This window comes from Ascaphus truei, chromosome 8 (genome assembly GCF_040206685.1).
Source record: "Ascaphus truei isolate aAscTru1 chromosome 8, aAscTru1.hap1, whole genome shotgun sequence".
Classification (NCBI taxonomy): domain Eukaryota; kingdom Metazoa; phylum Chordata; class Amphibia; order Anura; family Ascaphidae; genus Ascaphus; species Ascaphus truei.
Genome location: NC_134490.1, coordinates 73831306 through 73901305, shown reverse-complemented (window position 1 = coordinate 73901305; position 70000 = coordinate 73831306). Strand labels below are relative to the sequence as shown.

At 48.4% G+C, this 70000-nt stretch overlaps 2 protein-coding genes across 10 annotated transcripts; one reads left to right on the top strand and one right to left on the bottom strand.

Moving 5' to 3' along the window:
• Positions 1-13476: 13476 nt before the first annotated feature.
• ZNF384 (zinc finger protein 384) lies at positions 13477-35055 on the bottom strand. 6 transcript variants are annotated; one of them, XR_012803615.1, is made up of 11 exons: positions 34890-35052; positions 22045-22233; positions 21694-21758; positions 21271-21508; positions 20661-20967; positions 19811-20035; positions 17978-18160; positions 17607-17685; positions 15627-15785; positions 14775-15531; positions 13477-14733 (listed from the first exon to the last, which is right to left on the bottom strand). XR_012803615.1 is itself a non-coding variant. In XM_075612668.1 (10 exons), the coding sequence occupies exons 3-10, from the start codon at positions 21751-21753 to the stop codon at positions 15274-15276; spliced, it is 1509 nt and encodes a 502-aa protein (XP_075468783.1). In that variant the 5' UTR covers positions 21754-21758; positions 22045-22233; positions 34914-35055; the 3' UTR covers positions 13477-15273. The 6 variants fall into 6 exon arrangements, 5 of the variants coding, with proteins under 5 accessions (XP_075468783.1, XP_075468782.1, XP_075468784.1 ...); XM_075612668.1 differs by having other exon boundaries at positions 13477-15531; positions 34914-35055; XM_075612667.1 differs by having other exon boundaries at positions 13477-15531.
• A 9318-nt stretch (positions 35056-44373) lies between these two features.
• Positions 44374-68153, top strand: LOC142501985 (uncharacterized). 4 transcript variants are annotated; one of them, XM_075612666.1, is made up of 11 exons: positions 44374-44504; positions 46363-46498; positions 46585-46691; positions 47942-48030; positions 48387-48492; positions 63965-64086; positions 64223-64309; positions 64633-64719; positions 64911-64999; positions 65082-65286; positions 68001-68152. In XM_075612666.1, the coding sequence occupies exons 2-11, from the start codon at positions 46400-46402 to the stop codon at positions 68132-68134; spliced, it is 1125 nt and encodes a 374-aa protein (XP_075468781.1). In that variant the 5' UTR covers positions 44374-44504; positions 46363-46399; the 3' UTR covers positions 68135-68152. The 4 variants fall into 4 exon arrangements, with proteins under 4 accessions (XP_075468781.1, XP_075468777.1, XP_075468778.1 ...); XM_075612662.1 differs by having other exon boundaries at positions 44392-44547; positions 68001-68153; XM_075612665.1 differs by lacking the exon at positions 44374-44504 and adding an exon at positions 44537-44589.
• The last annotated feature ends 1847 nt before the right edge of the window (positions 68154-70000 follow it).

Below are 70000 nucleotides of genomic sequence, written 5' to 3'. Positions count from 1 at the left end.
CGCGCTCCTCGCTTACCCCAACCCGCGACCGGTAGTTCCGCTTCTCCCACCTCCTGCAGCATATCTCGCTTGCCGGCCAATACCAGCATTCCATCTAGGGGTGCGCGCGGACCACACTCTGCACTGCACGCCATCCCCGCTGGCCCCGGCTCCAGGCTACGCTCACGCAGTGATGCCACCTTCACGCAGCGCACAGCCGCTTTGCGCGGCACTCGCACACATGCGCAGAACGTTCCTCGCACCTCTGCCTATACTACACCTGTTGCTAATTCCTCTGCCTAGCATACACCTGTGCTGATTCTCTCCAGCCAACCACAGCCAGGCATACTACTGAGTATGCTCTCCTCTCATTGGACAATCTCCCTTTATATGCTCAGCTGCCACACTGGCAACTTGGCTGAGCATAAACCGTCCTATGAGTGAAGTGTTCACTGCTGTCTTGCCTCCACAGTCTTGTCGTGCTTCCAGATCCTTGTTCCTGACCTTAGCTTTTCCTCTGGACTCCGCTCTTCTGTTCTCCTGACCTCGGCTACGTACGACCATCCACACCTCTCCAATACTGACCTTGGCTAAGTACCTCCTACGATCTGCTACTCTCCAACGCCGACCTTGGCAAGTGTTACTGACCACCCAGACCTCTCCTACCCCGACCCGGCTACCTCGACCAATCTACACTCCAGACGCGGCTGTGGGTTGGTGTTATATAAAATCCCCACCTCGGGCCTGGCGGTCACGCCTTGTTTGTGTCTGTTACAAGGGGGTCTCCAGAGCTGAACTGGATCTGGAAGCACGACAAGACTGTGGAGGCAAGACAGCAGTCAACACTTCGCTCATGCTAATTTCAGCTCCTCTGACCCCCTGCTTTCAGAGGTAATTACCTCCGTAGCAGGTGCTGGTATCTCTGTGGAGTTTTAGGGTCCAGGTCACGCAGACCAATTGAAAGTCACACCGGATGACGTCACGGCTTTCTATTGGCCCGTGTGACGCGGGACATTTAAACGCCGCCATTAAATTAAGGATCACAGTTTCTCTGACTGCAGAGATACCGGCACCACTACGGAGGTAAGCATCTCTGGAAGCGGGGGTCCCCACAACTGAAATTAACACCGTTTAGATCTGGAGACTACCCGGGTTCAAATCTGTAATAAATAATAAATATATATATATATTGTGTGTGTGTTAGTCCGTATTGCTGCTTTAATGACTAGAATAACAAGTCTGAGATCAGATGCATTGTAAGGAACCCCAACCCTCTCTAATAGCGCGCCTGAGAATGATTTTTCAATACATTTTTTATTTGATTTTAAATCTGATGCTATACACCCACAAATTCCAGGATTATTTATAGATATATTTTCTCTCCGATAGATAGTGTGAAAGAATGATGGACAGGAGGGCTAAAGAGAAGAGAAGGGTTCTGGGGTTACTGGTCTTACATTTTGTCCCCTCTGTTTTGTGTGTATGTCTGATAAGTGTTTTTTGGTCATTTTGTGTACGTGATGGAATGTATGGTTGGGCAAGGTTTGCTCTAGGATTATCCCAGGTAAATCATGTGCTTCCTGGGAATTGAAACCTAAGTTTGGGAAAAACAACTATTATGGGATAGCTGATATGTGCAATGTGGAACTTGTGGATTGGGTGAAGGGATAATATATGCATATAAGATAAGGGTTACATATAATGTATAAATACTGAGACTGGGATGACCCCACCTCAGATCACACTGAAACTGCTCGTTAATGTGTCATCTCCTTGTGCACTCGTAAATAAAGATTCCTTGCTACTCACCGAACCTGCCTGCAGTTTTTAGCACCCCGAGGGTGCCCCAGAAAAGCCTGTGGTCACACTTGGTGATAGAAGTGGGATTTCTACATCCCGGACCGAAGGAGGAATGGGAGATCCCGAGACATTCTCCAGGCCGACCACACTAGGTACGCCACCTCTTCAAAAATGGCTTTAGTATAAATTGTTGAATGTGTTGGTGAAACCCTGAACTCCTGATGGTCTTACCCGAGTGACGGAATACCGTGAGTATTAAGAAATATTTATAGAAACAGTATAAAGATTATCTGTGTGACTAAGGAAGATTGTCTGTGTGCGTAAGAAGTATAGTGTAAAACTGCAGTAACTATAATGGGAAATTCATCCTCTGTGGAACCTGAGAAGGGGCCTCCCAAAGGGTCACCCCTGTTTTGTATGATACAATTAATTATACTGTCCCCCAGCGGGTACATTTCTGGAACAGTGGTCAGGGATCACTAGTAAACAAAATTCCTAGAACTGTATCAGGGATACAATATAAAGGAATTGCAAGGAAAATGATGGACTGAACCTAACAATCAATTCAGCGCTCTCGTCTGTAGCCCACAGCAGCAGAAGCAGCCCCCACCCCTCACTTCCTCACTGAAACGTACACATGAGTTTGCAGACTTCACAGTTTACAAGTTAACCATTAACCTAGAAAGAAATTTGCTAGAATTCTAAAAAAAAGTTGTTTTAAAGAAATTAATGCATTAATAGATTAATAGATATCATGAAAGTATTCAGATTAGTTACAAGAATAAGAATAGAAAACTACATTGTTATTCAATTAGTTTTTTTTTGTAGGAATAAGAATCAAACCGTATTTTATTTTTTCTTCCTCAGCAAGAATGCACTGTTGTTTAGTGTAGGTTTTTGGTATCAATGACAAGGTATCATTTTTTTTGGATCATATGTAATTATTTGGCTATAAGAATCAGAAGAGAATAATTTCTGATTGTTTCATAATTTCTATGTCCTGCACTGAAAAAGAAAAAGGGGACATCCTCTTTAAATGTTTGTTTTTTGTTTGTTTTTGTTTTAGAAAGATCATAGTAAATAGTGTGAAGGCATAATTATTACATTATTGTGGAGTGAAGTGTTTGTATCACTCTCTGATAGTTAATGATTTAGAACTGAAGAATAATAAGGGTTAATATAAACCTAGGCAGCATTGTATGTTAAAGTTTGTTAGTGTAAACTTTCAATAGAAAATGTGAAATTTGAGTATAGATTTGTATTTACGTAGTAATTCCATAGCTCATTAACATATTTTTACCTTAGCACAGGTTTTGTAGTTCCTGGGTGTGGGAGATACTGTGTTACAGTATGTAAATGATCTATTGATACAAATAAAATATGAAGTAGCATATAAGGAAGTTCTAAATACAGTTTTTTTATATACTGATTTAGAGGAGTCGGGACTGAAACGAAATATATCTAAAACGCAAAGTTTGAAAAAGTAAAGTACATTTTTTTAGGGTAATAAAATTAAGCAAAAGAGAGAATCTGATCCAATAATGGTAGGAGAGAGATGGAGGCAGAGAGAGGTTGTGTAAAAGAGATGGAATTAGAAATAAATAGTAATTAAAACAATAAGAGTTTTTGTTTTATAGGAAAGGTTTCAGAGATGGTTTTGTTTTTTTTAGTTATCAAGGTTTCTCTGTTCAAACTTGTAATAGGCAACTAACTTTGTTTTCTTAAATGAACTGGTCCTGTCTGATTTTTGAACAGCAGTAATTGGAAAGAGAGAAGGTTAAAAGCAGCTCACACAAATAATAAAGACCCTATCGGCAATTCTACAGCAGATCAAGCGGTGAAACACGCTGCAGCCCAATGTCTGTCTGTAACAGCTCCCTATGTTGCTCACCCTGACCCAAATAGCACATTCACCATTATTTTACTTATGGACATGTCTCAGTAATACTCACGCACACACGGTACCAATCAGAGGCCAGCAGCCTATTGTAGCACTAAACTAGATTCAGTAGCACAAGCTTTCCCCATATGTATGAGGCAGGGGCATCTGCAGCAGCCTTGGTGGATACTTGTGAGACAATTATACAGGGACACCCTCTGCATGTTAATGTACCACATTCAGTGGCTACTTTATTATTAAGACACCAGACCCAACTGTCCAATTCTCGTCTGACCAAGTATGAGAGGCTTACAGGTACCAAAAATGTACCCATACACCGGTGCCCTCCATAAAACCCAGCCACTCTCATACCAATGTTAGCGGAAGAAGGGGAGCCACAAAAGTGCGAGGACATAGTACAGGAAAACAACCAACTAAGACCAGAACTCTTTGAGACCCCCCTAGACAATCCCCTCAGAGTTAGTATGTACTAAATAACACGTATTTTATAAGTGCTGCAGTAACACGTGTACTGTATATATATTTGTGTCGAGAGGCTGGCTATGTATCAAGTTGTATATATTGGAGGAGTCTGCTGTCTTAGTAGACACGGACAAGGTTTGTGGGATGAAGGTTTTTTTTATTTATTTTGCCTTCAGTGCCCCACTTTCTGTGTTATTTTTTTGTTTGTTTAGGTTTTCTGCCTCCTCAGTATAAATAGTAGAGGGAAATTAAACATTTCTATGGGAAATGCACAGAATGTTAATGGAGAACTTTCTGAAGTTACACAAACTATTTTTCTACTGTAAAGTTAACTAAATATGTGACATATTTTATACCTGCTGACCATTTTTCTCTCCAAATGTGTCTAACCTTGAATCCCGTGTTTATAACCTCTCATCTTAAAGAATGCATCTCTGAGCAACCCAGGTTTTACTGTGTACTTTGATGGTTCCTGTCAGAGAGATACGACGGGTAATTCGGTGTCAGATTATGCTTATTCCCAACACGAGGGTTTAAATGCAAATCTTCTACCCAAGGTTTGTCCAGTTCAAGTTGCTAAATTTGTGGTTTTGATGTCCTTACCAGACTTTGTGTACTCGCTACAGGTGAAACGGCGACTGTGTACACAGATTGTATTTATGTTTTTGGTACTGGATAACTTTATATCCGCAGATACCCCAGGGTACTAACATGTTTATATTTACCACCCAGCCACTGATTTTAGTGATCTAGCCGAAATGTAAAATTCTCCCCGTGGTGTAAATTAGAAGCACAGAGACTGGCAGGGGGCCTATTACACCCTGATGCACTCTGGCACTCTCCGGACGGCCTCCTGGTGGCGCCAGAGATCCTATTACCCCACCTTGCTTCAGCGATTTATGATATGTCTCGCTCTGGCAAAGGGGGAATTATTGTTGCAATTATAAAATGGTACAGCAATATTGCAAAATGTGCCCAATTTGTCAGGAACACGAGGTGGGCAACACAGTTAAAATTAGACCGGCTGCACATCCCCACCGTGGGGACCTAATGGAACGCAGGCTCCGCCCTCTTCCTTGATGCCCTATATTGTCCGCATGGCTCATGGAGTATCGCATGTGAACAAGGAGGGGATTGTGGGCATCATTAAGCTAGATTGGTGGGCCCCAGGCGTAACTGCAGCTGCAGAAAGACCTTGTGCTCAATGCCCCACTTGCTAAGCTTTTAACATCCGTAGGCCAGTGAAAATCACAGGAACTTCAGAGATCCCTCCCCCTTCCGTTGACACCCCCCCCCCAGTACGTCTAACCCCTTATCCCCCCCTCATCCCCCATACCCCCCCCCCCCCCCCACTAATTGAAACACACCTATTCTGGGACAACACTTGGTTATACTCAGTTGAGAAACCATGTCATGTGTCTATGACGTTCTTGTACTCATGTGAATGTATGTTGTTCTCAATAAAAAAATTGATACAAAAAAGAAAATCACAGGAACTAATCACCCAGCTTGCCCATGGGGCCCATTTATCAATTTACAGATTGGTTTCATTGAAATGCCCAGAAGCCTCCATTATCAATACATCCTGGTGGTCATATGCACTTTCTCTAATTGGGCGGCGGCCTACCCCGCTCACCAGGATAAATGCGCGACGCACCGCCGGAACAAAAAAGAAACTGGCGAGAGGGTAACTGCAACATTCGCATTTAATCACTCATAAGATCCAACCCCCGGCAACAAACCGGAGCCGACATGTTCTGTGCTTGTGCACTTTATCCAGGCTCCTCGAATACACCTCCCCACAATGTAAGTTTAAAAACACCACAACCCGGAAGTGACCAGGAACCGCGTCACATGTCTTATCGTGACCAGGAACCGCATCACATGACTTATCGTGACCAGGTACCGCGTCACATGACTTATCGTGACCAGGAACCGCGTCACATGACTTATCGTGACAATCACAGTCTTCTAAGTGCAAAGCGTACTGAATACAATTGAATTTAAAAAACACTTGAGTAAACCCCCTCTCAGGTTTATTTGTTATTCTGGGGTGCGTCGTGCATTTTTTCTATTCTACTATTCACTTGGCGTACAGCAAACCCAAAGGTTCCTGCAGCGACCCACGGGACCAGGATCCGACTTATTCACCTTCCGCAACCGTGAGTCTCCACTCTGATATTATTGAGGATACAGTCTCTAGGACATAGGGGGACGAGCACGTCTCCAGTTTAGCAGGTGCCATGTGATGTGAATATGTACCGCTGATCTGTGAAAGCTCCTCAATAGAGCAGAACCTGCAGGCACCATCTTTCTATACATACTGTAACCCCCAGGCTGATTGTTTGCACGGTTTCTAAGTGGAGCTGGCAAGGAAACCTTCCTATGTAAGAAAAACAAAGGAGTGGATATGACTGTTGTGTTTTTTCATGTAGACAAACAGTGCCTCAAATTGACTGTTGGGATTGTCTTTGAAGCCCCAGATTTGGTCTTTGTTTTTTTTTGCCTATCCCACTCAACATGCTGATGCTAAGACTGTGGCTCAAAAGCTATTGCAGGTATTTATTCCTAGATATGGTCTACCATATCATATTTTTTCAGATAGGGGTACACATTTTACAGCGGCAATAGTCCAACAGGTTGCTAAAGGGTTAGGTATTACCTATCACCTCCATTGTGCACATCATCCACAGAGCGCTGGCGCAGTTGAAAGGGCTAATGGGACCATTAAGGGTAAGATAGGGAAGATTTGTGAGGAAACTGGATTCAAGTGGCCCGAGGCGCTGCCTTTGGCACTTATGTCCATCAGAAGCACACCGGTGCGTAAACATGGCCTGTGCCCTCATGAGATATTGATGGGGCGGCCAATGATTACGGCTTCTTCAGCTCAATTATTGCTTAAGGATCATGTGATAGCAGATGAGACAATATTTACGTATTGCATGCAACCAATGAGAACTTTGCAGTCTATCCATACACAGGTCAAAGCTGTACAGCTAACCAAAGCTCACCACAAGCACTGCCGTAAAGGTCGCGGAAGTCGAATACTGGGTCCATGCGTCATTTACAAGGAACCCCATAAGGACGAATAAGAATATATCAACCCTTTGGGAAGTATTATGGACCCGGCCTGGAAATTTGTTATGAAATGTGTTGGTTTAACTGTTTTAATGTTAACTCCCAGTGATTGAGAAACATTATGAGGATGTATTGGAAGACGCTGATAGACAAAACAGATCTAGAGATACGGTACCAAATCCATTTACCTTCCGGAAGAAAATAGCCTGGTCGGTAAATTTGTTGGTAACCTTACATAATCTAACTGCCCATAAAGGAAATTTGAGCAAATGTTGGATATGCACCCATCTACCTCACTCAACACAAACATCTCCATTTCTAGGGCTCCTGTTGGGGTCTGAAATATACAATCATACCAGATATTTTTTTGAAACCCCGAAAATTGTAAAATCTAAAAATGTACTCCGCACCAATTGCTCTTTCAGGTGTAGTTCCTGATCCTCCAATTCTTGTAAGATGGAGATCCAATATTACCCAATTTAATTACACCTCAGAGAATAATGTGTCTGTAGCACTTCTAGTCGTCCACGTTTATCTTCGTAATCTGTCTCATTTTAACTATGTAATTATGCCAAAAACACCATACTCTGATTCAGATAATTTATATGGGAATGTGCATATTGTCTCGAAATGGTGTGAGAATAATACAGATACGAGTCACTATAATGCCAATAGTATCTGAAATGTAAGCTATATGAATTCCACCTTTTGTCAGAACATGTTAGACTGAATGAATATGTGGAACAGCATGGTAAAAGCAGACCTTATTTCCTTCCGGACAATCTCTACTGGATTTGTGGTAATCAGGCATAGAAATGGATACCTGTGGGAGGATTAGGTCAATGTAGTTTGGGGTTGGTAACCCCAACCACGAGACTTATTAGTGAGTCTGATATATCTCACATGTTAGATCATGGAGAACATTTTTATCATAAGAAAAGAGAGATTTTTGCACAAGCAGATAAAGCATAGGTATGGTTCCCAGCTTGGACAGGATGGGAACTGAAGTAATGAACAGGATAAATAATTTCTCGTCACTCATGCAGGATATTGTTAATGAAACTTCCATGAGTATTGAGATTGTAACTGAGTGTAGAGGGAGAGGGGGGTTGGCCCGGTATTAAAGGGGTTGCACCCCATATGGCCACCCCCTGGCCTCACCAGGGAGGCAAGGGGTTAACTGGACTGCGGTCCAGGAATGTGACTTACACCTTGTCATGTCAGGAAACTGTATGTTCCCATGTTTCATTATAATCCTGTATTTTAATGTTTTAAAGTGCATTTCTGTATCTCCAGTTCTGGAGGTCACAGAGAGTTGAAATTTGGCCAAAATGTGGAGTCACTGTAGGCATTAAAAACTGGCAAATTTCGACCCACTGAGCCCACCAGAATGGAACTTATTAATATGTGTAGATATTAAAGAGTATATGTGTGGTATTTTGGATCTGCTCTGAAAAATGCAGACTCCATCTGCTATGCTAAATAGGTCAGGAAGGGCAGCCGGATGATTGAGCCTAAGTACTAATCAACAGAGCAAGTACTAATCAACAGACTCTGCCACTCTAATTGTTACCTGAGGGCGGAGAATCATCAAACTGGAGTGTTTTGTAAGTGTTATGTCTACACCTACAAACAATGAAGATCCTATCAGATACTTCATTTGGTAGACTGGTCGTTGCCCCTGATGTAATTATGGGGCTACAGAAATAAGATCCTCAGAGTCCCAGTACACATGGGCTAACTAGCTGGGGGGCATGGGTTAATCTGTGTCTCCACGTTAGGGTTTGGATACAAATAATTGTTCACCAATAGTCTTTATTCAATGTTAAGAATAGGGTTACACAGGTATATAAACTGTGTCAACCCTACAGTTTTTAATTGTTCTTCTGATTCCACCTGGGATGTCACCAGATTGCTGGAGAATTGCTAGCTGATACTTCTCCATCCCCCAACCCTAAGTAAGTGTTACCTTCTTGTCTGTTAATTGTACTATATTGCTGTGTTCACCTTTTTTAAGGAATAAACATATTTTATTATATCTAAGCCTCGTTCAGTTCAACCCAGATATTTGGTGATCATTATATCTTGTCATAAGTTACCGTGACACTGAGGAACAAAAACAAATAAGAGCAGTAGTAGTGTCCCATCAAATTGGCTTAGATATGTTGTTAGCAGACAGAGGAGGCCTCTGTAAAACTATCGGGGCTGAATGTTGCACCTGGATTGAGGATAGGAATATGGATGTAAGAAAGCGCCTTGATAAGGTTAAAACTCTCCAGAAAACCATAGATAATATGGGGAGAGATGCGGATGGGAGGTTGGGTGGAGATCTCTCGGAGCAAAAATTGTCCAAGGATTGATTCAAATTGTTGTTCGTCTCTTCAGTGTGTCATCTTTGTGTCTTGTAAACTACTACTTGCCAAGTGCCTCAGACCCTCCCCACAAGTAATGGTCCTCCAAGAAGAAGGAACAGAACCCCCCCCCCTCCCATGTACACATCCTTGGATAGTATAACCCTTGCGAACTATCACAATATTACCTGGAATAATGATGGATATCAGGATGAATATGATGATATATCCCTGGCTAAGGATCTGGAGAAATGTATACGGAAAGAAGAAGCACTAAGATCCACCATGGCTGATCTGGAATTTTAGAGACTAAACAATGTTACCAACTAATTTTGGGTTGTACCTGAGAACTCTTGTTTCAAGTATAAAAAGGGGGAACTGTGAAAGAATGATGGACAGGAGGGCTATAGAGAAGAGAAGTTCTGGGGTTACTGGCTTTCCATTTTGTCTCCTCTGTTTTGTGTGTATGTCTGATAAGTGTTTTTTGGTCATTTTGTGTACGTGATGGAATGTATGGTTGGGCAAGGTTTGCACTGGGATTATCCCAGGTAAATCCTGTGCTTCCTTGGAATTGAAACCTAAGTTTTGGGAAAAACAACTATTATGGGATAGCTGGAATGTGCAATGTGAAACTTGTGGATTGGGTGAAGTGATAATATATGCTTATAAGATAAGGGTTACATATAATGTATAAATATTGAGACTGGGATGACCCAACCTCAGATCACATTGAAACTGCTTGTTAATGTGTCATCTCCATGTGCATGCGTAAATAAAGATTCCTTGATACTCACCGAACCTGCCTGCAGTTCTTGGTACCCCGGGGTGCCCCAGAAAAGGCCACGGTCACACTAGATAGATAAGCCATTTCACAGGTCTGATCTTCTTTTATATATACTCCTTAACGTCAGAAAGGAGAGCCTAATAGTACATTCATGTATGTTAAGCACATACAAAACAGACACACTCACACATAGCAGATTGAAGCATTTCTGGTCAGTTAGGTGGTTTCCCAGATATTTGCACCTCCATTGTGACAGTCAGGCTGGATAGTTTCTGTGTGCCGTTCACCTCCGCCCCGCCCAATTATGATGTCACAACCACATCCTCTCGAGAGCTGGTCTCTCCCTCTGGTCTTCCTCCAACATAGCACTGACTCCGCACAACTTACGCATTTTGAGCGCTATTGGCCACTTCCTCAGGGGTCCTTAATGCTTACACTCTCGTGCTTAAATAGTCTGTTCTTTAGCCCCTTGTATGATCATATGTATATGAATGTATGTAATATATATCTACACAAACAAAACGTATAGAATAAACCCTTACATACATATGTAATCAATGAAATAATCAACGAAGCATATGTATAACCAAATCCCTATATATTAACAGTATATGTAAAATTAAAAAATATATGATGGTCAGACAGCACTACTCCTGGAAAAAATAAGAAGGGAACCGAGAGGCACCCTACCCCCGTCTAATACAATGGAGACACACACACACACTTTCTCTCTTTGGAGTCTTGTTACTTCCCATTGGAAGCCGTGGATAACGTTTTCATGGAGAAAGTTGTCCCCTTGACCTAATCCTGGACCCAGCCATATACACACCTGCTCTCGCCCATGCCTCCATGTTACCGCTTTCCCTGCTAATGGTGTCAACCGATCTAATTTAAATACTGACCAAGCTTAAAACTTGCCTCACAAAAGAAGCATCCCAATAACCTAGACAAGTTTCCGCAGCTGCCCATCGACTGGTCACCCAGGTAACAGCGCATGGCGGCCGGCTTCATCCCTCCACCGTCCTCCTTCCCTTCTAAGCCTCCAGCTACTCTAACACCGGCTTCACCAGCTGCGGGTACCCCAGCAGCGCCCCCTTGCGACCTCTGTTTTTCAATGACATCACTTGTAAGACACATCCCGATCTCAGAAATGTAAAAATGTGAAAAAAGGTGCGTCTTAGAATCGAGGAAATACAGTAAATAAAAGACCAGAATTCTATGAGATTGTGACTGCAAACATAAAGGAATTGATAATCAGTAGGTAATGAAAGCCTCCAATTCAGAGCTCAGTATGCTGGCTTCTGTCAGCATCTTTGGGACCCCCTGTGACGTCACACACTGCGTGTCCGTGTGTATTCCTAATGCTTGCTTCCGACTTAAGCCATCCCAGCCTTTGGCCCATGAGTATTTCATATCAGCAAGATACTGGGCTTACACACCATAAAGCATACCCGTAAGCGTTTCATAGCAGAAAGCTATGCGTATGCTGCCCTAGAAGTGGCTTTCTATGGCAAAACGCGTAGGGGTACGCTTAATGATTTAAGCCCAAACTCTTGCTGATAAGAAATACCCGTGGGCCATAGACTTAGATTGCTGAAGGCGGAAGCAAGTGCTTTGAACGCAACACAGACACACAGCGTGTGACATCAGAGGGATACCACGGCCACCTAAAAAAAAACAGGACTGTGAGATGTGAATTGGGGGCCTTCATTATCTACGGATGAGCAACTTTTAGGTTTGTTTCTGAGAGCAATCTCAAGTTTCTGGACTTTTCATCTTTTTTTATATTAAATACTGCCCCCTGACGGTTGTGCTTTTTCTGATTTGATAAACAATTAGCGGGTTATCACTACTTCTATTTTATGTTCATATATCAAATAAATCCAAAAGTACACATTTTAATTTGTGAACTGACCTTTACATGTATAATCATTGCATGAGCTATTCTGCCTTTCTGCCACTGTAGGCAGTCTCCGGCTTGCAAGCTGCTGTATCCCACATAGCTAGAGGAATAGTACCTATTTCCATGTGTCCAATGAGTCTGAATAAACACTGATACACAGAACAATATGCGCACACAACGTGGAGAGAGAGAGAGAGTGTGTGTATCTTCCTGTTATTCGGAAACCCAGCAGTCATGAGGCACCCACGATCTTCATTGTAATACTCTATATTTTGAATTGTATTTTGAGATCTCCAATCCTTTCAGAGATATGTTAGCGAGGGTATATACATTGGTAACTTTCCCAAAACTCTCTCTTACGTCCGGGCTCTCCTGAGATCATCGACTCTGGCTGAAATCACACCGTCTGGGATAAAATAGATTGCTGCAGAGTAACCCCCTAGGAGTTACTACACTACTTGCTAGACTGTCTCTTTTGACCATTTTTGAAAACATTTGAACAGACCCATAGGATACATCACTTGACACTTTTTACATTTGTTTTCACTTCAAGCATCTTAAGACTGTCAGCTTAAATACATATATGCAGTGCTGCTGACAGAGGGGGTGGGTGGGGGGACGAGCCGGGACACATGTTCTGGACCCGGCCACAGAGGGTATTCCAGAAGTGGAGCCCGACTAACTGGGCCCTTTCCTTTACGGGGCTCCACAGAAGGCCCACTGCTGCCACGCTGCCCAAATTTAAACCCCCTGCTTCCCAACTTTAGGGTCACAATTCCCCTGCTCACAAACTTTAGGGTCACAATCTCCCCCACTCACCATATTTAGGGTCCTGATTACCCCTGCCCCCGCTTACTAACTTTAGGGCCTAAATGCTCCACCCCCATTCACAAACCTCAGGAGCATGGGTTAAACCGGTAAACATGTATTGTTGGCAATTAAGCTCCCACCTAGCAATACTGTAGTTGTTGACTATTGTAATGTGCTATGAGGCCACCATTACTATGGCATCCTGTGTGTTGGAGTTATACTTTTGACTATGGTTTGTTCTACCATTTAATAAGAAAACTCATGTAGAAGGAAAGTGTGTGTTTTTGTTTTTTTAAATTGTAAAGTGAAAATGATTGTAGTGCTTGGTGCAAAAAAGCTTTCCATTAACACAGCTGCTATTGTTACTCCAAGTACTGCATCGCTGTTGCTATAAAGAATAAAGGTAGACAAGGTTTTGTGGGTTTTTATTACTTTCCCCTGTTGGTGTTGCAGTCCAGCCAAATCCCCTAAAAAGGATTAACATTAGTACTAGAAAAGAGTTATGAACTCACAACGGGGAACTGGTGCTTTAAGTTTGCCCAGGAATCTGCGACCCCCTGCTGGTCACCCTCCCCTCTGCACATGGTTTGGAACGGTTACGGGTCACACATTTGAGGCAGGACACTTTCCACCAATGCCGACACCGCTGCTGCTAGCACACGCGTCATCGCTGGGACGTTGAGAAATAAAGGAGCAGAACGAAGGTCCCTCCGGTGGGTGGCTGCCATTCCCACAGGCCCGTCAGTCTGCGCCCCCCTCTTAAAAAGCAGACCTGTAAATGTACACTCTTTATACACAGGTTTATTTCTATACAATGTGCTATAAACAGAGGTGGTGGCAGTTCAGGACAGCCGGGCAGTCCCCACACTTGGGGCAGACATTGGCTCTTGTCTCGTTCTCAATTTAAGTTTTTTTTCTTCTTAAATAATTGTTCACGGTAACTTAAAAATGTGAGAATGTGGAGGGGTTAGGAGTCAGACCCAGGAGGGTGAAGGCTGTATAAAAATACCATTTAAAAACAAAAAACTGGGAGGGTAAATAAACAGGTAACCCCAAAAGTGCTGGAGGGGAAAGGACAACCCCCCCTCCCCCCTGGAATTCAGAGTAAAGATAGATTCTATCAGGGGTTTACAGATGGCCCTTCCCTCGGAAAAGATAATCCATATGGGTTAATTAAACTACAGCCGATATATTTACATACACGCTTTGTTCTCTGGTTATGTATATATTTATATATATTTATATCCAGGCCCCGGGCTGCACACGCCCCCGCCACATACGCAGAACTAGCCAAAATAAGCTTTCGTAAACGCAGAGGTTCGCTCCATTAACGCCTTCCTGGCCAGCGACCTGCAGTGTGGCTCAATTAACCACTTAGGACACAGCTTGCAGTCTCTTTACTGACCCGTCAGAGCAATGCTCTGCAGGATTCTATTAACCTTTCCGCCAATCTGCAGAGCGTTTCACCGTTAAACACTCGGCTGCAGAAGGCCCCTTTATTATCGCTTTCCCATTCTCGTCGCTGCAGTAGCACCTCGTTGTCAAAGACCTGCTGTGTCTATTCACTGCTAAGCTGATAGAAACCTGCAGAGCATCGCTCCATTAACTGCTCCTCTGCCAGAGACACGCAGGGCGTTGCTCCATTCACTCCTCCTCTGCCAGAGACCTGCAGGGCGTTGCTCCATTCACTCCTCCTCTGCCAGAGACCTGCAGGGCGTTGCTCCATTCACTCTCAATGAACAGCAGAGCACGGTTGCCTTAGCCCACTCCTACATCCCTCCGTTCTTGCTGTGCGGTGTTTAACTTCCAGGGAGGAGAAGCAGAAACCAAAAATGAAGTCATACAAAGAATCCCCCACCCCCTGCCTTTCTTTCCAGGGTATAAAATAAAAGTTCCAAAAGCTTAAAAAACACCCTCAGCCCCCAACACAGACCCCACAAGTTCATCCTCCGCAGGGAGCAGAGAGGTGCGGTTATACTGGGGGGGAGGCTTATTATACTGGGAGTCTTGTCTGCGAAATACTTCCCTCTACCAGAACAGCCGAGCCTGTGTCAGCACAATCTGCCCCTGCGAGATTGCCTCCACTGCATCAGAAATGTCTCTTGTAGGTGATCAGTCTCTCTCAGGCCTAGTTTGGTGCTCCCTTCCAACCCCCCACCCCCCTCCAAGAAGCTGGCCCAGTGTACCCTTCTATCCTCACCGGCCCCTAAGAGCTGGACAGATGTTCCACTTGGATGGTGCTTGTAGAGACGGTCAGACACATGTCCTTGTGATGGTCAGACTTGAAGGGGTTTATGTCGAAGGAGCACTGGGGACCCTCGGTAGGGGGAGCCTGAGATACGGGCGTGTAATGCACCTGTGAGGATAGGACCTGCGAGAGCTGCTGTTGCTGCTGTTGTTGTTGTTGTTGCTGCTGCTGATCTGGAACATTGTGTTTCCGCATATGCTTCATCAGGTAGGTCTCCTGGGAAAAGAGAAAAGGGAGAGCGGATAAGGAGGAGAGGTACACGGGTAACTGGGGAGAGACAAGGGGGGAGGAGGAGAACGGCGGGTACGCACCGAGGTGTATGCGCGGCTGCAGATGGAGCAGGTATACACCTTCGCATGTTTCACGGTGTGCGTGGACAAGTGAACCTCCAGGGAGGACGAGTCCGTGTACGCCCGGTGACAGTTGTGGCACTTAAACGGTTTGTCTTTGTTGTGCTGTCTTCTGTGAGACTGTGAGAAAGGGAGAGACAGAAAGAGAAGGGAGATGGAGCATTACATTCAATCTGCTCCCCCTCCTGTCCCCCACTCAACATAACTTTGGCTCCAAAGATTTCTGGTTGACTCCTACATTTCCATTTTTTTGAGAGATGGGAGAGGGGGGACAGGAGACCCTGCTGGGACAGAGATGGGAGAAGGGGGACAGGAGACAGGAGACCCCGCTGGGACAGAGATGGGAGAGGGGGGACAGCAGACCCCGCTGGGACAGAGATGGGAGAGGGGGGACAGGAGACCCCGCTGGGACAGAGATGGGAGAGGGGGGACAGCAGACCCCGCTGGGACAGAGATGGGAGAGGGGGGACAGGAGACCCCGCTGGGACAGAGATGGGAGAGGGGGGGACAGGAGACCCCGCTGGGACAGAGATGGGAGAGGGGGGGACAGGAGACCCCGCTGGGACAGAGATGGGAGAGGGGGGACAGGAGACCCCGCTGGGGCAGAGATGGGAGAGGGGGGACAGGAGACCCCGCTGGGACAGAGATGGGAGAGGGGGGGACAGGAGACCCCGCTGGGACAGAGATGGGAGAGGGGGGACAGGAGACCCCGCTGGGACAGAGATGGGAGAGGGGGGACAGGAGACCCTGCTGGGACAGAGATGGGAGAGGGGGGACAGGAGACCCCGCTGGGACAGGGGGGACAGGAGACCCCGCTGGGGCAGAGATGGGAGAGGAGGGACAGGAGACCCCGCTGGGGCAGAGATGGGAGAGGGGGGGACAGGAGACCCCGCTGGGACAGAGATGGGAGAGGGGGGACAGGAGACCCCGCTGGGGCAGAGATGGGAGAGGGGGGACAGGAGACCCCGCTGGGGCAGAGATGGGAGAGGGGGGACAGGAGACCCCGCTGGGACAGAGATGGGAGAGGGGGGACAGGAGACCCCGCTGGGGCAGAGATGGGAGAGGGGGGACAGGAGACCCCGCTGGGGCAGAGATGGAGAGGGGGACAGGAGGCCCCGCTAGGGCAGAGATGGGAGAGGGGGGACAGGAGACCCCGCTGGGGCAGAGATGGGAGAGGGGGGACAGGAGACCCCGCTGGGACAGAGATGGGAGAGGGGGGACAGGAGACCCCGCTGGGACAGAGATGGGAGAGGGGGGACAGGAGACCCCGCTGGGGCAGAGATGGGAGAGGGGGGACAGGAGACCCCGCTGGGGCAGAGATGGGAGAGGGGGGACAGGAGACCCCGCTGGGACAGAGATGGGAGAGGGGGGGACAGGAGACCCCGCTGGGACAGAGATGGGAGAGGGGGGACAGGATACCCCGCTGGGACAGAGATGGGAGAGGGGGGACAGCAGACCCCGCTGGGGCAGAGATGGGAGAGGGGGGACAGGAGACCCCGCTGGGACAGAGATGGGAGAGGGGGGACAGGAGACCCCGCTGGGACAGAGATGGAAGAGGGGGGATAGGAGACCCCGCTGGGGCAGAGATGGGAGAGGGGGGACAGCAGACCCCGCTGGGACAGAGATGGGAGAGGGGGGATAGGAGACCCCGCTGGGGCAGAGATGGGGGACAGGAGACCCCGCTGGGGCAGAGATGGGAGAGGGGGGACAGGAGACCTCGCTGGAGCAGAGATGGGGACAGGAGACCCCGCTGGGACAGACATGGGAGAGGGGGGACAGGAGACCCCGCTGGGACAGAGATGGGAGAGGGGGGACAGGAGACCCCGCTGGGACAGAGATGGGAGAGGGGGGACAGGAGACCCCGCCAGGAGACGGAACAGAGGTGACAGGAGACCCCGTCGGGACAGAGATGGCAGAGGTGACAGATCCGCCCGCTTGTACCTGCAGGTTGGACAGCTGGGTGAAGGCCTTGTCACAGCCGGGATGAACACATTTATAAGGTCTGTCTCCGGTGTGAATCCTGAACGGGGGAAAAAAACACAAAAAGTGTAAACAAAGAGTCTCCCGCAGATGAGCAACGCGAAGGGAGCTGGGATGAAATGAGCAGACGGAATGACATCCATCCCCCGACTCCCCCTTGTACTGGACCCTGTTTCCATTCAGACATGTGCATGCGGCCAGCGGGAGGGGAGGGGGGGGGGGAGGAATGCATGCTAATGTCGGTGAGCGCATGCAGCGTGCGGGTGTGGGAGGGCGTCTGTGTGTGTGTCCCTGGGGCTCCCCCAGCTCTCTCATCCAGGTGCCCCCCTTACCGTGTGTGCTGCTGGAGGTGAGAGAGCTGGCGGAAGGCTTTCTGACAGTAGCTGCAGCTGTAGGGCTTGGCCCCCGAGTGGATGCGCACGTGCTGGGCCAGGTAGGAGCTGTTGGCGAAGGTTTTGGAGCAGTGCGGGCACTTGTGGGGCTTGGTCACAGCACTATGCACCTTCGTATGGATCCTGCCGGAACGACACAGGGGTTGGTCTTTGGGATCATCCCGAGGTTTAGTGGGAGCTTGGGGCTGTATGTTACATGATGTTTGCAGGACCTTAGGGCTAGCGGGGTGTGAATAAATGGGGGGCGGGGGTGTATGTGTGCGCACAGAGAGGAGGGAAAGGAAATGTGGAGAAGACAGGGAGGGAGAGAGGAGAAGAGGAAAGAAACAGGAAGTAAAGTGGTTAAGAGAGGAAATGGAGGGGGAAGGGAATCTCTCTGCACAAGGGAGAGAAGTTAAAGGTTGGGAAGAGGTGTGGCCCTGCTCTCTCTCCCCTCCATCCCTACACTTGTTGGGAGGAAGCAGGTGCATTGTGGGTGGGCTTCTCTCTGGCGCTCAGCTCTGTGAGCCCATGGTGCGTTCAAACCTTGACGACACCAAAGGCAATAAGGTACTTCCGAGCTGGGCGACTGTCAAACCAATTTACCAGCGCGGCGTGAGGGCCGAGGGGGCACGTGGCACAATGTCTGAATGGAAACCCTTTTCTAAATTGGTCTTATCCAGGGAAAGGGGGGCTCTGCCACGACAATGCCCAGAACCCCGCCCTCCCCCCGATACAAAGCACTTTGCGGGAGGTGCAGAGGTATTCACACGACACCGTGCTGTGCCTGGGGGCAGGAGGAGCAGCAGAGTACTGTGCTCGGTTTAGAGCCCTGCCCTGTCTGACCTGATAGTTTATGGTCCTCACACTTCTCCCCCAAACCACCTCTAGTCATCTACAGTCTGATACAAAGCCGCCTCACTCACTTACTCACCCTCTCTGCCACTCGCAGATACTCCTAATACTGGCATTCCCTGCCTGTGTGTGCCTCACCGCTCACATCAGAAAGGGACCCTACTCCCACCTTTTCCTGTCTGGTGCTGTGACCTGTATAGTGTGTGTGTATACATGTGTGAGACACACACACACACACACACACACACACACACACACACACACACACACACTGTGAATGTGTGTATACACGTAGAGACACACGATATAGTAACAGGCAGAATGTTACAATAACACACGTCCATCACAAGGAAATGCAGAATCGTGTGCGCGTTTACCAAATCTATCCGGATCTCACTGAAAGGCAGCGGAAGGACTTCTAGCCATCCTGATCTACCACCTAAGAAACAGGCCTGGGACCCGACACCTTGTGAGATCCCTGTGGTGCAACTCACTACAGGAGTAGGGTGACTTGGAAGGAAAACAAACAAAGCCATAGCAAATTGTATTCCTTTGTGTGAGGACAAGGGGGGGCGGGCGGTGGCTTTCAGTACAACTTGAAAAACGCATTTCCCCAATTACCCCATTACTTCTGCGTAACCGAGGTATCTAACGTTTGGTTGTATGACAGCCACCCCAATATTGTGTTATCCTCTCCTAAAGTCCATCGGTAACCACGGTGTACACACGGCCTGTGTCTTCCGTCTCACACATTGCTAGCTTCCTTAGGGTCACTATAACAGTGTGAGTGTATCTCACCCGCTCTGAACACTATTACAGCCCCACTCCTGGGATATTATTCAGCTCTGCCCTAAAACCACAGCAGCCATTTAAAATGACTCCAGTAATGCAGTTCCCTGCCGCCCCCTCCTTCCTAGGCACCGCCCGGGCCCCCCTTACCGTGTGTGCTGCTGGAGGTGAGAGAGCTGGCGGAAGGTCTTCTGACAGTAGCTGCAGCTGTAGGGCTTGGCCCCCGAGTGGATGCGCACGTGCTGGGCCAGGTAGGAGCTGTTGGCGAAGGTTTTGGAGCAGTGCGGGCACTTGTGGGGCTTGGCCTCTGTGTGGGACTTGGAGTGAATTTGCATCTCTGACTTGGAGAAGAAGGTGATGGAGCACATGCGGCACCTGAAACACAGCGGGGAGGGGGGCACGTCAGCAGCCAGGGGGGCAGGGGAGGAAGAGACCGGCAACTGCCCCATGGTGCCATCCTGTCTAATCTGTACGTTGTGACAACACTTTCCAACATGGGAAGCTCAGAGTGACACGGACACATACAGGAAGTGGCAAAGATAAGGAAGGCCACCGAGGAGACCGAAAGGGTGGGGCAGATAGTGACAGATGTTTTGGGGGACCTAGCCCCCAATCTTGGACATCTTACCTTGAGCATGAACAAGAGCTCACCAGTCAAATGTACGGTTGGGGGGCAGTTTAAAAAGATTGTGAATACCTTAAGATCCAGATGTTTTATTTCCCGTTACTGGCCCTCAGGAAAAGGGCTTGTGTGACAATTTCCAAGGCATGGTTGGTAAATAAAGATGTGATACTTTTCTAGGACCCTCCACTACTGTATGAGGCAGTGCTGAGTATGACCACTAAGAAGGTGACCAGGTTGGACTGCACCTTTACAAACTAATGCATAACAGGCAGTGCTTGATCATCTGCGCAGAGGAAGCCAACATGAGCTTCAGGAGCCAAGTCATCCTCTGTGGCCTCGCAAAGCCCGCCATCTGTATATAAATCTCGTGCTCACCGATACGTCTTCCCGTCCTTTTGATGATCCTCGTCATCCTCATTAGACATGTCGTAGGGGTCATTGAGGTCAGGCAGTGTGGGCTCTGGGAGTCGTTTCTTTTTCCGGCCCCGGCCAGTTTTGGGGGCCCCAGCTACTCCCAAGTCTGGGATCCTGGCCTTGGTAAGCTCAGACACGACTTGCAGGGTCTGGGAGCCTTGCAAAGTGGAGAAGATCATGGTGGAGGGGGCGGAGATGGGGTACGTCTGACCGGAGGAGGACGGGGTGGTGACCAGAGTGCCAGAGGGAGAGGTGATCACCAAGCCAGCTGTGAGGAGAAGGAGACACGTTAAGACGAGACAGAGAGATGAGAGAGAGATGAGAGAGAGAGACGAGAGAGAGAGAGACGAGAGAAATGTTATGAGAGCGAGAGAGGAGGGAGTAGAGAGATCGATAGAGTATGAAGATGTGATCATGAGAAACAGGGCTATAGACAGGGAGAGACGGTATCATTAAAGTATGTGAGAGTGAGACCACCAGGCTGGCTGCGATAAAAAGAAAGTAGTATTATGAAGAGATGGGTGTGGGAGAGGTTGCAGCACAGAGGTTATAGGCAGTCCCACAGACTTACTGGCTGTCATGAGCCCCGTGGAGGGGACAGGTAGCACGGTGATGTTCTGCGTGACGGACGCCTGGCTGTGAGGGACCCCATGAAGCTCCAGTTTGTTCTCGCCATCCATACTGATGCCCCCAGACAAAGACATTGAGGTGGGTACCGTGAGCAGCGTGGGGTAATGTGGCCCCAAACCGCAGCCCTTCTCCTGAATCAGCTGCTCCTTCATCTTGTTCAGGAACATGGAGTTCTCAATCTGCAGAGAAAGCGAGGACTGGTTTCTGTATGTGCTGCGGAGACTTCCCATGATCCTCGCTGAGGGTCAGCGACAAGTAACAATAGTAGCACACCTGCCGTTAGATAGGACTAGAGCAGGGGCGGCCAACTCCAGTTCTCATGGGCCACCAACTGGTCAGGTTTTAAGGAGGTGGTCAGACTTACCTGGCCAGAGACGGTGGGCACAGCAGGCCAGAAGTACGAGTTAAAGTGAGACTCCTCCATGGCCCCTGTGAGGAGAGAGAAAGATACGTGAGAGGGCTGACACAGTCAGTGCATGTCAGGGGGCGAGTGTGCAGAGCAAGTGCTGGAATAGCGGAGTGTGCATTGAATAGGGATGTGTATGAAGGGGGACTGAGTACCAATATAGCGGTTAGTGTGAGTGAAATAGTAGGGGGGGGGGGTGTGAATGGCGTCTCAGAACAGGAATAGCAGAGGGTAGGCACATTAAATCAGAGAGGGCGAGCAGGAAGACAGTGGCTGTTTGGGCCCCTGTTGAGATTGGCAGTCACTCACCGGTTAGTTTTTTTCTCTTGTTGTGGGGGATCTGGCCAGGTTTACCCCCTTGGGAGGCCTGAACGGCAGTCACGGGATTGTGGGAGGCAGCTGGGAGGATTTAGTACATGGGGAAGGTTTGAAGCAACGATCTGTCACACACAAGGCACAGGACACAGAAGTCAGTGTGTCAGTCAGTTTTTCCAGCACCTAGAATCCAAGGAGAGAGTGTCAGCCTGGGAGAGAGTGTGGGGGTAAGAGAGAGGGGAAAGAGAGAGGGGAAAGAGTCAAATGAGTCTGGAGGTGAATGGGCAAAGTGATGTTGGAACACTGTGGGATCTATATCCCATGGCTTCTGTCCCTCCTGCTGCAGGGTGACAGGGACACAGAAGGAAGCTCTGGGCATCATTACACGATTGAAAGTTGCACCATAAGAGTGAATGAATGAGATGCTGCTCCAGGTGAATGAATAAATTAGCCGGCATTAGAAGACTGAATGAGAAATAGATCGAATTAATGAGACAATACTGGATAGATAAATGAATAAATAGCTGTGCGGCAAGCAGGTGAAGGGAGAGGAAAGGATGAAAGTGGAGCCTATAACAAGTGACAATTAAGGAAGAGCCCGACGCATAAATGCCCGACTGGAGGCAGAAGCAGCAGCCCGCGCAAGTATCGAGCGTGCGAGGGCAGCATGTACTGGAACAACAGAGGATGCGTGAAGAGTTAGTACAGGCCAGGGACAAATAGCAAAAGTTCAAAGCATATTTTACAGCAGAAAATGAAGTGTCTGTCCGCATGTGTCCGTCACAGCAGGGACATCGCATGAGTTTAACATAAAGCTCCAATGAGCCCCAACTTATCTACTATCAGCACCACAAACACAGCCCCCTGTCTGAGACATAACACCGCAGAGATGTCACCTGATAACAGAACAGAGGGACAGATCTGAGTGCGACTGGGACAACTTCTCAATAACATACATTAAAAAGGGGCGGCGAAACAAGTATCCCTCCGATAGAACTGAATGCGCTCAGTGCTGCCTCAGTGACCCCTCACCCGGCCTGCACTCTCCTTATGGTGTAGTGAATGAGGGCGTCTGCACTGACAGATCACACTTGAGATACAACCAGGCGACAGCTTTGCAAAACGAATCACAAGCTCATTATTCCTGCGGACGCATGTCATGAGAACCCCGACCCTGCGGACGTGACTTGTTCACACAGACGTCCTCTCCCTGCGGGTTGCACTACACACAGCATTTTAGTGATGCGAGATAATTCTGGTGGATTCTGTGAAGTTAGAATCTGCCTCTCTGTATCACAGGAGCTGTGGGGATGCGAACCCTGCATAATAACGGAGGATGTGAGGTGAGCTGGAGCCACTGACATATGTATGACACCTGCTCAGAGAATACACACCAGGATACTGTTTGTGATGAACTTTAAATGAGGACAGGGTGATACTGCAGCCCAGCACTGGGGACACGTCACCCCAACAGTATAAACTGCTCATCTCATCAATATATCACTAACAATCAAATTCCACAAGTGACTGCCCCGCTGAACGTGACACGGCACGTGGACATGAAACATTACACCATCATCCAGTCACAGTCCCAGGGATGGAAAATATGTTCATATGACCAATGTTTATGACACTTTTTGGAGTTACCCAGCACTGCTCTAAATGGTGCTAATTTGGGACGCAATAGCATGGTGTCTGCAGCTTCTGCCTTCGCTTCCTGTAACCAGGAAAGGGCCGGCGCATCTTTGCATAACATAATACACTAAATGTCTTTAACATTGCTTAATAACACGGAGATAACACACTACCCCACTACCGACAGGAACCCAGCACTGCAAATCAAGGCTCTTCAATTAGTAGTCCAAAGGGGGCGGCCGCGAACACATTTACAAGTCGGAGAGCTTGAAAATGATTGTACTGTTGTAGCTATTGTAACGTGTATATATACGCACATGTACATAAAGAAGTAGACACATAAACCATTTCGAAGCCAGACAGAATTTTTAGAAGCTAGAGTTTGGTCAAGAGGGGGGTGGGAGCACTCAGCCCCCCCCCCCCCTCCTGGAAGTGGCTCAGTGTTTATCTGACTCAAACACTTACAGACTGACCAACACTCACACACAAACACCTTCCCTCTCTCCCAAGTTCGCTGCACGAGGGAGCGGCTCAGTGAGTCAAGGCACTGACGGAAAAAATAGTGATCAGCGAGTTTGAAGCAGGGGAACACCTTGTGACCGTAGGCAAGTTATTTTATCTCCCTGTGCCTCAGGCACCAAAAATAAGATAGCAAGTTCTACAGGACAGGGACTTTTTGTGCCTACAAAACAATGATACGGGTAGTTCTGCATACAGCGTCAGCGCTATACAAAAATAATATATACAGTCATGGAGCGCTGCACCACCTTAATCACCTCTCCCCCACCGGCTGACTAAGCAGCGAGATCCAGGCCGAACCGCGAGGCACAGCCGCGCTATCCTGCTGCGCGCTAGCAAAGCATGATGGTCGTTGCGATGACTGACAGGTCAGTCCGCACTGAAACACAGGAGCCAGGACTTTGTATTTTAATATGCAATGCGTGCTTTGTATATTTTTATTAACCAGACTTAAAAGGGAGTTTGTGCGAAAACAAAATTGAACTGAACTCCTAGAGTGACTGCAAAGAAATTAGCAGATGATGGTCGGAGGGTCAGTCAGAAACCCTTTGAGTGCTGAACTTGGCCTACAGGACCCAGGATGAAGAGCCCTGCTATATATTACTGCTACAGAATGGACGTGGTGAGAAATGCCTTGTGATAAAAAAAAGACTGTCCTAAGCCAATAGGAGCAAATGACAGTAATCTGGCTCCGGTACAGGCCGTTTGGCCGCGACCAAACCGACGCAACCCAACACAGGACACCACGGATCTCCCCGCCGACATCTTTAAAGGGCACCTTTTGCGATTGCAACTTCAACAACATTTGTGAACGCGCCCATGCGTGCGCCCAGCAGGACACTCCGCGCGCCTGCCAGCAGCCACATTTACCGTGGGTGGGACGCAAGAGGTAACCTTTAAAGATGGAGACGGGCAGATCTGTGCAGCGAGGTGTCCTGCGGTGAGTTGTGCCGGTGGCGGTTGGTCATGGACAAAAGTCCTAGAACTATCCACCTCATGCACATCAATATATATTGTTATAAAACAAACTGTGTGTGTGATAGATATATATGTATACATATATACACATTCTGTAAAGCGCTACGTAAAACTAGCAGCGCTATACAAGAACATGCTATTATTATACACACACACGTTAATCACGGATATAAACATTAATATCTATATGCATGTACAGCGGAGAGAAAGTGTGTGAACCCCAAAGATCATTACAGAAATTCCATAGTTTTTCCACAATAACCTTCTTGAACCAAAACCAGTCTTTTCTTAAATAGCCAATAGGTTTTATATTAACCAATTCCAATTAGTAATTAAAAATCAGGGTGTATGCAAAAGTGAAACCCTGGTTTTATCAGCTAAATTAAAGGGGGAAATTAGAATCAGATGTTTAAATAATTGGGTAGATCTTCAGGGGTGGGTTTGGGAGGCTGCAACCAATCTAAAAATCTGAAACTGAGTTTGGTCTTAAACATACAGGTGTGTGGAAACATGTCAAGGAGTTATTGATGCTCATCAGTCTAGAAAGGGTTACAAAACCATTTCTAAGGATTCGGGGATCCACCAATCCACTGTCGGACAGTCTAGAAATGGAGAACGTTCAAGACCACAGTCACTCTACCCAAGAGCGGCCGCCCTACCAAAATCTCTCCAAGAACAAACCAACAAACCATCAGGAGGTCGCAAAGAACCCCAGAGTAACATCCAAGGATCTGCAGGCCACTCTCGCCTTGGCTAATGCGAGTGTTCATGACTCAACGATCAGAAAAAGACTGAAGAATGATGTTCATGGAAGGATAGTCAGGAGAAAACCACTGATCTCGAAAAAGAACATTGCTGCCCGTCTAAAAGCTCGCCAAAGAGCACAAAGATGATCCACAAGACTTCTGGAACAATGTTCTCTGGAAAGACGAGCGAGTCAAAGGTGAAACTTTTTGGACTCGATGAGAAACATTATGTTTGGCGAAAACCAAACACGGCATTCGAATAGAACCACATCCCAACCATCAAGCATGGTGGCGAGTGTGATGGTTTGTGGCTGCTTTGCTGCCTCAGGACCTGGGCGGCTCGCCATCATTGACACAACCATCATGTATTCTGCATTGTAGATTCAGAAGATTCTACAGGAGAATGTCAGGCCATCCGTCCATGAGGCGAAGCAAAAATGGGTCATACAGCAAGACAGCGATCCTAAACATACAAGCAGATCTACAGAAGAAATGACGTGATTTAGAATGGCCTAGTCAAAGCCCAGATTTAAAACCCCATTAAAATTTTGTGGCAGGACCTGAAACAAGCTATCCCTTGAAAGGAAGCCCTCAAATGTCACTGAGTTGAAGCAGTACTGTTAGAAGTAATGGGCCCAAATTCTTCAAAACCGATGTGAGAGCCTGACCAGCAGTTACAGGAAACACTTAGTTGACGTCACTGCTGCTCAAGGTGGCGCCACCAGGTACTGAATGTAAAGGATTACATACTTTTACACATATGGATATTGAAGATTGAATAATTTGTGGAGAAATAAATGTTGAAAAAGTATAATGTTTTTGTTCATTTGTTTGACCACGTTATATTTATCTATTATTAGGTCTTAGATTAAGATCTAATAACATTTAAGGTAGAAAACGAAGAGATCGGGCATAAGCACTGCAAAAATTCAGGCTGGAGGCAGGTTAAAAAAGTTGGCTCAGGAGCTGGAGGATTCAATAGGAGGACTGCAGGGGACACACATTACGGATATCAGACACGCGGATTTATGTTATAATTTAAAGGTATCTAGCCCCCCCCTCCACCATCCCCGTATGGACTCCATGTGAGCATTATTTGCTTATATATACCATCTTATATGGTGCCACAGGATACATACAGCAGATATACTTCATAGTCTATCCTTCACATACTATTGATCGATTTAGGAGATTTACATTGACACACCACTTACATAGGATTTTAGTAGCACCCCTTCGGGACTTTGTTCCTATTTTACTAATAACATTTTAGGTTTGAAATGTGTGAAAATCCCCCGGGGCTCACAAACCTTTTCTCTCCCCTGTTTGTCTTTATTTATATAGCGCCGCCCAGGTAAATTGCACGTCACAGCGGTAATACACGTGACAACCATAACACAGAATGGGAAGAAGCGCTTCAGACACAAAAAACAACAGGAAAAGGAGTCCCTGCCACCAAAGAGCTTACACTCTAAGGGGTGAGACTTTAGAGAGACCGTAGGAGGGTGTTCTGGTTAGTGTGTCTGCGAGGGCCAAATGCCCGTGCATACGAGTTTGCTGGGATTGTGTGTTTGGAGAGGTATAGCGGCAGCCAGCAGAGCTACCCATGTGCTTTGTTAAAGAGGTGTGTTTTAAGAAAGGTCCTGAAGATGGAGAGAGTGGGTGCCCGTTGGATATCGAGGGGAAGGACATTCCAGAGGCGTGGAGCAGTAAGAAAAGGTTATAGGCAGGAGAGAGCTTTAGATATAAAATGGGTAGACAGACGACATCCTTGAGCAGAAGGTGTGTAGTAAGAAATTAGGACTGAGATATAAGGAGAACCAGGAGTGTATAGCCTTAAAAGAGAGGAGGAACATTTTGTAAATTGTACAGGATTTGATAAAAAGCCAGGAGCGGGATTTCAGCAGGAGACACGCGGAGACAGATTTAGGAAAGAGTAAAGTGATTCTAGCAGCAGTATTTAGGATATTGCATGGGAGACAAATCAGAGGCAGGAAGGCCGGACAGCAGGAGGTTACAATAGTAGAGACGGGAGAAAATGAGGGCCTGCGTTACAGTTTTAGCAGTAGAGCCACAGAGGAAAGGGCGTATCTTTGCAATGTTACAGAGGAAAAAACTAAAGGTTTTATTAACATTGTGAGAGGAGAATGTGAGGGAGGAGTCAAGTGTGACCCCCAAGCTGCGTGCTTGTGATACTGGGTGTATGATAAAGCGGTCAACAGTAATGTATAAGGGGCAGTAGGGCCAGAATTGGGAGGAAGTATGAGGAGCTTCGTCTTTGACATGTTAAGTTTGAGTCGATAGAGGGCCATACATGATGATATAGCAGAGAGATAGAGACTGTGGCGTGTACAGCAGGTGTAAGGTCAGGGGTTGAAAAATAAATGTGTGTGTCATCAACATAGAGGTGATATTTGAACCAAGGAGATGTGGTAAGGTCACATAAAGAGTGTAAATAGAAGTGGTTTAAGGGCAGATCCCTGGGGTACGCCCACAGACAGATCGAATGAGGAGGTGTTGGCAAACGACACAATTAAAGTATGATGGGAGAGGTAACAGGAAATCCAGTGTAGAGATTTGTTACGGACACCAAGAGGAGTATGGCGAATCTGAAGGAGAAGAGGGTGGTCCACGGTATCAAAGGCTGCAGAAAGGTCAAGCAATATGAGCAGAGGGTAATGACCTGTATTTGGCAGCATGGACGCCATTAGTTATATGAGGGAGAAAAAAAGCAAGAGAATACAAAGTCTTCATGGTGTTTAGAGGCAAAAGGCAGGACAAGTAGGGTCAAGCTTGCTGTTTTTGAGTTAAGGTATAATAATAATAAATAATAATAACTTCATATAGCTCTTTTCTCCCAATGGGACACAAAGCGCTTCACCATTACAATATAGAGCACAGTACGCAGCCCACAGGAATTTTACAGTCACTGCCCAGGTGAGCTTACAATCTATAGAGCAAGTTAGTGATATGCGCTCCAACATTTGGTTCCAGTCTTCTTAAGACAATTCAATAATATATGTCCTTTTTTAGACACAAAGGATAAGCTGCTGGGGCTAGTGAGGTATATAAACAATAGCACTTTTGATAGCAATAAAGTCAATACTCTGTCCCTGAAGGCTAAAGGCTGAGAATGGTAAACTCAGACCGAAAACCTCATTGGGAGAGTCCTAGACTCACATAGATTGTAGTAATGTACTCACATATTGTTGCCCCAGTCCAGTGTATCATGTAGGTGTGCAACCAGGAGAACGAGTAGAAATCCAAAGGAAAAAACACTCCAACGCACAGCCCAAATAGAGTGGGTCCCAAACAAAAATAGTAAAAATAAATCTTTATTAGTCCATATTAAAAAACGGAGGTAAGTGCCCTCCTACGCGTTTCGTACCCACTGGTACTTTATCAAGGAGTAGTTCAATCCCCCTATGTCAGCCTATATATACCCATATAAGCTATCCCATTTCGTTCCCAAATCACAGCCTGACGGGCGCGCGCACCCATGCGTAGTGACGTCACATGTCCCGACGCGCACTCGTCACCCCCAGTCCCCGGCATAGTGACCTACTCGCATCCTCCCTACCGAGCTGTAGGTCACGAGTCTACCATCGGCCAACCCGCTCGTGGTCTATTTCCCCATTGCTGAAAGTGCTTAGGGAAACAGACCCACCGATTGGCAATGGCCTCGGGAGCCCGCCCCCAGCCCTTCCGGGTGTAAAAGGACACGCGGTATGTCACACACCAGGAACTGGCAGAGACGCATGCGCGTCAAGAGGGACCCGCCCATCTGTGTCATCATGGCTGGGAGAAGCCCTGGTATGTTCCAAAATACAACCAACTTTATTAGTACATAACATAACGTCAATCTAACAGATCTACAAATACCAAAATCTTAGACTGAAAAACATGTTACTAAACTTAAAGAAAACAAAGAGAAAAACAAACCATTACATAAATGATAAAAGAACAACATGGGTCATGAACATAACCCTACCTCCTATGATGCTGTTAGTTAAATCGTCTGTATAGAAAAAACTCTCCTTTTTATTTTTTTAAATATCCGATGTCATATGCTGTAATCCATATTATACAAAATGTAAAAGCTCTTATTTAAATGGATACAGCCATATGACCTATATAATCAACAAAATCCATACAGATTCATATACGAGGGGTCCCATTCCTATCTAGGCATTTATGAAAAATAGGAAAAAAGAAGAAAAAAGGGGGAAGGAATAAACTACATAATTAAAGATATTACGATGAAGCCAATCTTGAGGGATGAGTCATTATTATCAAAGCAAGAAAGAGAAAAAATATATATCTATGTCATGTAAATGTATACAGGGCAGATAAGTCCTCAATCACATATGAATAAAGAAAATTCATATATCTCCCCAAATTTCCCTTTTTGATAATAATGACTCGTCCCTCAAGATTGGCTTCACTGTAATATCTTTAATTATGTAGTTTATTCCTCCCCCCCCCTTTCCCATTTTTCAGGACGCGTGACGTCACTACGCATGGGTGCGCACGCGCTTCGAGACGCGTGACGTCATCGTACATGGGTGCGCGCGCCCCCGTCAGGCTGTGATTTGGGCGCGAAATGGGAAAGCTTGTATGGGTATACATAGGCTGACATAGGGGGATTGAACTACTCCTTGATAAAGTACCAGTGGGTACGAAACGCGTAGGAGGGCACTTACCTCCGTTTTTTAATATGGACTAATAAAGATTTATTTTTACTATTTGTGTTTGGGACCCACTCTATTTGGGCTGTGCGTTGGAGTGTTTTTTCCTTTGGAGCTTACAATCTATGATTTTTGGTGCCTGAGGCACAGGGAGACAAAGTGACTTGCCCAAGGTCACAAGGAGCTGACACCGGGAATTTAACCAGTTCCCCATGATTCAAACTCTGTGTCATTGTTTACATTTACAGTCAGCGTGTTTAGGTTGAGGACCCGCTGCACGCGCCCGCATAGCCGTCTTGCTGTCACTGCACCGTAAGCTGCAGTGAACTTTTTTCGGCGCAAGGGGCGTGGCCAAAACGGGTCGGCGGGGCACGGCCATTGAGCCTGGGGAGAGGGGTGGAGGAGTTTGTGGGTCCGCGTGAGGGGGGGGGGGGGCTCCGGGAGGAGAGGGGTGGGCGTGTTACGAGGGGGCAGATTGGTCGGGTGCTGTAAAGTCGTCGTCCCCCCCCCCCCACCGGGCTGTACGAAACACACACACACACACACACACACACACACACACACACACACACACACACACACACACACACACAGAGATAGATACACACACACTTCCCCCCCCATACCTTTTGGAGGTGGAGGAAGCTCTGACAGCTCCAGCCCCCGGTGCTTATAGGCTCACCAGCGCACCACGTGACGCATCACCGCTCAGGATCACAATCCTCTTGCATCCCCCGTCGGCTGACGCGTCACAGTGCGTAGTGAGCCTTGCAGTGAGGGACTGGGGCCGGCTCAGGAGGACATCATGGGCAGGTGAGTGACGCGCACGCAGCCGACCACAGTGGGTCCTCAGCCTTACTCACTGAGGTGTTCCTTCTCCCTGTTCCCTGCTTAGGGGGAAAAGTAGCAGAGTAGATGGAGGAGTTGAAAATATGGGTGAGTGTAGGGATTAGAGTAGGAGCAAGAGGTCTGAGGAGATGGGAGAGAATGGGGTCAAGAGGACAAGTGGTAGAGGGGGAAAGAGGAGATCAGCAGCGACACATCCTCCTCTGAGACAGCAGTAAAAGAGTCAAGGAAGGCAGGAGGAGAGTAAGGCCGCGGACATGGTCAGCGCTTAGGCGCTGACGCTCGGCATTGAGCCCCTGCAGCCGCAATGAGAGCGGCTTTAGCAGGGGCTCGCGCACGCTTCCGCAGGCGTGCAGAAGCGTGCTGACTTTCACCCGACAGTCGGATTTTAGTTTGAGCGCTGAGTCCGCTCACGTGACTCCAAAGCAGCCAATGAGGAAGAGGTGAGTGGAGCAGGGGGGAAGATGTGGATGGGGGAGAGACTGCCTGGCAGCGGGGTGAGTTGTTGCGGGGTGGGTGAGTTGATGCTCCAGGGGGGGTTGATGCCCACCCGCCGCCCGCCTCGCCAGCCAGGTAAAAGCTCCTGTTTGCGCTGGCCAGGCACAGTGTGAGCGCGCCTCAGCACCAGAGGCAGGATTATGGACACGGCCTTAGGAAGAGGTGTAGGATGGGACGAGGATACAGAGGGGATGCCCTGACGAATGTAATCTACATTTGTCTTGAAATAGTTAGCAAAGTCCTATGGTGAAATGGAGGAAGAACAGGTAAGAGATGGTGGTCTGAGTAGAGAGTCGACGACAGAGAAGAGGCAGCGTGGGTTAGAGTTGTGAGTGTTGATTAGTGACGAAAAGTAGGTTTGTTTAGCCTGGGAAAGGGCAGAGTTGAAACAGGTTAGAGAGAGAAATCCAGAAGCCCAAGGGAAGAGATGGGTCACCGATGTGGCAGTTGAAGTCCCCAGGGAGAACAGAAGGGGAGTCAGCATTCAAAGTCAGAGAGAAAGACAGAAGGGGGACGAGTAGAGGTAGGTAGGCGATAGATGACCACCACGTGGAGAGGAAGAGGTGAAAAAAAGCTGGACAATGTGAGCCTCAAAAGGATGGAAAAGAAAGCGAGGAACTAGGAAGAAGGGCATTCCCAAATACTTCTCATGAGTTTGCCAGTGTGCGGCAGCACGAAGTGTTCAACAAGGATAGAATAGGCAGGCATTCCAGGGTCTTGTGCAACGTGAAATTAGACTATTGGTTAAGTTCAAATCCATGTTTTAGCGAGTACCGAAATGTTGATTTGAACATAACCAATAAAGCCTAATTGTACATTGCCCAAGACCAAAGAGGAATATGAAATAAATATATATTAAGTTATGGTGAGTGAAAAGGTGACTAAAAACCCTCCACCGTATAAAAATATTACTTGTGAGCACATTCACATGTCTTAGGCCTCGGCCAAGCTCCCCGCTTGCGTGCTGAGGTGCGTTGAGGCTCAGGGAAAGCGGGTGCTTTCCCTGGCCTTGCGGGTGCTTTCCCTGTGCGCCGTCAGGTGGCGGGCCAGTGACGTCACGGAGCTGGTTCGCCCTCATTGGGCGAACCGCTCACGTGACCGGCCCTGCACTCCGGCAAGCGGGGAAATTTTTAATTTCCCTAAGACCTACGCTTCCGCGCGCTTGCGGAAGCGTAGGCGAGTCCCTACTAAAGCCGCTCTAATTGCGGCTGTAGTGTCTCAGTGCTGAGCGGAAGCGCGCCTCCGCCAGCAAGCAAGTACCTTGGCCGAGGCCTTAGACAGGTCTGCAGCCCTGCTTTTTGCCATTATCACCTAGCACAGCGGTGCGCAAACTGTGGGGCACGACCCCCAGGGGGGGCGTGAGACTGCCGACGGGGGGCGCGGGGTTTACAGAGGCCCCGCGCACTTCCCGAAGGCACTTAAATTAAGTGCTGGGGGAGCTGCAGCGCCTCTGTAAACCTAACTTACCGGGGCTCCGGCGGCTTCCTCCCTGCGTCGCCATGGCAACGCGGCGTCAAAATGACGCTGCGAGGTCATGTGACGTCACGTTGCCATAGCATTACGCCGGAGCGCAGGTAAGTTGGGGTTGGGGGGCGCGGGAGTGAGGGGACAGCCGGCAGGGGGGCGCAGGGAAAAAAGTTTGCGCCCCCTGGCCTAGCATACAGTGCTTCCACTGCAGCAAGGGATTGTGGGAAATGACATACAAATGAGCACACAGTGCCACCTTTTGTCTCAAGACCACATTACATGCAAAACCCTTAAGCCAATGCATGCTGCTTTAAACACAGTTTTTAAACATAGCCTGGGATGAGATGCAAAGCCAATTAATCCACTCACGGACAGACTGTTTCGACCTTGTGGGTCTCAGTGTGAGGTTGGTTGTACTGGCTTTGCAATTTGAGACATGAGTAGTCCTTCACCACACATTAAGTTATGGTGGGTGAAAAGGTGACTAAAAGCAGGGTTGCAGACCTGTCTAAGACATGTGAATGTGCTCAAAATATACACACACAAAATCTAGGGCCTGGTCACCTAAAAGTTACCCAGTGACGCCTGTGTTGTTCACCGCCTGACCCATCAGTCATTGCTGTGACCAGCAACAGCTCTCCTCAGCTTCCATGGCCGTTGCTGCTTTGTAGGGGGGCTGACCGCCTGTAGCAGTGACTGACAGCTCAATGACCGCACACTTAAGGCATATATCCATACAAGAGTATATACATATAATATATAATAGAATACACAAGGCCCTCACAGGTCTTAAAAAGTAAAGAAAGACATTTAGTGCAAAAATATGAAGTTTTGATTCTAACAAGATGCTATTTCAAGTCTTGAAATAGGTTCTTGATAGAACCTAAACAGAATTATTCTGCTTTTTTGTTTTTACGTTTTAAGACCCGAGATTGTCGTTTGTATATATATATATATATATATATATATATATATTACACGAAGTCACACAGTATAGCAATTAATATAAACAGTATAGAGATAAACAAACACACACCCCCTGACATGTTACCACCTCACTCCTCCTGAATTATTATAAGAGTATATACACAATTTCCCTTCACACGTTATCACCCACTACTCATGCATATCGCTATATATTATTAAGTCAGTGTGTGAATATATACATACACACTCAGTGTGTGTATATTACACACACATAATGCACACTGTGTGTATATTACACACACTTCTATATAATTTTATAACAGTATATATACATACACTATAACTACATACATACTCCACCTCACTACTTCTCCCCTAATGCATAGCTCTATATATAATATACAAATATAGATACGAAGTGTATACATAGATACACTCCCCCCCCTTATCATTACCTCGCTTTTCATGCATACCTATACATATTATTATAACTGTACATACCCACACAGCACAGTGATTATATACATATACTCACACAGTCCCCTTCACACGTTATTACCTCGCTCCCTCTCAGTCCCCGGGTCCCTCAGCTCTTCTCGCCGCTTCCGCTTCCGGTCCCACCGGGCGCGAGGCGGCGGAGAAGGGAGCGGGCACCCGCAGACAGTGTTCCCGTCACTTCCTGTCACGCGCATGCGCACAGCTCGTGGTTCCCCGACCGCCATCTTGTGTCAGGGCAGCGTTCTGTCTCACCGCCTATATACTGCTGGTGCAAGTAATATATGAAGTGTGGCGGAGACCCAGATAACTCATGCCCACCAAGACCCATCAGTGAGCGCAATCCCTGGAGCGCAAGTTCAGACCCAGCACGGTAGAGGAAACCGGACATATACCGAAAAATGATTTGCCCATATCCAACATGGCGTCCTTACGCTCAATGAAGGGAGCTGGACGTCGGCACTGGCGTGACGTCACCGGAGCGTCCTCCTCTCATCCCAGAAAACGGTGACGAGCCGTCCGTGACCGCGCCTAAGCGTCACCAGGGAAGGCCACGCCCACTCACTGCTGAACGTGTGGATTTTTTTTAACCGCCATTTTTTTTTTGCAGCAAATTATCTTTAATGACAAAAGCGAAGAGAACAAACAAACAAAGAGTAGCAACAGTAGCACAGTCTGATTACACCGGGCAGGGTGTGAAGAACGTTATTGTGCAGGAGTCAGACCCACACATATACATTAATAAATATCTTCAGTACCTCTCGTCTTAATTGTCCTGTGTTTGGACCCATTTTAATTATAACCAGCTGACTGCCCTGACTTAAATATTCAGAGATAGCTAGAGGAAGCAATAAAGGGGTTAGAATCGCTTTTAAAGCAGCAATACAACCCCCCCCCCCTTTTCCCCCCCTATACTTGTATGTAAAGCATGTGGCAATATATCATTCTACACTCTTAGCTAAACTGACAATAGTTTGGTGATCCTGTTATAAATCTGTCAAAATCCTGATTGTGTGACTATTATAATGACTGCTTCAGTCAGTGAAAGGCCCGGGCCATGGTGCCTTCGCCCGCGCGGAGGCTGTGATGAAGCGGGTGCTTTCCCTGGCCATGGTGGACGGGGCGTTCCTAGGGGAGTCACGGAGCTGGTTCTCCCTCATTGGGCGAACCGCTCACGTGACCGGCCTGTCGCGCCAAGAAATCAGTTTGAACTGATTTCTTGCACATAGAGAAAAATGGTGGAGCACTGCTAGAAAAAATGAAGGGCTGGAGGCTTGTGGCAAGTTAAAAATGCTTTAATCTATTGCATAAGTAGACCGGGCTACAACAAGAATGGTTCTCTAACGCGTTTCGCACTGTCAAAGCGCTTTGACAGCGTGAAACGCGTTAGAGAACCCCTCTTGTTGTAGCCCGGTCTACTTATGCAATAGATTAAAGCATTTTTAACTTGCCACAAGCCTCCAGCCCTTCATTTTTTCTAGCAGTGCTCTACCATTCTTCTCTACTAGGATTACCTATACCGGAAGGGGGCACGCTGTATCTTTCCAGGACCTGATGATTCGTGAGTTTATTGAATATGTTTCTATTGCAGTTTATATTGTATATGGCTATATACTTGCTCATGCCTAGGGATTGAGGTGTGCTGTCCCATTAGTTGGTGTGGGGTGTGCTCTCTTCATTGAGTGCCCATTTCACACACTCACTGTGGGGTTTCTGTACCATTATATTGATATCCCACACTATGGCTATCAAGTGAGCATTCAAGCCTTTTACTGCACATGCATTCTCTTGAAGTTAAACTCTCTCCTGGACTTTAATGCTATATTGCAAAATATCACCCAGACATTAGTAGCACCTATCGGGGATTCATTTCCCATATCTACTGTACCTGATTTCTTGCACAACGAGCGCCCCCTCTCGCTTCCGCACGCACCCTCCCGCCGCATGGACGCGAACACTGCCTTAAGGCAATCTGTTTGCTCAACGTGCGGACGGCTCCGCACGGTCTGCGGTACCATGGCCCCAACCTAAGGCTTCTTCCATAGTGCAGGCTACTGCGCGAGCTATGTAGCTCGCACTGAAACAAACACTAGGACGGCAATATTTTAGTGCATAGTGCGCGTGCACATGCGCTAGTGGGAGAGCGGCACTTCGCAATACAAACAAGTTTGTCTTGAAAGCACGACGCCGGGGAGTCTTTATCAAGGCGAGGGCTGGCAGGTACAGGGAACAGCATACATTTCTCACTTTTTGTGAGTATGGGAGTTCCATCTCCGTGACACTTCTGTCTATGTTTGTCTCTATGTTTGTTTGTTAGTGTAGTATGTCTTGTCCTTATGGGTTCTATTTGTTGTACTTACTTTTTCATTTTTAAACACTTTTATACATTATAATGTTGTATATGTTGTGATTTATGCTCTTATGGGTAATTTACCTTTATTTATGGGTATATATAGTGGTACATGGTATGCGTAACGTTGGCCCTTTAGCTGTTAATTCTTTTCACTGTGGGTTGTTGTATTTCTGATGTGCTGCGTCCTGGTTGCAAAGCATGGTGCTGTGCTTAGCATCATGTTACTGTGGCAATGGATGAGAGGCGACTTTGAGACCGCTGAGACGTGTGGGCGTCCTGACGCAGTGCCGCACGCATACCCCGGGTTCACAGTGTTGTGCGCCGTGTGAAGGCTGTTATAGGGTGGCCGCGCGCGCTCCATGCAACTTTTGCACTCTTGTTTCTGACAACTCATAGTTGAGAGTTGCTGGGCTTTAGTCTAGAGTTTACAACTAGTTTATTTTTACAAATTTCTTATTAATTATTTTTAAAACACAATTAAAAATGATTTTTATTAATATTATTTTAATCCCATATAGGATTGCTTATGTTTAATATCTTGTTATAATGTATTATGCAAATGTTATTATATTCATTGTTAGTATTGGTGTTGTATTGTTCCCACCATATAAAAGGAGTTGTGTTTTTTTTTAACAAATTAGTATTAAGTAATATGATTTAGTTATTGGTAAAGGTTTCAATTAATTATTTTAATATTGGTTCTATATCAAATGAATTTAGGATTGGTTTCAATAAGTGGGTGTATGTTTAATAATTGTAGTTTTATTAATAAGTATTATTTAAATAAGGATTATTTTTGAACTATTAGTTAGGGTATTTTTAGTATATGGTGTGAACAATCCAACTATTTATCATTGTTTATTTGAGTAATTATTTTAAGTATAAATATACATACAATATGCAAATTATGAAATTTGTTGAATCAGTATTCATATGGTGAGAATAGCTCTCCTTGAACCTCAGCCTATTTAATTGGCTGTTATTGACCAATGAAACTCCCCAGACGAAGTCACGTAGCGTGACGAAACGCGTAGGGACGGTGACGTCATCACGTGAGGGTGCGTGCACGTGGACTTCTCTGGCGTTCCAGCAATCTAGCCAGCTGATTTTCCTATTGCCAGTACCTGACTGAAGCAGGAGCAGAGGACGTGGAGGCACTGACAGGCACAGCGGATCGGCGCTAGCTCGTGGCAGGAGCTGGATGTGGCTACCATCTGATCAGGTGCACCCTGCTTATTCTGGACTCCCCACCCCAGTGGTTGACTCCCAACAGAGATTTCTCTACAATGTGTTTTTTTTAATCCAGTAAGTGCAATTCCTTGGGGCTGCTGGTTTTAATAAATGTACCAATTTGTTATACAGTTACATGCTATGGAGCCTGCGCTTCTCTTTGTGTGCATGCACATACACACAAACAAAATACCTGCAACAGCCTGTGATAGTATAGGATGCTATGAATCAAGGGTAAATAAATCACTCTTGACGGTGCTAAGGGCTAAGGATATATGTAAACAAGAAACAAACAGTTGCCCAAAGAAAGCACTCTAGCATGTCCCAAAAAATATTACATTACATTTATTATCGCAACATCTAAGAAATTACCAATGTGAAAAGACATCACCCGACAAAATTGCATCAGAGTAAATAGATACAACTGGAATCTATTTACTCTGGTTTCTATTTACTCTGATGCAATTTTGTCAGGGGATGTCTTGTTCACATTGGTAATTTTTACACCGCCCGGTGTTACTAGGGGGTAAGGTGACATTTATTTTTCACCTTATGGCTGGGACCCACTGCGCTCGGCGGCGCGGACGGCCGCGCGAGCGTTCCCCACCAGCAGGGGAATCCTCCCGAGCCGGTCCCAGTCCCCCCTCGCTGACGGCTCACTACGCGCTGTGACGCGTCAGCCGGCAGGGGATTCAAGAAAATTGTGATCCCGAGTGGTGACACGTCACGTGGTGCGCTGATGAGCCAATCAGCGGCGGGAGTGGGAGCGGTCATCAGGCAGCTTCCTACTCAAGGTAGTGTGTGTGTGTTTTTGTGGCAGAAGGGGGAGGGAGCTGCTTACCTTACAGCAGCCCGCAGCAGCTCCCTCCTGCAGCCCGAGCCCGTGGAGGGAGAGAGGGTGGGGAGTAGCGGGTCCCTCCGCTCAAGCCACGCCCCCCCTCCCGCTCCCTACAGACCGCATATCGCGGTCTGTGTCTGTCAGCACCCCGCCTGTCTGCAGTGCTGGCGCGCTGACGGAGGGAGCGGGGCCTTAGCCTTATACCGCGGAAATAGGAGTCAGAAGTTTCAATATTAGAGTGTCTACATTTCTAGTTATTCATTGTGTACCTTGTACTGTATATTAGATATCAAGGATTTGTGGTTCACCATATAACTATCTACAGACAGTCAGCTTGGGTATCAAGGGTTTTTTTCTCTCAGCTTATTTTAATATTTGTTGTGTGTATTTTTAGATGTTGCGATAATAAATGTAATATTTTTTTTGTATATGTTGGAGTGCTTTCTTTTGGGCATGTGTTTCCCCCCCCCCCCATAAAGAATATCACTTGTGAGCACATTCACGTCTAACACAGGTCTGCAACCCTGCCTTTCACCATTTATCACCCAGCATACAGTGCTCCCACTGCAGCAAGGGATTCTGGGAAATTATATGCAAATGAGCACACAATGTGTCATCTTTTGCCTGGAATATCCATTCACATGGAGCCCATTTAAGTAGATTCATCGCTGTTCACACAGCTTTTAAGCAAAGCAAGTCAAACCACTCACCACAGACATGTTTCAACCTTGATGATTATATATATACACACACACACACACACACACACACACACACACACACACACACACACACACACACACACACACACACACACACACACAGTTAGGTCCGGAAATAATTGGACACTGATACAAGTTTTGTTATTTTGGCTGTGTACCAAAAGAAATTCAAGTTACAGTTAAATAATGAATATGGGCTTAAAGTGCAATCTATCAGCTTTAATTTGAGGGTATTCACATCCAAATTGGAGGAAGGGTTTAGGAATTACATCTCTTTAATATGTAGCCCCCTTTTTATGAAGGGACCAAAAGTAATTGGACAATTGACTCAAAAGCTGTTTCATGGACAGGTGTGGGCTATTCCTTCATTATTTCAGCATCAATTAAGCAGGTAAAAGGTCTGGAGTTGATTCCAGGTGTGGCATTCACATTTGGAAGCTGTTGCTGTGAACCCACAACATGCAGTCAAATGAGCTCTCAATGCAAGTGAAACAGGGCATCCTTAGGCTGCAAAAAAGAAAATCCATCAGAGAGATAGCAGGAACATTACGAGTGGCCAAATCAACAGTTTGGTACATTCTGAGAAAAAAAGTACGCACTGGTGAGCTCTGCAACACAAAAAGGCATGGACGTCCACAGAAGACAACAGTGGTGGATGATCGTAGGATCCTTTCCATGGTAAAGAAAATCCCCTTCATAACATCCAGCCAAGTGAAGAACAATCTCCCGGAGGTAGGCATATCATTATCCAAGTCTACCATAAAGAGAAGACTTCACGAGAACAAATACAGAGGGTTCACCACAGGGTGCAAACCATACATAAGCCTCAAGAATAGAAAGGCCAGATTAGACTTTGCCAAACAATATCTAAAAAAAGCCAGCCCAGTTCTGGAACAGCATTCTTTGGACAGATGAAACTAAGATCAACCTGTACCAGAATGTTTTTAAGAAAAAAGTATGGAGAAGGCTTGGAACAGCTCATGATCGGAAGCATACCACATAATCTGTAAAACACGGTGGAGGCAGTGTGATGGCACGGGCATGCATGGTTTACAATGGCACTGGATGAATTCTGAAGTGTATAGGGATATATTGTCTGCTCAGATTCAGCTAAATTGATTGGACAGCGCTTCACTTTACAGATGGACAATGACCTAAAACATACTGCAAAAGCAACCCAGGAGTTTTTTAAGGCAAAGAAGTGGAATATTCTGCAATGGCCGAGTCAATAACCCGATCGAGCATGCATTTCACTTGCTGAAGACAAAACTTAAGGCAGAAAGACCAACGAGCAAACAACAACTGAAGACAGCTGCAGTAAAGGCCTCACAAAGCATCACAAAGGAGGAAACCCAGCGTTTGGTGATGTCCATGCGTTCCAGACTTCAAGCAGTCATTGCCTGCAAAGGATTCTCGACAAAGTATTAAAAATGAACATTTTATTTATAATTGTTAATTTGTCCAATTACATTTGAGCCCCTGAAATAAGGGGACTGTGTATGAAAATGGTTGCAATTCCTAAATGTTTCATACAATATTTTTGTTCAACCCCTTGAATTAAAGCTGAAAGTCTGCACTTCTATTGCATCTTAGGAAGAAAAAATATATGGGGTGGATGGCCCCAATCAACCAGTGCTGCAGAGCTTTATATAAAGCTTTATATAAGATCCCTGACGAAGCCTTTTGGTGAAACACGTAGGAGGAGGAGCAAATAGAGTGTTTGCTGGCTAAACAGTGCGTTTGAAGGAAGCGGTTAATACCACTTGCTGCGCTGTCTGTGTGGTCACTGTACCATCAGGAGGTGGAGCGCTGAAGGACGGAGCCCAGAGACTACCGGGAAGGGTCTGTGCGTCACAGCCGGAAGTGACATCAGACCCGGACACCCGGAGGGCTGCGTGGTATCGCGAGTAACAGCACATCCATGCTGTGTGTACCGGAGCAGTTTCCGTGAATTGAGGGACAGCAGGACCGCCAAGGATCTGCAGTATTTAAAGGGTGAGCTATTCCAACACTGTCTCAACCCTGGGGTACCCCTCTTCACCATTACCTGCCCGGGCAGTGCACTATCCAAAGGACCAAGACTGTCTATCGGGTAATTCCCGTTTTCAATCCCCTGGAGACTGATAAACTGGTACCGCTTATCCATTCCATCAGCACTACTTTTAAATTACTATTTATGTATTGATTTCACATTGTTGTCCTAGAGGGGTTTTCCTAGGACTAGTTTATTTAATAAAGAATTCTAGTTTAATCACAACCCCCATTGTCTGCGCTTCTCACTTTTTTCTTTCTTGTTGTTACGCCCACACTAGGGACTGGGGGTTCCCTATTATCAGAAGCTGCACCCACCATCGGGTTGTGATTACTTCAATTCCATTCTAATTTTAATGTAACATCAGCAAACACTCATTTGCACCGGACTGGTTCATGTCACATGCCCTTTTTGTTTTTGTGATTTTTTTTTTTTTTTTTTTGCTCCAGTGCCCATATTCAAATACCAACCCATTCGGCGCTTTTATACTTTTTTTGTTTTTTTCTTGTAGAGCTTTATATAAACCCACAATTATTTGAAAAGAAATGTTTTCACTGCATTTGAACCGGATCACTTGGTGTGATAATGCATGCTTGAGGCTATATGCATGAAACCCCCTATATGGCACAAGGTGTAGCAGAGATCTGCAGAGTTGTAAGTGGGGAGTCTTTAAACCCCCCCCCCTTGACCTCTGCAGTCTCCCTGAACTGAATTGACCTATGTGCCTGGGGTGGCTCTCATTAAGCAGCAATTATACTCACATATGATATGAACGCCGGTTCTGTGTGCTCCATGGCTGATGTAATATGCAGAAGGAGTGTACCTGTTCCGGTTGAGGAGAGGCAATTCAGCGGGCACCACGAGGCAGGAAAAAACGTTGCAGAAGCTGGACTGTGCTGTATAACAATTCCTTTAATGAAGCATAGTTAAAAAGAGGGGGGAAAAAGCATACCCCTGCACCTCTAACGCGTTTCACCCAGAGATTGGGCTTTTTCAAAAAAAGCCCAATCTCTGGGTGAAACGCGTTAGAGGTGCAGGGGTATGCTTTTCCCCCCCTCTTTTTAACTATGCTTCATTAAAGGAATTGTTATACAGCACAGTCCAGCTTCTGCAACGTTTTTTCCTGCCTCGTGGTGCCCGCTGAATTGCCTCTCCTCAACCGGAACAGGTACACTCCTTCTATTGCATCTTAGTTTCATTTCAAATCCATTGTGGTGGCGTACAGAGCCAAAATTATGACAATTGTGTTAGTGTCCAATTTTTTCTGGACCTAACTGTATATATACACTGTATTTTTAGGCAACAATGGTGCAATTCTGGGGCAAAAAAACCTGCCCCACATGTATCAAAGAAAATATTCCCACAGAAAGTAATCAAGTTTCTTCCTAGAATTTGGAGCAAATGTTTGCCCCAGAATAGCACCCCTTTTGCCTTGATACACAGCCCCGTTGTGTCCCTCAGCTCAACCTCCATCACCGCTCTCTGGCGGTCAGCTCCTCGTGTGGGAAAATGTAAGTGTCACTTGAGGATCATATGTAGAAGTTTGTACAACGTGAATTCTTCTCTATGTGGGTAATTCATCTACATGAGCAGCTCTCCTGGGCCCAGATCCACAAAAGGGTGCTAAACTTTAGCACGCTTATCCTCCCAGTCAAAATAATGGGAAGACGTGCTAAAGCTGAACACCCTTTTGTGGATCTGTGCCGTGGAATCATGCAGGAAAAGTATCCTATGAGTTAATAAAATGCACGATGACATTAAAATGTTTCCGTCTGATTTGAGGTCCGTCTCCCTGATTCCGCAGTCAGAATCAGTTTTTCTTTAGAATTCCCCCAGATCTTATTGATTTTAAGGGCCGATTTCTGTCCTTTAAGTTGGCATGTCTGCGTAACCCATTCTTTGCCAGAGATAAAATACTATAAAAGCCATATCAGACAAGACGGTCACTAATGATGGCGTATGGTCTCAGACTCTGTCTCCTCCGGCCAGGAAAATGTACTGGATTTTGGTTTATATATAACATAGTATTTTTTTCATGCCCATGGTTGTGTCAGTCAGACCCCACAAGGCCTCAGGACACGAGTGGATCAGCCATTCACACAATAAGTCACTTAAAGAGCCGCTGTGCTGACAATCCATGACATCACTCCTACAATTACATCACCCAGCCACCCACTGTGTGATGTCACATCCCCTATGTTGGAGGTATTTCAGAACCCCGACATTGTATTATAAATATTATTGTTACTGGTGACGCCACTGATTAGAGACCGGGCGTTTAATAACGGAAAATAAACACGTCTAATTACTTCCGGGTCACTCTCGCCATGTTGGGACACCCGGAAGCTGTGTGTGCGGGATCAGACAGGATAACACCAGGGATCACAGGATGCGGGCCAAGGAACAGGCGGGCACAGCTACATCCGGCAAATGTGACCGCCACGGCGGCGCTTCCTCCCATGTGTACCAGCACGCTTCCGGTTTGTGCATTCATTCCACTTCCGGCGGTGGAGAGAGCCGGGTGTAAGGAGTGGGCGGGGCCTGGGGGGACGAGTCACGTGATTTATAATTTGTTATAGAGACTTGTTAACATTATTACATTGAATCCTTGTTCTCCAAATGAGCACCTCGCTTTGCTGCCTTTACCTCCCTATGCCTCACTCTATCTGCTGCTGCCTTTACCTCCCTGTGCCTCACTCTCTCTGTTGCTGACTTTACCTCCCTGTGCCTCACTCTCTCAGCTCCTGCCTTTACCGCCCTGTGCCTCACTCTCTCTGTTGCTGACTTTACCTCCCTCTCTCTGTTCCTGACTTTACCTCCCCTTTGCCTCACTCTCACTGCTCCTTACTTTACCTCCCCTGGGCCTCACTCTCTCTGCTCCTGGCCTTACCTCCCCTGTGCCTCGCTCTCTCTGCTCCTGGCTTTACCTCCCTGTGCCTCACTCTCTCTGTTCCTGACTTTACCTCCCCTTTGCCTCACTCTCACTGCTCCTTACTTTACCTCCCCTGGGCCTCACTCTCTCTGCTCCTGGCCTTACCTCCCCTGTGCTTCGCTCTCTCTGCTGCTGACTTTACCTCCCTGTGCCTCACTCTCTCTGCTGCTGACTTTACCTCCCCTGTGCCTCACTCTCTCTGCTCCTGGCTTTACCTCCCCTGTGCCTCACTCTCTCTGCTGCTGATTTTACCTCCCCTGTGCCCCACTCTCTCTGCTCCTGGCTTTACCTCCCTGTGCCTCGCTCTCTCTGCTCCTGCCTTTACCTCCCCTGTGCCTCGCTCTCTCTCTACTCCTGGCTTTACCTCCCCTGTGCCTCGCTCTCTCTCTACTCCTGGCTTTACCTCCCCTGTGCCTCACTCTCTCTGCTCCTGGCTTTACCTCCCCTGTGCCTCGCTCTCTCTGCTCCTGGCTTTAACTCCCCTGTGCCTCGCTCTCTCTGCTCCTGGCTTTACCTCCCCTGTGCCTCGCTCACTCTCCTCCTGGCTTTACCTCCCCTGTGCCTCGCTCACTCTCCTCCTGGCTTTACCTCCCCTGTGCCTCGCTCACTCTCCTCCTGGCTTTACCTCCCCTGTGCCTCGCTCACTCTCCTCCTGGCTTTACCTCCCCTGTGCCTCGCTCACTCTCCTCCTGGCTTTACCTCCCCTGTGCCTCGCTCTCTCTGCTCCTGGCTTTACCTCCCCTGTGCCTCGCTCTCTGCTCCTGGCTTTACCTCCCCTGTGCCTCACTCTCTCTGCTCCTGGCTTTACCTCCCCTGTGCCTCACTCTCTCTGCTCCTGGCTTTACCTCCCCTGTGCCTCACTCTCTCTGCTCCTGGCTTTACCTCCCCTGTGCCTCACTCTCTCTGCTGCTGATTTTACCTCCCCTGTGCCTCGCTCTCTCTGCTCCTGGCTTTACCTCCCTGTGCCTCACTCTCTCTGCTCCTGCCTTTACCTCCCCTGTGCCTCACTCTCTCTGCTCCTGGCTTTACCTCCCCTGTGCATCGCTCTCTCTGCTCCTGGCTTTACCTCCCCTGTGCCTCGCTCTCTCTGCTCCTGGCTTTACCTCCCCTGTGCCTCGCTCTCTCTGCTCCTGGCTTTACCTCCCCTGTGCCTCGCTCTCTCTGCTCCTGGCTTTACCTCCCCTGTGCCTCGCTCTCTGCTCCTGGCTTTACCTCCCCTGTGCCTCGCTCTCTCTGCTCCTGGCTTTACCTCCCCTGTGCCTCGCTCTCTCTGCTCCTGGCTTTACCTCCCCTGTGCCTCGCTCTGCCACTTCTGTTACTTGTATCTCGCTCTCTGCTCCTGACTTTACCTTCCTGTGCCTCGCTCTGTCCCTGCTCTGCCGCTGACTTTATCTCCCTTTGCCCAGCTCTACCGCTCACTTTATCTCCCTGTACCTCGCTCTGATGGACGATCTCCAGCTCAGGAGACTGCGCAAGAAACTGAGGCAGATCGAGACCCTCGAGCACCTGCAGAGAGAGCTAAACCCCAGCGAGACCTCAAAGGTGAAATAAGAGTGCCCGGTGGAGCCCACGAGAGCGCTGCACTCCTGCCCACTCTCTCCCTTATTCCTGTGTGTCTCTTTGTCTAGGTCTCTCAGAAGGCTGAACTGCGCTGTCTCGTGGCTGAGCTGCTGTCACGAGACGCGCAGGCGAATCGTGGGGATGAGAGCGCTGAGACGAAAGGCAGAGAGAGCAGGTCTGTGTGTGACGGTCTCTACTGTCCGTTTATTGGACATTTATTTTAATTCTGCATCTTAATAAAGAAAAGTATAAAACCGAAAAGTGTGTACGAAGCCAGGCACATAATGCATCCAAAACATGTCAGGAGGAGAGGAGACCTGTCCTGTCCTGGTCTGGTTTCATTTGCCCTGGTTGTATTTGAACAGTTACTGCTAAGTTATTGCAAACTTACGATCCCTTTAATGACATGTACAAACACTCCAACTGTACCTATTGAAAACAGATGTACCTATGTCTGTGAGAGGTGAGGAGCGCGCCATTGGGGAGAAACTATCCACCTTCAGAGAATTACAGCAGCATAAAGATCGATGTCTGATTTAATAAATGATCAATGGGACGTTCTTGCCACCACATAATACTACATACCCCTATACACACATAAATCCAGAAACGGATGTATTTTATTCATGAGATGATCTGTGCATTTCTGCATATAATAAATTGCATATAATATGGCACCTCGATAGGAGACACTCACTTGCGTTTAAACGCTTATTTCCCACATCGGCAGAGGAAAGGGAGAGTACCTATTTTCACAGCCCAATATTGCAGCGCCTGCGTATCATGACTGCAGCTGCGACCCCATTAATCCCATGTACATAAGAATCCTACTGCAGTGGCCCGGCGTATACAGTTTAATGAACAGGGACGTTTGTTGTAGCTGCGTACTGTACCCATGGCTGGGACGCGCTCCCCCACTCTCCCCTTGTAACGTGGTCTCCCAGGTACGACCCGTGATCTGCAGGAGGGGGCACGGGTAACTGGTGGCATTCACTAACCCGTGATGCAATGACTTGAATGGCGGCGAGAGGCGGAGGGTGACATTTTACAGGGCACGTCACATGGCGTACACCTCCCAGGCGCCACGTTAATCAACTCTGAATATTATAATGGACGTAAAAGGAGTTGATGACGGGCCATTCCGCCACGTCTTGGGTCGTGCTGCCCGCACGTTCTCAAACATAGAGCAGACCTCCCCGTACATGTGTATTACTGGCTGCATGTAGGGGCATCGTCTGTGAATAGAAATACTTTGATTTATGCTTCAGGACTTTTACTGGCGGGATATATACTGTATACGCAGGTACATGTAGCTGTGCATCTCTGTTCTGTACACCTCTCTCTGAGTCTGCTTGTGTTCTCATAGGATGTGTGTGCGCGTGCGCGTGCGTCTCTGTGTCTCACAGGCGTTTTCTGTTTCTGCAGAGTCCCTCCCATCCTGCACCCCAACCCCTCTGTGACCCCACGACCCCAAGCCACTGATTCCGCCCCAGAGGCTAAGCTGAAAGTTCCAGGTAAGAGCTATATTCAGAGGGCCGCAGCTTTTAGAGTGACAGTGACACTGATTTGCTTCCTCTGTAAAATGCATTGGTTTCTGTTTTCTTTGGCTCTAATTGTAACCTTCTTAGGTGATCATTGCTCTTCCCCTTTATCTGTTTGCTGAGTTGGGACAGAATGTCTGGAATCCCCATGGGTTCTTGTATATACACAAGGTCACAGACTATGCGGGCATTAAAAGTGTAATATGTTATTCTGATATGAATAAGGAACCAACAACCCATATTTAACCCAAGTCGCTGTCATGAGGTCACTTTGGTCTCCACTAGGACTGACCCTTTAGCCCTGTGTAATCTGCATCTCCCTCTGTCAGGTCCACACACTTTAGGACACTCGCAGTTCCGTGTACGCTGTTTGGAGGGACATAATGACTTGGTGACATGTGTCCTCATACATGACCCGTTCATCATCTCTGGGAGGTGAGTCCTGCAGAGTGTCGCTCCATTAACCCCTCCCCTGCCACAGACCTCTCGGATTCCCTCATTCCAGGGGTGGCCATCTCCAATCCTCAAGGGCCACCAACAGGTCAGGTTTTACGTATATCCCTGCTTCAGCACAGGTGGCTCAGTCAGCGACAGCCACTGATAGAGCCACCTGTGCTGTAGCAGGGGTATCCTTAAAACCTGACCTGTTGGTGGCCCTTGACGACTGGAGTTGGCCACTCCTGCCCTCTTCAATATGGTAAACGGTGGAGGGAAACGAAACAACCCTGTGAGGATCTGGCAGTGGGGAACGTTCATTTCAAACCGAGGTTGTGGCACTGAGGCCAGGAAGGGGTTAAGTGTCGTCAACTCCATGAAGGAATTAGAGTAAAACCGCTGATCAGTTAGGGCAGCGGTGCGCAAACTGGGGGGCGCTAGATTTTCTGCGTGGGGCGGGGGCAGTTGCAGAGGTCCCGCGCTCTCCCCCCCAGACATTTAAATTAAATGTCGGGGGACCGCGCGAGGCCTCTATAACACAATTACCTTCCAGCGACGCATCGTCATGGTAAGCAGGGTCACGTGACCATGGCAACGTGATGTCACATGACCTCTCGCGTCATTTGACGCTGGGGCCGAGCGGAGCAGGCAGGGGTGCGCACCCCTGAGTTAGGGGACATGTGAGGGGGGAAAAAAGTTCGGGTTTCACATGGCAGTCACAGGGGGTAAAATAATGAACAAAATTCTTCATTCTAAACTCACTGTCCAAGAGGTTACCAAGTGTTTTCAGTGACACAGGGATCATAATTGAGTTTTGTAGTGTCGTAAACCTCCAGCTTCCCATGTATTATGGATTGTGATCTATTGTTGATGAATGCTGTGACAAAGGAGCCAGCAGTGCTCCCCAGTAATGAAGCCGGACCTGTTCCTTGCCCTCAGACAGCCTGAGCATTTGTGTCACTGTGTCATGTAGTAGGCATCCCCTGATCCCTCTTTATTTAGTCATGTGCCCATTGGGATATATATTGCTTATTCATTGTATTGCACTATTATAACCTGGCGACGAGTGAGTGAGAGACAATTAGGCCTCCAGCCGGGCTGCTAGCATCACGTTCCACCACATCTCCGAACCATGGGTGCCTCGCCTCTGCTGAGGTGATCACCGATCTTTCGAGAGCTTGTGAGGTCCCGGTTATGGGTGAGTGGTGGATAAGAAGTGGTGGTCTAAGCGGGGCTCTTGGGCGTCCTCATTGGCAGTGTCACGTAACTCCTCCAAGCTGGAGTAGGACAAAGCTTGACCTTGAAAAGGAGCTGTGTCTTCCTCTGGTCAGTTATTTTGTCCTACCTGAGAGTTCCCACTAGGCCCTAGAAGGGCTTTTTTTATTTGATCAGGTTGTTGACATCTTATCCAGGATATAAGTAATCCCAAATTCCCCCAGAGCATAGTTCAAGAGCACTAGCCATGGGAAGCCAGGTATGAAACCACTTTTGGTGACACCAGCAATGAACCTCCCTACAAGTGTGTTTCCCTAACCCCCCCACCCCTTCCCTTACCTGTAGCTATGGTTTTTGGAGGTGACCAGCTTTGTGCTGCCTCAGCAGGGCATCTGGGAAGCTTCCCTCCGTCCTCTTGTCAACATTCCCACGTAATGTTCTGTCCCGCTGGACCACACTTCTGGTTGCATGCAGAACTTCCGGGTCCTAGCCAGCGATCACTGCAGGGAGCGTTAGCAGGTGATGACGTCAGATGCCATTCGTCCTGCGCTTTTTGGGTAGGCATATAATAGGAATAAGTAGGTAAGTCCGTCGCTTCCTTTGTAGACTTTGCCTTCCCCTGTTCATGCAAGTACTGAGGAAGATGAGTGAGCCTCCTTCACTGGAGATTTGACCTCCCAAGCATAGAAAGGTTGCTGCCAAGGGAGACACCCATTCCAAAGCCAGAGTCTTGTTCTCCCCCCCGGCAGTAAGGTGCCGGATCCAGTGGGAAGCTTGGACCTCCGCCCGGCTACGTGAGAGAGAGACTCAACCCTGTCAGCGCTGATTTTGTTGGGCCGTTGAAGTTTCCCATACTCCTTGGCCCTGGGGAGGTGGTGCTTTGGAGCCTAGCACCGCTTCCACCTCTGCCCCTTCCTTACTGACCGCTCTCCTGATTTGGTGGGAAAGATTAAAGGGACAGCCTTGATTGGTCGGCGCCCGACTTTCCATGGTTCTGAAAGGCAACCAGGAAACTATACAAGCCGGCACTGACCTGAACTTCCAGAGCTCAAAAGGGAAAGTCTGGATACCCTTTTATACGAGCCGGATAGACCACGGAATGTTTTTAGCGCTGTCTGGAACTTTGGCCTTATTTGGAGGAAACTGGCTATGGCAGTTGGCGGTCGTCCCGACAAAGCCTGTCTAGGTCTGGAGACCCCTCATGAGTTGGACCCTCGTACCCCAGGGGAAGCTTGCTTGGCAGCGCCCTGCACCTAGCGAGTGTAACGATGCTCATCTCTAAACAGGAAGCAAGCCGCAAGGCTGAGGTAGGATATAGATCCCCGACCTGAACCAAGAGATAGAGTACTAAACTGAGAATAGAAAAGTCGGGTCACAGGCTGGGGTCGAGGCAGGCGGCAGAGGAGCAAGGTTGGGGTCACAAGCAATGGTCGAGGCAGGTGACAGAGGTGCAGAGTCGGGGTCCCAGACTGGAAACCAGACCTTGTGCCAAACAAACTATGTTCTGGCAAAATCCTGGAGGAAGTCCTGTCTCTTTATAGGCAGGACGTCAGTAACCAAGATGCCCCCTGCAGCTTCAGAGTGGCTGTGAGTAAAGGACTGCCAGGGAACAAGATGGACGTCGTGGCTTCAGTGTGGTCGCTGACGGCATCGAAGCCTCATAGGGAGCAAGAGTCGTTCTGTGAGTAGTTTTCCTCATTTACCCTTTATCGGTTGTGCTAGTTGCTGCTGTTAGTTGTTCCTAATAAACTACTTAGTTTATTAACCTGTGACCAGCCTGGTGCATACGATCCCGCAGTGTCTCTCGACAATTCTGTTACATGACATCTCTTATCCAAAAGCTTCTGCGTGGGAAATCCGCATATCCGTGGCTCCCAGGGTATTCATGTCAGTGGTGGCGGTTCATATCCGCCATTCTCCCGTACATCGGAAAGAGAAGCTTCAGTACATGTGAAGCTGGTTCAGCGAATTTCTGATGGAACACGCCTGGCTCCTAAATCAGGAAAAAGGCAACTCGATTCCTTCAGAACTAATATATATATTTTTCTGCGCGTAGAATGTGACAGAAAAGGGAATGGTTTTTCTGCCAACAGAAGAGAGAAAATGGTTGTGTGTCATCAGATTCAGGAAGCAGAACAATCCTTCAAGCCAGGAATTCATGAAGATAATAGATCTGCTCATTTCCACTATAGAGATTTGGGCAAATTTAATCTGCGTTATCTCCTGTGACGATAGCTTCCACAGGCTTATTAATATTACACAAAAATAATTGGGTTTGAACTGAACGAGGCTTAAGATATAATAAATTGTATTTATTCCTTAGAATAAAGGTGAACACAACAGATAATACAGTAACAAACAAGAAGTACACTTACTTAAGGGTTGGGGAATGAGAAGTATGATGTAGCATTTCTTTCAGCAGTGAGGAAATCATTCAGGTGATATCAGGTAACCATATCAGCAAACGAAGACAAAGGATATATGGGTGGACAGCCGTTTATAAACCATTCTCCTTCTATTCTTAACCTTAAGCACAGGGGATTGGTCTACAATTACCTCCAGCCACTCACTAACGTGGGAAAGCATTCTGACCCATGCCCCCCTGCTAGTTGGCACATGGGCAGTAGAACTCTGGGGGTCTCATTTCTGAAGCCCCACATTTACGTCAGGAATGCCAGAAAGTCTACTATTTGGAGTTCTGGCAGGAAAACCTTTGTTGAAAGGTGTTAACTGGAACACTTAAGACCTGCCCTGGTTTGGGCTTCGGATAAACAGTGAGGGTGATAAAACTCTTTGAACAGAACTTAAATCCTAGACATAGCGGCGTCCCCAGGGCCATCTGCTACCTTATGGCCCAAAAGAATTTCCTTTTGAACTTATCCCTACCTTAGGATACACTATTAAGCATAAAACATAAACGTATTAAAATATCCGGTTCCGTTAGGTTTAGCAGGTCCAAACTTCCCAGTTCGCATTGCCAGAACTGGGACACCATATGGTCAAAAAAGCGACTTGCTACGACCTAAGAAACCGGAGTTACACAAATGCACATTAAATCATTTTAATACAAAAATCTCCATTGAAAAAGAAATCTCAGCTTTTCACTAAATCCCCATTGAAAACAACGGGCAGCTCCGCCATAGACTTTCAATGGTAAATCGCCGCCATTGAAGTCAATGGGGGTTTTCTGCCATTGAAGTCTATGGGAAAAATCCCGAACTTCAAGGGGGTCCATACTCCGTCGGGTTGGTCCAAGCGGGTCAAGGATGGTTCTGCAGCGATGCCGGAGCAGTGGCTACAGATACCCCAAACCCTGATCCGCTGGACCCTCCGGAACCGGAGATATGGATTCCTAAAATTCAGCATTTCTCACTTAGTCATTTTTCTGAGCCGTTTCTGCCGCCGCCGGCAAAGCCTATGGCGCGACCCGCTCTATCTGGTTCGACCCTTATCGGGGGTCCAGGATTCGGGGACCCGGTGGTGGTCGAGTGGGGGGACGCTTAGGAACTAGGGGCAAAAAGAATTTTATCCCTAGGTGCCCTAAAACAGTTTATTTCCCCGCTAATTGACGTTGAACTTGACCCAGTGATTTTAGCTCTTTTGAAGGACATTGTATCCGCTTTGCGGTTTGCGGTCTGGACGGCAGCCAACTAGGTTACCTCGAGGCATCTCCATTGAAGTCAATGAGCCCATTGACTTTCAATGGAAAACCGCCGCTCTTCCTCTCGGACGCCACCTGCTGGTCACTACAGGAAACAGGACTAAAACAGCACAAATTCCTATTGAAATGCATTGAGCCCTAAGGGCGGCCAATGGGGATCTGCAAAATGGTGTCCGAAAAGGCGGGAAACTTACACAAAGAGCTATAATCATTAAAGAATTATTAACCCTTGTGCTCCCGGATGGATTCTAGTGTGTGTGTGATGCAAACACTGAGTAACCAGACATTACAATGGAACAGGGGAAAATACATTTACATGTCATAACAAGGGTTACATCACATTTCTGGACCTCAGCCCAGTTAACCCCTTGTCTCCCTGGTGCGGTCAGGGTTGGCCAAATGGGGTGCAACCCCTTTAATATCGGGCCACCCCCTCTCTCCCTCTACACCTCCCCTTCTTAATGCGTGTCCTGTGGCCCACTGGCCCTGACGGGGAGTGGGGCACTGCTGGCACCATTAATGAATTCAGTCTCAGAGGGATAGTCCTGGCGTGAAAGTCCATCAGCATTGCTGTTTTCACTACCCTTTTTGTGCTGAATGGTGAATTCAAATTCTTGCAAGGCCAAGCTCCATCTCAGCAGTTTGGCATTTTCCCCTGATACCCTCTGTAGCCAGCTCAGGGGATTGTGGTCGGTAATGACTGTGAAAGCCCTCCCATAGACATAGGGCTGGAGCTTTTTGAGTGCCCACACAATGGCCAAGCACTCCTTTTCAATGGTGGCATATGCCACCTCCCTGGGGAGCAGTTTGCGACTGAGATACACCACAGGGTGCTCTTTGCCGTCGTCCCCCACCTGGCTCAACACAGCCCCCACACCAAAGTCTGAGGCATCAGTCTGAATAAGAAAATGCTTGGTATAATCTGGGGCAGCCAGGATGGGGGCCTCAGCAAGCGCAGCTTTCAGTGCCTGGAAAGCAGTTTCACAGGCAGGAGACCAGGTAATAAGCACAGGCAGTTGCTTCTTAGTCAGATCAGTCAGGGGTTTGGCCACGGCGCTGTACTGTGGGACAAATTTCCTGTAGTACCCTGCGGTGCCCAAAAAGGCCATGACCTGTTTCTTGGTTTTTGGAACAGGCCACTGAACTATGGCTTCTACCTTGGCTGGCTCTGGCTTGAGATGCCCTCCACCCACCCTGTGCCCTAAGTACAGGACTTCTGCCATCCCTACCATACACTTAGTGGGTTTTAAGGTAAGCCCAGCCTCCCTGATTCTATCCAGCACCGCAGCTACATGTCCTAGGTGGGATTCCCAGGAATTACTAAAGACAGCAATGTCATCTAAGTAAGCCCTGGCATAGCTCTGCATCCCTTCCAGTAACCTATTGACCAGGCGTTGGAAGGTAGCCGGGGCATTCTTCATCCCAAATGGCATCACCAAAAACTCATAGAGGCCACTTGGAGTGATGAATGCTGACTTCTCCCTAGCCTCCAGGGTCAGGGGAATTTGCCAGTAGCCTTTGCTCAGATCCATGGTGGTCAGATACTTTGCCCCCGCGAGTTCATCTAGTAACTCATCCATGCGGGGCATGGGGTAAGCATCTGACACCGTCCCAGCGTTGAGCAACCGGTAGTCCACACAAAACCGGGTGGTTTTGTCCTTCTTAGGCACTAGGACTACTGGACTTGCCCAAGGGCTCTGGGACGGAGTAATTACCCCTAGGGTCAGCATCTCCTCAATCTCTCTCTCCATACTTGTCTTGACCTCTGCTGACACTCTATAAGCGTGCTTATGCAGAGGCTGCAGGTCCCCTGTGTGTACTGGGTGTTTGGTGAGATGTGTGGTCCCTGGCATGTCAGTGAAGAGGGCGCTATACTGAGCTAGCATGTCCCTGGCTTCTCCCTTCTGCCTAGCACTCAACTGTGCCCCGATCTCTACCTGCTCAACAGTGTTTCCTTGCTTTGCCTCCCCTAGGAGATCAGGCAGAGCATTGCTCGCCGGATCCTCCAGCAGTGGGCTACAAATGGCCATTACTGCTCCCATACTCGGTGCTCTGTATTCCTTTAACATATTAATGTGATACGTCTTGTGCCTCTCAGGCGCTACCTGTACAACATAGTTGCACTCATTCACCTTTCGGATAACCGGGTACGGTCCCGACCAGGCAGCCATCAGCTTGTTCTCCCGAGTGGGTTTGAGAACAAGCACCTGCTGTCCTGGGATGAATTCTCTGCTACGGGCCTGCTGGTCATACCATTGCTTCTGCTTGGTCTGAGCAGCCCTGAGGTGGTCCTGGGCCACCCCCATAAGCATCTCTAACCGGTCTCTGAGATCTACTACATACTGGATCACTGAAGCATCAGTAGCAGTAGTCTCCCCCTCCCATCCCTCACGGAAGAGGTCCAGAGGTCCACGTACCCTGCGGCCATATAGCAGCTCGAAGGGGGAGAAGCCTGTAGATTCTTGCGGTACCTCTCGGTATGCAAACAGCAAGTGCTGCAGGTGAATCTCCCAGTCTTTCCCCTCCGCCTCTATAAAGGTCCGAAGCATCTGCTTCAGGGTACCATTAAACCTCTCACATAATCCGTTTGTTTGGGGATGGTAAGGGGTAGTGCGCTGGTGCTGTACACCGCAGGCATCCCAGAGACAATGTAACAGTTCACTCATGAACTGCGACCCCTGATCAGTTAGGATCTCACTAGGGAAACCTACCCTAGCAAAAATGTTCAGCAAAGCTGCTGCCACTGTCTTGGCACTTATGGTGCCCAGCGCTACCGCCTCAGGGTACCGGGTGGCAAAATCCACCACCGTGAGGATGTAGCGCTTCCCTGACCTGCTAGGAATCATGAGGGGTCCTATCAGGTCCATCGCTACCTTCTGGAAGGGTTCCCCTATTATCGGTAGGGGTCTCAGGGGTGCCTTCACACGGTCGGCCGCCTTACCTACTCGCTGGCAGGCATCACAGGAGCGGCAGAAATCAGCCGCATCCCTGGATGCCCCCGGCCAGAAATAACGCTGCAATAACCGGGCTCGCGTCCTGGTGACCCCCTGATGTCCCGCTAACGGAATAGAGTGAGCTACCCGTAACAATTGCTGTCGGTACCCCTGGGGCACTACTAGCTGTCGCTTACCGGTCAATCCCTTCTCTATTCCCGGGTTCCCTTCTTCTCTGTATAGGAGTCCCTTATGCCATAGGCAGCGCTCAGTGCCTTCCCCTGCCTGAGATTCGGACGCCCGAAGTCTCACGCCGGCCAGGGTAGGGTCTGCCTTCACTGCCTCCCTAAACTGGGCTCCTAAATCTGCCCCCCCCCCCAGTCATGTCATTGTCAGGGGAAGGGGACACGGTAAGGGGGAACAGTAAGTCAGCCTGTGGTTGCAACTGATCCTGGCTTACCTCCCCGGGCTCCTCTGTGCCCTCCGCTAACGTTGGTCCCAAAGGCTGGGGGACTGGGGTGGCCACCGCCGGCATTGCCGCGGTTTGGCTCCGGGTAACTGCCGCCACTGCAGCGGGCTGGGGCACACGGTCGTAGGTGCAGGTCATCGGTCCCAGGTCATTGCCCAAAAGAATTTCAGCATCCAAACCTGGTAGAACCCCCACCTCCCGCACACCCTTGCCCACCCCCCAATCCAAAAAAATGCGGGCCACCTGCAGGAAACGTGGCTCTCCGTCAGCCACAGTGATCTGCATCCCAGGGCCTGGGATCAATTCCTCTGGCCGGACCATATCAGGTCGGACCAGGGTCACTGCAGCTCCTGAATCAAGTAAGCCAACTGCTTGCCGGTCACCGACTGTGACCGGGGTGAGATGCTTGCTCCTGCCGTCCGTCTGCTGCAGGTCTGCGCTGTGATGTTCTCCGCTCCTGGCTGTAGGCACTGAAGAAACCGGGGTAGGGGTGACATGGGACGTCTCGCTGGGAGTTGTTTCCATGACCGGTCCTGGTTCTTTGGTGGAAGCCACCCGCACGCGGGCTACCGGCTTTGCAGCTGGGGTGCGTTGCCCTCGGTAGGGTCCATTGGAACGCAGGGGTTCCGGGCAATCTGGTCTGAGGTGACCAGTGCTGTTGCAATTGTAGCACCGGCGCTCATGCCGGAGCTCTCCCGCCTTCTGTGACCCGCTGCCCGCAGGCGGCTTTTGGGTCCACTGGGGGGTACTCACAGCTTTCTTGGCCGGCGCCGGTGGGGTTACCGCTTTGGCTGGTACCTTGGCGGTCATCTGGGACCGGCTGACCACATAGTCATCTGCCATCCTCGCCGCCTCGGTGTAGGTCTTGGGCTTTTTATCATACACAAAAGCCCTCACCGCCGGCGGGCACTGCTGCATGAGCTGCTCCTGAAAGATGAGGTCCAGCAGGCGTTGGTAAGTCTTGGCCTCAGAGCCCTCCACCCAGTGTAACCCGTACAAAGCCATGCGGGTCACATAAGTGACATAGGTCTCCTGAGGGTGCCTCTCCTCCAGCCGGAACTTACCCCGGTAAGCTTCAGGGGTAAAACCGTGCTGAAACAGCAGAAGTTCTTTCAGGTGGTCATAGTCATCAGCAAACTCATCTGGAAGCGCCATCAAGGTCTGCTTAGCCAAGCCGGAGAGTAGCGGGTCCAGGCGTGCAACCCTATGCTGGGGAAGCACCCCGTACCGCCGGCACTGCGTTTCAAAGTTCCTTAGAAACATGTCAATCTGATCAGTGCCCTCCACATACTTGGTGAGGCTGTGCTTGTCCAGTTGAAGTCCATCTTTGGGGGGTCGGACCGGGGGGCAATAAGCGGGTCTGTTCACTGCCATAGAGATAAACTGTAGCCGCTCCTCCGGTGTCCCTCGGTCTCCCCACGCTGTTATCAGTGCCAGCATTTCAGGGGTAAAGGGACTGCTAGCCGCAGCTACCCGTGCCCCTCCTGCTGCACTTGTCCTGGGAGGTGCACTTGGTCCCTCCCCGGGATCCTGCCAGCCCGGCACTGGGTTCAGTCCCTGATCTCCGGGCGGCTGTAAAAGGGCAAGCTGAGCTACTTCCAGGACCTCTGGATGCTCAGCTTCATATGCGGTGACTGCAACAACCATGTCCTCGACCTCCTGGTCCACATATTCCAGTCCATAGGCACGGCACTTGTCTCTTAGCTGATTTCTAGTTCTCAGGTAATAGAGGTTCTCCGCTTCACTCATGGCTCTGAGTTCTGGGTCGCAGCAGTGAGGTGGTGTGACAACTTGCGTTACTTGTTGCACTACTGTGTGTTCAATATCTTTAGTCCCAGGAACTTGCAATTACCATCAAGTTCCCACTGGATCACAGTACCCCGCAGAATACTGTAATCCAGGTCCAGTTCAGTCCCGCCAGCTGCCACCAGTTATATTAATACGCCTGTGACGATAGCTTCCACAGGCTTATTAATATTACACAAAAATAATTGGGTTTGAACTGAACGAGGCTTAAGATATAATAAATTGTATTTATTCCTTAGAATAAAGGTGAACACAACAGATAATACAGTAACAAACAAGAAGTACACTTACTTAAGGGTTGGGGAATGAGAAGTATGATGTAGCATTTCTTTCAGCAGTGAGGAAATCATTCAGGTGATATCAGGTAACCATATCAGCAAACGAAGACAAAGGATATATGGGTGGACAGCCGTTTATAAACCATTCTCCTTCTATTCTTAACCTTAAGCACAGGGGATTGGTTTACAATTACCTCCAGCCACTCACTAACGTGGGAAAGCATTCTGACCCATGCCCCCCTGCTAGTTGGCACATGGGCAGTAGAACTCTGGGGGTCTCATTTCTGAAGCCCCACATTTACGTCAGGAATGCCAGAAAGTCTACTATTTGGAGTTCTGGCAGGAAAACCTTTGTTGAAAGGTGTTAACTGGAACACTTAAGACCTGCCCTGGTTTGGGCTTCGGATAAACAGTGAGGGTGATAACACTCTTTGAACAGCACTTAAATCCTAGACATAGCGGCGTCCCCAGGGCCATCTGCTATCTTATGGCCCAAAAGAATTTCCTTTTGAACTTATCCCTACCTTAGGATACACTATTAAGCATAAAACATAAACGTATTAAAATATCCGGTTCCGTTAGGTTTAGCAGGTCCAAACTTCCCAGTTCGCATTGCCAGAACTGGGACACCATATGGTCAAAAAAGCGACTTGCTACGACCTAAGAAACCGGAGTTACACAAATGCACATTAAATCATTTTAATACAAAAATCTCCATTGAAAAAGAAATCTCAGCTTTTCACTAAATCCCCATTGAAAACAACGGGCAGCTCCGCCATAGACTTTCAATGGTAAATCGCCGCCATTGAAGTCAATGGGGGTTTTCTGCCATTGAAGTCTATGGGAAAAGTCCCGAACTTCAAGGGGGTCCATACTCCGTCGGGTTGGTCCAAGCGGGTCAAGGATGGTTCTGCAGCGATGCCGGAGCAGTGGCTACAGATACCCCAAACCCTGATCCGCTGGACCCTCCGGAACCGGAGATATGGATTCCTAAAATTCAGCATTTCTCACTTAGTCATTTTTCTGAGCCGTTTCTGCCGCCGCCGGCAAAGCCTATGGCGCGACCCGCTCTATCTGGTTCGACCCTTATCGGGGGTCCAGGATTCGGGGACCCGGTGGTGGTCGAGTGGGGGGACGCTTAGGAACTAGGGGCAAAAAGAATTTTATCCCTAGGTGCCCTAAAACAGTTTATTTCCCCGCTAATTGACGTTGAACTTGACCCAGTGATTTTAGCTCTTTTGAAGGACATTGTATCCGCTTTGCGGTTTGCGGTCTGGACGGCAGCCAACTAGGTTACCTCGAGGCATCTCCATTGAAGTCAATGAGCCCATTGACTTTCAATGGAAAACCGCCGCTCTTCCTCTCGGACGCCACCTGCTGGTCACTACAGGAAACAGGACTAAAACAGCACAAATTCCTATTGAAATGCATTGAGCCCTAATGGCGGCCAATGGGGATCTGCAAAATGGTGTCCGAAAAGGCGGGAAACTTACACAAAGAGCTATAATCATTAAAGAATTATTAACCCTTGTGCTCCCGGATGGATTCTAGTGTGTGTGTGATGCAAACACTGAGTAACCAGACATTACAATGGAACAGGGGAAAATACATTTACATGTCATAACAAGGGTTACATCACATTTCTGGACCTCAGCCCAGTTAACCCCTTGTCTCCCTGGTGCGGTCAGGGGTGGCCAAATGGGGTGCAACCCCTTTAATACCGGGCCACCCCCTCTCTCCCTCTACATCTCCAACTACATTTCTTGATCTATAATAATAATTGCATGTTCTTGTATAGCACTGTTGGTTTTACGTAGCGCGTTACAGAGACATTTTGCAGACACCGTCCCTGCCCCGTGGAGCTCCTTCCCTGGGAAGTTTCCGTTCCAATAGAACTTCTCTCAGAGAATTTCATTAACAAGAAATACCAGCATAAGTCTAGCAGGTTGGACTAACCCAGCAAATCTCCGTGCATGCACCCACCTGGAAGATCAAGTGGCGTGTGTCATGTTCAGGAGTCTGGAAGGAGGCAAGATTGCCAATGAACACCCTAGATGTTCAGGCTGTATGGTACAGCAAAGAAATGAAGTGGAGGCGCAGTAACAAGTAAATTCAACTTTATATTAACCTATGAAGACCATATAAACAGGACAACTGCACATAAATTATACTAGTGCATAGGCACAAACTAAACAACCACATAGATTAAATGTAGTTCTGATAAAAATGAAATTGCTATAATGATCAGTTCAAGAAATGAACTGATAGTGGTGTGTAAGGACAGAGATATTGCCGGTTTGGGGGGATGCTGTCTGGATTGCAGCTGTTGGCTGTCAGTTCCTGCGAAGTCCTTCCTCTCTGGGGTCAACACCAGATAGTTCCTGCTTCAGGGCTGGATCGGGCGTATACACTGTTGGGACTCACTTCCTCCGTGAGTAATTGGGGGTTGTGGGTTTCCTTGGCATTCGCCGACAGATGTACAGTCCTGGGTGTCTACAAGTTACCCCCTCCGGTTAGACTTCCACAGTCACTAGATTCCGGTAAGGACCGGCAGCAGGCTGGTCAGCCTAATCAGCAGCAGGCAGCAGGATATTCACCTCACGGCTTCCTCTGTCACTCTGTACACTGGACTCAATGCTGGCTCCTCCTACGCGTTTCAACACGTGATGTGACTTCTGTACTTGTATGGTACAGCAGTCTAACATTCAAAGTCAGAGGCAGTTACCTGAAGCTATTAGCAGAGATTGTCACTGCAGTAATGTATAACAACAACAAGGGACAAAAAGCCAACCGGTTTCAAGAATACTACAATGGGCAGAAAAAGCCTACACTATTTCGTCCAGCTTCATCTCGGGCAAGACCAACATGAAAGCAGGTTTCCGAAGTCGAAACAAAATAGGAGAACGGGTGCCAAGTCCAGTCGTCTTTCATCAAATTGTTTTCCGATGGGGTTGCCCTGTAATAGACCTGATGGATACAGCAGACCATTCCAAGTTGCCAGTCTACGCGGTAATATGGAAAGATCAGCCGGCAACATTCATCGTGGCAATGTCGACACCATGGCATTTCTCCCGGCGTACTTCTTTCCCCTCTTCGCCATGCTTCATGAAGGGATGAGAAAGATCACAAGGGACAAAGCAGATGTAATCTCCATAGAAACTCATTGGCCTCACAGGGTTTGGTTGACAGACTTGGGGAAGTTGATGGTGGACAATTCATGGAGACTCCCTCTAACTCGATTTGCTGTCTCAAGGTCCAGTTTACCATCCACGTCCTCCAATGTTTCAGCTCACTACCTGCAGATGGAAACACATTTTAAAGGAGAAAGGCCCACCTGATTAAGTTATAGATACTATGTTGAAGTCCAGAAAGGAAGTACCACCCAATATTTATGATAGAGTTTGGAAGATTTTTCTCAGTTGGCCGAGGATCATGCTGTCAGAGATCTACCCCAGCCATGCTTGAATTTCTTCAGGACGGTTTCAACAAGGTGCTCAAGCCTGCGTCTCTAAAGGTTCAAATTTCCACATACGGGGGTTTATTTCTGTTCGCTTTTATGAAGCGTACAACAAGCTCTTGCATTGCTAAATGAAATCTGTAGAATCAAGCCAAGGATACGCCTCCAAGTTCCATCCTGGCACCCCAACTTGGTGTTGGGACAGTTGGCAACAGCTAATCTATTCAAACCTGTCCAAGAAATATCCTTGAAATCCCTCACGCTGAATGTAGCTTTTCTTACTGCAATTACGTCAGCTCGTAAATTAGGTGAATTACAAGCACTTTCTTGTTAACAGCCTTATTTACCATTCCATCAAAACAAGGTTGTGCTGAGAGCACGGTGCCACAATTCAGATCAAAAGTGGTATCTACCTTTTCATCTTGAGATATAATTCTGTCATCTGCCCTAATCTGTCTAATTCGAGGGAAGAGCAGTTGCATAATCTGGATTTGCTGAGGGCTTTAGCAGTGAATCTTCAAAGAACGAAATCCGTCTGAAGATCAAATTGCCTATTTTATATTCCAGGGTGCTCGTAATGGAGAAGTGGTCTCCGAAGCACCCGTTTCCCGCTGGATATAGGAATGCCTTATGGAATCCTACAAAGTTAAGGGCAGTAGCCCTCTATCAAAGTGAAGGCACATTCCACTGGGGCTACAGCCGCCTCCTAGGGGCAAAAGGCTTTAGTGACACCAGAAGAATTATGTAGAGCAGCCACACGGTCAACTTTTTCATGCCTGGACTTGCAAGCTTCAGCCACGTTTGGCAGGAAAGTGCTTCAGGCAGTAGTCTCTTCTGCAGACCATAATTCTCTCTCCTCTTCTTAGGCTCCGGCCCCAGTCACTTTGTGCACGTACGCGTCGGGGCGCCTGGTGGCGCGTGCTCCAGTTTCAGCCGCGATCTGAGGTTTGGGTCGCGATGGGACACCTGTCCAGAGAAGATCAGGGGGAGCAAAGACCAGATTTTTGGCGGGGTGGCGCGGCCATGACATCACACGGCTGGTTCGCCCTCATTGGCTGAACCGCCGCCGTGACCTGGCCTGCGCTCAGCCGCCGCGCCAGAAGTCAAATTTCTTGACTTCTCAAAATGCGGCCGCGCATGGCGCTTTGTGCAGGCGCGCGCAGCTAGTGACTGCGGCCAGCCTCGCAGAGGGCCGTATCGGGTTTGCGCCGCGCACCCACGAGCACTGGGACCGAGGCTTTAAGACTGCGTCTGGACATCCCATTAATTTCATGCTGCCATGGGTGGGGCGCAGAGGAAACAGGAAAATGTCCCTGCTGATTTTCGTTTTTTCTAGTCCCTTCCGGGCAGCACTTTTTCTGCCTTTTTTTCTTTCTCAGTTCCGTCGTTGTCTATGAATCTTCTCTCTCTGGGCGGGGGCAGTGAGAGCACTCGGACATGGTCTAGCATCTCCAGGGACACACCGAAACGTATCCTCTTATGGTTGCAGAGAATTACAGGGAGGCCCGTGTGTTTTGAGGTGTTTGTGCCTTATAATAATCCTACTGGGAGGTAAAGGGAAGGACCAGGCAGCCAGTAGTGTGTTGTTGTTGTTGTGTTGACCCCCCCCCCTCACTCGCCTCTCTTTCTCGATCAATCTCACTCCCCTCGCAGTTGGGACACGTCCCTCCGCGTGTGGGATGTTTCTTCCGGCTCTGAGCTGAAGACACTGTGCGGTCACACAGAGGGAGTCACATGTCTCACACATATCTCTGACGTGGGAGCCGTGGCATTGGGTAAGAGGGGCAGTGTGGCAGGCAGACGTGGTTGGGGACGGGAGGGGGGGGGGGGGCTCTGTTGACCTGTGGTTTTGGGAGAAGGGGGTTCTGTTGTATTCAGGGGTCTCTCCTGTGACCTGTCTGGTCCCCGCAGGCTCCTCCCTCCTCCTGCCACCTGATGAAGTTTTTGTTTCCAGCGGCTCGTCAGACAGCAGCATCAAAGTGTGGAGTCTCAGAACAGGTGACGGGGACAAGGGGCGGCGGGGGACAGGTGATCACTGGGGGAGAACAGGCGGTGACAGGGAGGAGAGGAGGTGGCAGGGGGAGGGCTGGAGGTGAGATGAAAATGCGGGTGGGGGGAAGTGGAGGACAGGGACACTGAGGAGGAGGCCTGGGAAATTGGGGAGAGGGTGGGGACACAGGGGGAGCAGACGGTGTCAGATACAAAGGGGGAGGGCAGGGGGTGTTATGGACATCATGGGGTGGGGGAAAGAGGTACAGAGACATGGGAGTTGCATTATTTGCTTGTCGTTCTTACGCTCGCTCTTGCTCTATCCCCCACAGGTCTTCCTGTGCTCAGTTTATACACATTCTCTGCTGTTTCCTCCCTCACTCACATCCCTAACACAGAGCTACTAGTTTCAGGATCAGGTAAGTGGCACAACTACACACTTGACACATCGTTGGTGCACACACAAACTGTAACATGCGTGCACACACACTAACATGGTACATGCTCTTACTCACGCCTGCTGTTTTGTCATACAAACATGTACGACACATGCAGTACACATTTCACCTGCCAAACATAGGGGCCGTTCTCCATGTATCCTATGTTACAGACGGGGGGAAGGTGGAAGTTTGGGATCTGCTGACACGAGAGAATCGACAATCCGAGAGAGCGCATGAAGAGAGCGTGACGGCCCTGCAGGTAACGAGGTGCATGGGTGACCGCTCTGCAGGTGATGGGGGCGCCAGGCTGACGGCTCTGCATGTCTTCTCCCCTCCCTCAGGTTCACTCCGGGTTGCTGTTCTCTGGCTCTGAAGGGGGCTGCCTGAAGGTTTGGAGGGTCTCCTCGTCAGGGTCTCTGAGTCTCCTGTACTCCAGCGATGCGTTGATGCTCTCTCTGTGCGGCCTGCGCTCTCTCTGCGTGATGGGCAATAGGGTCTACATTGCAACGCAGGGGGTGTCCGTGAAGGTGCTGGACTGGAAGCAAGGTAATGGGGGGGACACACAACACTCTCTCCCACTCCCCACACTTCTGGTGACCGGCATTGAGGTCTATACATAAAGTAAAGAAAAAAGATCAAAGTTCTGGATATCCGTGCCCAAGATCCATGAAACGAACATCCCCTCTGTTTCTTCCTCCCATCCTGCACTTCTTCCTAACTCTCCTCCTGCCTTCCTTGACTCTTTTTCCACTGTCTCAGAGGAGGATGTGTCGCTGTTGATCGCCACTTCTCCCTCTACCACTTGCCCTCTTGACCCCATTCCCTCCCATCTCCTAAAACCTCTTGCTCCTACTATAATCCCTACGCTCACGCACATTTTTAACTCCTCCCTCTGCTCTGGAACCTTTCCATCCTCCTTCAAACATGCAACAGTCATACCATTACTCAAAAACAGCAAGCTTGACCCTACCTGTCTTTCTAACTATCGGCCTGTCTCCCTCCTGCCTTTTGCCTCTAAACTCCTTGAACGTCTTGTATTCGCTCGCTTGCTCCATTTTCTCAACACCTATTCTCTCCTAGACCCTCTACAATCTGGCTTCCGCACTGCTCACTCCACGGAAACAGCCCTCACTAAAATAACTGACGACCTCCATGCTGCCAAAGACAGAGGTCATTACACTCTGCTCATATTACTCGACCTCTCTGCAGCATTTGACACCGTGGACCACCCTCTTCTCCTTCACATTCTCCATACTTTTGGTATTCGGAACAAAGCTCTATCCTGGATCTCATCCTACCTCTCCCATCGTACTTTCAGTGTCTCTTCTGCTAACACCTCCTCCTCTATTGATCTCTCTGTGGGGGTACCCCAGGGCTCTGTCCTGGGACCTCTTCTCTTTTCTCTGTACACTCTCTCTCTAGGTGACCTAATAACATCTTTTGGGTTTAAATATCACCTCTATGCTGACGACACACAAATATACTTTTCAACACCTGACCTTACACCTGCTATACAGACCAAAGTTTCTGAATGTCTCTCTGCTATATCATCCTGGATGGCCCTCCGTCGCCTTAAACTCAACATGGCTAAAACAGAGCTCCTCATACTTCCTCCCAAACCTGGCCCTACTACCTCCTTCCACATTACTGTTGGAACTACGATCATCCACCCAGTAGCCCAAGCACGCTGCCTAGGGGTCACACTCGACTCCTCTCTCACATTCGCCCCTCACATTCAAAACATTTCTAAAACTTGTCGCTTTTTCCTCCGCAATATAACAAAGATACGCCCTTTCCTCTGTTGCTCGACTGCTAAAACTCTGACTCAGGCCCTCATTCTCTCCCGTCTTGATTACTGTAACCTCCTGCTGTCCGGCCTTCCTGCCTCTCACCTGTCTCCCCTACAATCTATCCTAAATGCTGCTGCCAGAATCACTCTACTCTTTCCTAAATCTGTCTCCGCATCTCCCCTCCTGAAATCCCTCTCCTGGTTTCCTATCAAATCCCGCATCTCACACTCCATTCTTCTCCTCACTTTTAAAGCTTTACACACTTCTGCCCCTCCTTACATCTCAGCCCTAATTTCTCGCTATGCACCATCCCGACTCTTGCGTTCTGCTCAAGGATGTCTTCTTTCTACCCCCTTTTTATCTAAAGCCCTCTCCCGCCTTAAACCTTTTTCACTGACTGCCCCACACCTCTGGAATGCCCTTCCCCTCAATACCCGACTAGCACCCTCTCTATCCACCTTTAAGACCCACCTTAAGACACATCTGCTTAAAGAAGCATACGAATAGCACTGTGAACATTCTGAACACATGATACATAAAGCTTGGCCCCCTGCAGACGCACTTACCAGAACTCCCTCCTACTGTCTCTGTACGTTCTCCCTACCTACCAATTAGATTGTAAGCTCCTCGGGGCAGGGACTCCTCTTCCTTAATGTTATGTTTGTCTAAAGCACTTATTCCCATCATCTGTTATTTATATTATCTGTTATTTATTTGATTACCGCATGTATTACTACTGTGAAGCGCTATGTACATTAATGGCGCTATATAAATAAAGACATACAATACAATACAACGATGATGGCAATAAGTATTTATTTGCTCAAGGTTTTCAACTGGCTGGAAGATGGACATAAAAGCCTCTGTGAGTGGCTGTAATCTCGTGTGCTAATGTGCTCAGATGAAGGGGGTAATATTGTAAATGAAGTCCTATGGTGTATATACAGGGCAGACTGTATATGACCAGTCTAGCCCTGTCTGTCACCTATCTGGCCAACCACCCTGGACCCCTCCCCACACTTCTGGTGGCCGGCCTTGAGGGCGATGCATATCACGGAGCGTTTCTCTGCAGCCACATGTTGGCATCTCCTCTTTAGTGAATTCCTTTGGCCTTTAAGCTCCTCGTTGGGCCGTCTTTATGATGCCTCCCGAATGACGCCCGCATTTCCACGCTCTGTGTTTTTGCGCTGGCACCGGTGCACTCTGTAACCCGCAGGTATGAGAGACACCTCCCGTGTTTGGGGAATCGGCACATCTGCATTGTCTTTTTTATTTTTTTATTTTTACCCAAAAGCTGAAGCCCTCAGGCCCGGATATTCCAGCTGCTGATTATAGAAGATCCCACCCTAGATAGTTGGCTTATAATCCGATGAGCCAAGTTGTAAACCTCCATGTTCTGCGCATTTGGATGAGCGTGTCTCTCTCGCGCGCTCCCGCACTCGTGTTCTCACCCCCTCCCCTTTCTCTTAGGCAGCCTGGCTCGTCTCTCTAATCACACCTCTGACTCCGGCTTTGTTGACGCTCTCGCTGTGACACCTGACGGTCTCCTCGTCACCTCTGGGTTCAACATCGACCAAGGACACGGGTACCTGAATAGTGAGTAGTAATTACTGCTCCCCGAGTACTTGATCTGTGAGTAATAATATTCTGTATATGTGTTTCTCCGTGTAATTTGTACTTTCTGGCGCGCTCTTTTGCTCCTTCCCTCTCACGCTCTCTTTTTCTCTCATCTCTCGTTTTCTCTCTTTTCCTCCCCCCTTCTCGCGTTCTCTCTTTTGCTCCGCCCTTCTCGCGTTCTCTCTTCCCCCCTCCTCGCGTTCTCTCTTTTGCTCCCCCCTTCTCGCGTTCTCTCTTCCCCCCTCCTCGCGTTCTCTCTTTTGCTCCCCCCCTCTCGCGTTCTGTCATTTCCTCCCCCCCTCTCGCGCGCTCTCTCTTTTCCTCCCCCCTCTCGCGTTCTCTCTTTTCCTCCCCCCCTCTCGCGTTCTCTTTTGCTCCCCCCCTCTCGCGCGCTCTCTTTTGCTCCCCCCCTCTCGCGTTCTCTCTTTTCCTCCCCCATCTCGCGTTCTCTTTTGCTCCCCCCCTCTCGCGCGCTCTCTTTTGCTCCCCCCCTCTCGCGTTCTCTCTTTTCCTCCCCTCTCTCTCGCGTTCTCTCTTTTGCTCCCCCCCTCTCGCGTTCTCTCTTTTGCTCCCCCCCTCTCGCGCGCTCTCTTTTGCTCCCCCCCCTCTCGCGTTCTCTCTTTTCCTCCCCCCCTCTCGCGTTCTCTCTTTTCCTCCCCCCCTCTCGCGCGCTCTCTTTTGCTCCCCCCCTCTCGCGCTCTCTTTTGCTCCCCCCTCTCGCGCGCTCTCTTTTGCTCCCCCCCTCTCGCGCTCTCTCTTTTGCCCCCCCTCTCGCGTTCTCTCTTTTGCTCCCCCCCTCTCGCGTTCTCTCTTTTGCTCCCCTGTCTCTCGCAATCTGGCTCTCTCTACTCCCATCTCTCGCTGTCTTCCCTCCCCCCGCACTCTCTCGCTCTTCCATCGCCCCGCGCTCTCACCGTCCCCCCCTCTCTCTCGTCTCCCCCCCCCGCTCTCTCGCTCTTTTGTTTCCCCTCTTCTCTCTCTCTCGTTCTCCCCTCTCTTCCTTTTCGCTCTCTTTCCTTTTCTCTCTCCCCTCTCTTCCCTTTTCTCTCTCCCCTCTCTTCCTTTTCTCTCTCTCCCCCTCTTCCTTTTCTCTCTCTCCCCTCTCTTCCTTTTCTCTCTCTCCCCTCTCTTCCTTTTCTCTCTCTCCCCTCTCTTCCTTTTCTCTCTCTCCCCTCTCTTCATTTTCTCTCTCTCCCTCTCTCTTCCTTTTCCTTCCTTTTCTCTCTCTCCCCTCTCTCCCCTCTCTTCCTTTTCTCTCCCTCTCTCTTCCTTTTCCCTTCCTTTTCTCTCTCTCCCCTCTCTCCCCTCTCTTCCTTTTCTCTCTCCCCTTTCTTCCTTTTCTCTCTCTCCCCTCTCTTCCTTTTCCCTCTCCCTCTCTTCCCTTTCTCTTCCTTTTCTCTCCCCCCTCTCTTCCTTTTCTCTCTCTCCCCTCTCTTCCTTTTCTCTCTCTCCCCTCTCTTCCCTTTCTCTTCCCTTTCTCTCTCCCCTCTCTTCCTTTTCTCTCTCTCCCCTCTCTTCCTTTCTCTCTCCCTCTCTTCCTTTTCTCTATCTCCCCTCTCTTCCTTTTCTCTCTCTCCCCTCTCTTCCTTTTCTCTCTCTCCCTCTCTTCCTTTTTTCTCTCTCCCCTCTCTTCCTTTTTCTCTCTCTCCCCCTCTTCCTTTTCTCTCTCTCCCCTCTCTTACTTTTCTCTCTCCCCTCTCTTCCTTTTCTCTCCCTCCCCTCTCTTAGTTTTCTCTCTCTCCCCTCTCTTCCTTTTCTCTCTCTCCCTCTCTTCCTTTTCTCTCCCTCCCCTCTTTTTCCTTTCTCTCTCTCTCCCCTCTCTTCCTTTTCTCTCCCTCCCCTCTCTTCCTTTT

Coding starts and splice junctions, on each gene's coding strand:
- ZNF384 (XM_075612668.1), bottom strand. CDS start 21,753: ATGGAGGAGTCTCACTTTAACTCGTACTTCTGGCCTGCTGTGCCCACC. Junction 20,036..20,660: donor AAGGACGGGAAGACGTATCG/GTGAGCACGAGA, acceptor GCTGTGTTTCAG/GTGCCGCATGTGCTCCATCA. Junction 17,686..17,977: donor CACCTCCAGCAGCACACACG/GTAAGGGGGGCA, acceptor TCCCCCGTTCAG/GATTCACACCGGAGACAGAC.
- LOC142501985 (XM_075612662.1), top strand. CDS start 44,414: ATGCGGGCCAAGGAACAGGCGGGCACAGCTACATCCGGCAAATGTGAC. Junction 48,031..48,386: donor GGCTAAGCTGAAAGTTCCAG/GTAAGAGCTATA, acceptor TCCCTCTGTCAG/GTCCACACACTTTAGGACAC. Junction 64,310..64,632: donor AGTGTGGAGTCTCAGAACAG/GTGACGGGGACA, acceptor TATCCCCCACAG/GTCTTCCTGTGCTCAGTTTA.